Source organism: Salvelinus namaycush, chromosome 32, assembly GCF_016432855.1.
Source record: "Salvelinus namaycush isolate Seneca chromosome 32, SaNama_1.0, whole genome shotgun sequence".
NCBI classification, from domain to species: Eukaryota; Metazoa; Chordata; class Actinopteri; order Salmoniformes; family Salmonidae; genus Salvelinus; species Salvelinus namaycush.
The window spans coordinates 8,843,926-8,898,930 of record NC_052338.1 but is presented as its reverse complement, the minus strand read 5'-3'; the positions used below and the strand labels follow the sequence as shown (position 1 = coordinate 8,898,930).

At 41.6% G+C, this 55,005-nt stretch overlaps 2 protein-coding genes across 2 annotated transcripts; both read right to left on the bottom strand.

Moving 5' to 3' along the window:
- Positions 1-1,338: 1,338 nt before the first annotated feature.
- LOC120026895 (H-2 class I histocompatibility antigen, Q9 alpha chain-like) lies at positions 1,339-32,359 on the bottom strand. Its single transcript, XM_038971628.1, has 9 exons — positions 32,207-32,359; positions 28,061-28,321; positions 21,440-21,445; positions 3,789-4,067; positions 3,190-3,504; positions 2,847-2,957; positions 2,530-2,547; positions 2,180-2,257; positions 1,339-2,052 (listed from the first exon to the last, which is right to left on the bottom strand). The coding sequence occupies exons 1-8, from the start codon at positions 32,262-32,264 to the stop codon at positions 2,208-2,210; spliced, it is 1,098 nt and encodes a 365-aa protein (XP_038827556.1). The 5' UTR covers positions 32,265-32,359; the 3' UTR covers positions 1,339-2,052; positions 2,180-2,207.
- A 9,087-nt stretch (positions 32,360-41,446) lies between these two features.
- Positions 41,447-43,958, bottom strand: LOC120026889 (major histocompatibility complex class I-related gene protein-like). Its single transcript, XM_038971621.1, has 7 exons — positions 43,910-43,958; positions 43,158-43,424; positions 42,598-42,876; positions 42,145-42,438; positions 41,944-42,051; positions 41,659-41,743; positions 41,447-41,498 (listed from the first exon to the last, which is right to left on the bottom strand). The coding sequence occupies exons 1-7, from the start codon at positions 43,956-43,958 to the stop codon at positions 41,447-41,449; spliced, it is 1,134 nt and encodes a 377-aa protein (XP_038827549.1).
- Positions 43,959-55,005: the final 11,047 nt, after the last annotated feature.

The window sequence follows — 55,005 nt, the reverse complement described above, 5'->3', positions numbered from 1 at the left end:
ACTTTGTGACTTGAAGCGTTTTAGCCTACTAAACGGTCAAATAACATAACCAACAGTTGAAGGAGGAAGTAAAATTCAGAGTCCTTATAGTTTTGTCTAGCGTATCTGCCTCCAACAAACTGTTTCCTGAAACACAAATACATGTCCCAAACCAGTCGGATGTGTTTGCCTGGTTATCTTTTGGTTGGCACCATTCTGTAAATTTCCACCTCAGTATAGGAGTTCATTGTACAAAGGAAATTCTACAACCAAAATGTTTGTGCTATCAGAGGACGTTTTAAATTAATGTAATGAATTTGCCATAAAACCCAAAAAAGCCTATATCTCCCATATTATGTTCATTTTCTCAGCTTTATAAATGAGTCACTGTGGATATGTGTGCAGTAGTTACATGGGGAGTATACTATATTTTCCCAGTGGGTTATTATAGAGAATTACATCCCTTACAGAAACTACATTCCATAAAACAGTCTAGCAACATTGATATCTGTTGCCAGGCAGGATTCTGTGCAACAGTTCCTGGTGAATAACATGATAGGCTATTACATTTCAGCCCTAGAGGGCAGAAGTACTGCTACAGATACTGTTCTCCCTGGCAGTTTATTGATCAATAAATATAATTGATTCATCGGCCAGAGTTCACCCACCTGTTTTCCAGGTCTGAATCTGTCCCTGATTAAAAGAGAATGATAACTAGCAGTGCTGTGGACCTCCAGAGAAGCACGATTTATTGTAGTCTCTATCATATGATCATGTTCAGGACAAAATAGACTGTGCAGAGATTATCCACTATTTTAATAAGCATTTTATTCAAACATCTTTCATACAGGTCAACAAAATATCTAGAACATTATTTATTCAAAAGCCTATTACAAAATAATTGTGGAACTCCTACACCTACACGTAAACAGTACCCAAAATGAGTATAGGCCACTATTTAGTTACGCCTGTTGTTGTTTACAGCCAGTGCTTGACTTGGACTCAAATAGGTGCCGGTACTCAAAGAAACAGTGTAGAGATTAGCCCTTTTCTAAGAAGCATTTTATTAAAACATTTACATATCAGACACTTTTATCCAGAACGAGGAGCAATTACGTTGACAGATTTTTACCTAGTCGGCTCGTGGATTCAAACCAGCAACCTATCAGTTTCTGGCCCAACGCTTAAGCGCTAGGCTACCTGCTACCCCATCATTTTTCATACAGGTGATCAAAATATATATTACTTCTTAAGCCCATATACAAAATTATATTGTTCCACTTCAAGTCCTGTTCAGAACATATCTTACTGCAAACATTAAAAGGTCCAGAATGACACTTTCATACATTTTTTTTTTAAAGACTTTATTGAAAGCTGTAAGAACATTATTACAGAATGCATGAATTTGGTCTCTAATTGGTCTTGTTAGGCTGGTTGATTATGCATACCTTAAATGGATCACATTTACACTTGCAATAAAATACATGTTCACTTGCCCCATCACCAACTACAGAACGTATAGTCCAAAAGTGTTTTGCCCCATCATAAATCAAAATGTATCATAAAATCAAAACAGCTAGAAAAATAACGCCACTTTCGGTAAAAGAGAAAAATGTACAAATGGAACATGTGGACAGGCCTTGTCTGGCTTATGGCCATACAATTAAACAAGTTAGTGTGAGCAAAGTTATAACGTCACACAATTACTGTATCTTATACCACCAAAACCTACAAACAAACCCATCTAATCCTTTCCAGAAACACACTTTCATGGTGTTCCATTGATTCTAATATACCTGTAAGACTGAGATACTGTACATCTATCACACAGTGGCAATATTACATTATATAATTCAACAAAATTCAATTTTAAAAAGCCAAACCATGGATTAAATTAAAGTAAAACTGTTTCAAGGAAATCACCAAAGAATATTTCTGACAGCAGATATTTTTTATATATGGATTCTATGTTTACAGTGTGTGTAAACTTGTGTGTGTGAGACTGATGTGTGTGTGAGTATACGTATGTGTTACGTTCTTGGGAAGTTCAACATTTGTTGTTTCCATTCCTTCCTAAAACACATGAGAAGAGAGAAGTTACACACATAAACACATTTCAAACAGTAGCAGTGTGTTCCAGTGTGGTAGTGGTTGTATCTCTAGTTTGTGCATTAATATGAGGATATCTTAAGTGACTTACTCTGATGTCACAGAAGTGCAGAGGTTTATCAAGTCTTCTGGGCACCTTTCCCAGAGTTCTCAGAGTCAGTGTCAGAAGCTAAAACAGAAATAAAACACCAATGTTAGAAAGAGACTGATTGAAAGATATGAGTTCAGGTTAATTACCAAGTTCCTAATGCATGGTTCACAGTAAATAAAACCTTCCATATTAACTAAGTAACTACATCAATTCACATTAAGTTTGAACCAGCATCACAATCTACAAGGAAAAGACACAACCACATTCTAAAATGGATACAGTCAAACACAAAACAAAGAAAAATATGTGATCTTTTCAGAATAGCAAACAACATGAAGGTCCCCACTTACTGCTGGCTGGAACAAAGCCTGAAACAGAGATAAACATCATGTTATTATTGACACTGACTTTGTTGGAATATTACAAGAGAACATCATGTTTGACAGTATTCTGAGTCCTGTATTCCAACTGCAGACATCACATACAACATGACTCTTTATTTACATGAATCAGATCAAATCAACCACACTTCTACCATCACTAACTACACTGCACAATACTATTACTTGTAAACCAGTACTATGACTACTACTTCTAAACTACTAAGTAAATCACAGCTGATAATATCTAAGATGACAGTGTAGCCTACATCCTTCTCTCCTCCCACCTTTCTTGCTCTTCTTCTTCCAAATGACGACCCCAACAACAGCAACAACAACAACCAGGAGAGCTACAGCCACTCCAATGGCGGGGCCAACGGTGTTTGGGTCATTTGCACCTGTAATCATCAGAACAGAGCATTCAGACTACAGTGCTAGATGGTACATTTTCATCTAAAATGAACTCCAAGCAGCATCCCTCAATGACAATAAAAGGTCAGGAGGTCAATGAGAACATGCAGTCAGAAAGGTAGCTTTACTGAGCAGATGAGTGAACTTACATGAGGATTATTGAGCACATTCAGTAGGAGGGTTGGGTATAGTGTATATTTGAATCTATCTCCATCTTACCCCTGTTGGTCTTTCCCCAGTTGGTCTGGATCTCAGACTCAGTCAGAACCTTGATGAAGTCCTTCTTGATACCAGTGACCTGAACCACACACTGATACTTGTTGTTCTTCCACTCCTCAGGCGTCACTGTGAGGTGGGTGCTTTTCTGGAAGGTTCCATCATCGTTGGGGAGAATCTCTCCATTCTCCACATCTTCATGGTGATCTTGTCCGTCTTTCTGCCAGACCACCATGACTCCACTGGGGTAGAAACCTGTAGCGTGGCAGGTCACTGGAGAGGAGGGGGTCTTCTGGAGCAGAGACACTGATGGAGGGACTGGAGAGAATGAGAGAGAGAAAGAGGGTCGGGGTGGTTGAAAGGTAAATAGAAAAAGGGTGAGATGGAAAGAGTGTGTAGTGTAAGAAAAACAGAGGGGAAAAGACAGACACAGAGATAGAATGGGACATAGGGGGAAGAAGATAAAAAGACAGTTAAATGATTTTAAGATCCTGCTACTGTTATTTAATGTGACTTCAAAATAATGCATTGTGAAATGATTCCTGATAATGAAATATCACATAATTCCTGTGTAAGTCGAGTTATGTCATGTGTCTCTGTACCTGTCCTCATCAGAGTGCTCTTCCCATAGTCCAGATACTTCTTCAGCCAATCAATGCAGGTCTGGGTGAGGTAGTTGTTCATGTTCTCATTGTAACCTATGTTTCTGTCCCACTTGTGTTTGGTGATGACTGCCTGTGGTGTTGGAGCGATCCATGTCTTGGTCTTCAGGTCAAATGCCACGAAATCCTCTCCATCATATCCATACTGATTAAACCCCTCTGTGACTCCAGACTCATCATCCCACTCACAGCCGTACATCTTCTGGACAATGTGCACACCTGAGAGACAGAGGGGGGAGGATCATTAACACTGTGCATTGCTCCATCTGTTCTCCAGATTCAGTCTGCCAGTGGGATCTCTATCATCATGTATTAGTTGTTCAACCAGACTGGAATAAAACAGAGAGATCAGCTCAGACCTCTACAGTGTGATGATGATGATGTCACACCTTCACCACAGAGACAGAGAGAGGTGATGAGGAGACTCAGAGTGTGGATCTATTCTACACCAGCTGATGTTGGCTTGGTTCTATCTACTGTGTTGAAGATACACATTGTGTTCAGTACAGTAGTGCTATTCTAACAAATGGATGTTGATAAATAGAGGAAGTGAGAGGATTCTCTGTTCAGTCAGGAACAACAGGAGAGAGATAGAGAGACTAACATGAGGAAGATTATCTCTCAATAATGTCAGCCTACTGAAGTTGTGTGTGTGATCCCCAGATTATGACAGGTGAGTGTGTGTGTAGAGAGTAGGGCTATCCCCGACTAAAACAAATCTTGGTCGACCGAGAGTAGTCTGTTCTTTTGACCAATCGATTGGTCGAAATTTCAAAGTTTATTTTTCCGCATCCTATGTGTTTGAACTGTGCTTGTCTGATGCTTTAAACACAATGTTTGATGAAATAATTAAGACTAACAAATGACTCAAGAGGGAGTCAGATGGCCACGCTGTGTTAAATAAATGACAGTGAGTGCTTTTGACTGGCGCACGTTGTCTCCTCTCCTCCCTGCTGCAGCAAACAGGCACCACAACACAGCAAGTGTTTATCACGCTGTCCGTGGTGCTGAAGCTGCAACATAATTACAGCCATTTAGTTTCTTACTTGTTTCTCTGACTGAAAAGTTGGTACTGAAATCCCTCATTTATTTAGGAAGAACATTCCCTATACCCTCAACTCTTGTGATAGGCTAAAGGTCAGGTCCTATTGGTCACGTGCATGCGACGTGCATGTTTCAGAACCGCAGAAAGTGACCGCTATCCATTGTGGGAGAAAGCGCATGTTATAAAATAATTATATATGTATTAGTGTTGCACCATTAGATAATAGAAATATATACAATTTCAGTAGCACATGTCTTTGATGGACTGTGTCATCCCCCAATGGATTAGTCTACTGACACAGGAGCCAATCAGACATGTGGCTTGTGGACCATGGAAAAAAAATAAACAATTTATAAACTGCTCGACCAAAGAAATCTTGGTCGACCAACAGCCTATCAATCAAACAATCGACTAAATGGGGTCAGCCCTAGTAGAGAGTTCCCCTGAGAGACCTGATCAGCTCCAGCAGCAGAGCCCACAGGGAGTCACTGGAAGCTTTGGTCCATTAGAGCAGAGAAGACACAATTGTTTACATCCCTGTTAGTGAGCATTTCTCCTTTGCCAAGATAATCCATCCAATTGACAGGTGTGGCGTATCATCACCAGAATGATCATTACACAGTTGCACCTTGTGCTGGGGACAATAAAAGGCCTCTCTAAAATATGTAGTTTTGTCACACAACACAATGCCACAGATGTCTCAAGTTGAGGGAGCGTGCAATTGGTATGCTGATTGCAAGAATGTCCACCAGAGCTGTTGCCAGTGAATTTAATGTTCATTTCTCTACCATAAGCTGCCTCAATGTCATTTTAGAGAATTTGGCAGTATGTCCTACTGGCCTCACACGTGTATGGCGCCGTGTGGGTGAGTGGTTTGCTGATGTCAACATTGTGAACAGAGTTCCCCATGGTGGCTGTGGGGTTATGTTATGGACAGGCATAAGCTACAGACGACAAACACAATTGCATTTTATCGATGGCAACTTTAATGCACAGAGATACCGTGACGAGATCCTGAGGTCCATTGTCGTGCCATTCATCCGCCGCCATCACCTCATGTTTCAGCAAGCCCCATGTCGCAAGGATGCTCTGGATCGACGTGTACGACAGCATGTTCCAGTTCCCTCCAATATCTAGCAACTTCGCACAGCTATTGAAGAGGAGTGGGACAACATTCCACAGGCCACAATCAACAACCTGATCAATTCTAAGGTGATGTGTCGCGCTGCATGAGGCAAATGGTGGTCACAGAAGATATTGACTGGTTTTCTGATCCACTCACCTACCTTCTTTTTTTTTAAAGGTATCTGTGACCAACAGATGCAAATCTTTATTCTCAGTCATGTGAAATCCATAGATTAAGGCCTAATTAATGTATTTAAATTGTTCAATATATAAAGACGTTATTACAGCAAAGACTAAAAACAGGTGCATGCATTCGTGAATTGCGATTCATTTATTGTTTTGGCTAATTATTCAAAGCTCCCTTTGGCATTTTGTTTAAAAACTAAAAAAAATGGTTGTTAGACACATGGAGGAATAATTTTCGCAGTATCCTCAAAACTGTCTTTTTGACACAACTGCTGACAGCTACAGGGACATAAACACACAATAAGATTGCCAGGTCAGTTTAGTAGTGAGTTTGTTCTAGATGTGGCCAGCTAGCTAGCTAACTAACTAACATAGCTAGCTAACCTAGCTAACTAACCTAGCCAATTAAGTGTGTGTCTGTGTGTGTGAGAAAAATAGCAATATAAATTATGCTAGTTACTATCCATGATAATTTGGTCAAATAACCGTTTGTGTGAGTGTTTATGTGAGAAAGTGTGTGTGTGTGTATGAGAGCGATAAATAGTGCTAGAAATTATGGTAGATACTACCCCTGATCATTTCGTCAGATAACCGTGTGTGTGTGTGTGTGTGTGTGTCTGTGTGTACAGTAGGTGACATGTCCATGACAGCTATCTAATAACTGTAGTTATGTTAGGTGGTGGTTTGGCTCATCATTGTCTATGTAGAAGAAGACAGTAGGAGGAAGTGGAGAGGACTCAGGGACAGGTATCAGAGAGAGAGAAGAAGAGGTCTGGGTCAGCAGCTTCAGGCCAGCAGTCTTGGCTCTTCTGCCACATTCTTTCTTTTCTGGATCCATTTATTGTGCCTAGGGCAACGAGTGGCAATTTTACAGCCAGACCCTCTACGTCATCCACAAGTGGGACGCCACCGGTGCATCAAAACCATCTATGTCATCCACAAGTGTGACCAGCACCGCCACCGGTGCATCAAGACCCTCTACCTCAGAGGTGCACAATTTGCAGACCAGAAGGTTCTATCTGGACCTCGACACATTTCTCATAAATAATTGTTATAATTAAATACTGATGTACACGTACTGCGCTGGCTCAGCACAGTTGGGAAGGTCCCAGACAGCGCCCCATACTACTGTGTGTTGTCCAATCACGTGCGTTATTTAAATCACTTCACGAAACTCAGCCAATCAAAGCAAATGTTTACAATGCGTGTTAGGAGAGTGATGTCGTCAGAGAGAGAGACAGCGAGAGAAGCAGAAGCGGAAGCGAGAGGAGAAACTAATGGCGTGCGCAAAAGTCAGGACACCCGATACAGAAAATCGAGGTTTCAAAGAGGAGTGGACAGACAAATATGCCTTTTCCCTTCCCGCAGCGAGTGTCAAACCACTCTGCCTGATATGTTCAGAGACCGTGGCTCTAATAAAAAGTGCCAACGTGAAGCGCCACTACGAGACAAAGCACAGATCTTTTGAGCAAACATATCCACAGCAGTCTGAGGTGAGGACACGCAAAATAAACTAACTCAAAGCCCAGTATGATCGGTTCACCAGAGTCCTCTCCCATGCATTCACTGCCCAACAACGTGCAAACGAATGTTCACTAAAAATAGCTTGGATTTTGGGTCAACACCAAAGGCCATTTACTGACGGGGGAGTGGTGATGGAGTGGTGATGGAGTGCGTGAAAGCTGTTGCTGAAACTTGACGGTAAACAAAAAGACGAGCTGTGTGAAAAGATCAAGCCAATCCCAACGTCGCGTACAACAGCAGCAAGAAAGAGTGAAATACTAACAGAGGACGTATTAACACAGCTTGATGGAGCTATTCGGAGAGCACCATGCAGAGCATTATGCTGTTGATGAATCTACTGATGTGAGTGATAATGTCCAGCTTCTGGTGTATGTTAGATTTTCTTCTTCTAATTGAGAATCCATTCCTCATCACAGGTGTCAGGTGATTTTCAAAGGAGGTGACACAGACCTTCAAGTGGGCCCATGCTGGATCTCTACAGATGGAACTGATTGATCTGCAAGCAAATGTTGCACTAAGAGAGCGCTTTCAACTAACTGATCATGACACTTTCTGGCTGCAGGCCGTGTCTGAGACTGTGTTCCCTGGTCTAACCAAAGTAGCACTACACACCTTGACCATGTTTGGCTCCACATACAGCTGTGAATCTTCTTTCTCCACTCTGAACATCATTAACAATAAGTACTGTTCTAGACTCACCAATGAGCACCTACATATGTGCATGAGAATGGCACTGACTCCATTCCAGCCAAGGTTCAAATGACTGGCAGGACAAGAAACAGCCTATTTCTCTCACTAAAGAGAGATGGAGAAGTGAAGTGGGAGAGAGTAGGAAAGATAAATATTAAACCTGTGGTTTCTTATTTGTTCATTTTTTTGTGAAGATGCAGTCTTGTTTTGCTTGAAATGAGAACATTTGTGATTGGCCTACTTTTATTTATGATTAAGCTGCATATTTATTTTACCTCATGTTTAATGTGTCTGCATTGAAAATGCGCAATACATATTGTTGAAATGTTATTGAAATGTAGTACTTTTGTTTATTAGCTATACATTTACAAGAACTACATATGCCCCCAAATCATAGCGCACGTTAGACATTTTAATGGTTTGGACCTTGTGGGGGGAGAAAATGTTAGTCACTGGACCTCTTTGAACTCTAATTGTGCACCCCTGCTCTACGTCATCCACAAGTATGACCACTACCGGTGCAGTGAGACCCTCTACGACATCCACAAGTATGACCTCCACCGGTGCAGTGAGACCCTCTACGACCTCTACGTCATCCACAAGTATGACCACCACCGGTGCAGTGAGACCCTCTACGACCTCTACGTCATCCACAAGTATGACCACCACCGGTGCAGTGAGACCCTCTACGACATCCACAAGTATGACCACCACCGGTGCAGTGAGACCCTCTACGACCTCTACGTCATCCACAAGTATGACCACCACCGGTGCAGCCATGGAAGATGCTGAAATGGAGGAAGCACCTCTGGATCTGGGACCCGGTGATTATTAAGACCCTCACGGAAGTGACCACTGAGGACCTTGTTGAACAGGATGTGGCCGTGGAGACAAACGAGGAAACAGGGAGAAACGAAGAGGAACAACGTCACACCAGGCGTCATCGGAGGTACAATACCAGCCCCCAGGTCCACTCAACTCATTTCAGCAGAGGCTCTTCCAAGCCGTCGAGAGGGATGTACCCCAACCTGAAGCTCACAGAGAGGAGGGTGAAGAGACCCTTGTTGCCATGCCAACCCTGAAGAGGCTGCCTCAGCCAAGAAAGGCAGCAGTCAAGGTTCAAATTCATCAGCTGCTTTTCGAAGCCGAGTTCAATGGTCCGTTTTTCCCCCCACAACACAGGTAGTGTCATAAGTACTGAGATAGTGAAGTGAAGTAGGTCATTTTTACAGTATACTCATGTAGGCTAATTGGTATTTCAGATCGAAGTATTAATATGAGTCAAATGTATAGCTGTTGTTTCTGGGTTAGAAAATATCCTAAAACAACAGTTAGCTGTCTAAATATTTGCCTGTCATATCCATCTTTTGATCTGAAATACAAATTCCATGAGTAAACCGCAAGAATGACCAACTTTACCGCACTGTTCCAATATTTATGCCATTAACTACACTATACAAGCAGTATTTAGTTAACACACATCTCACCTTCTATGGTGTTATACTATGTAATGAGATGGAGATGGAGTCAATTTAGCCGAGCAGCTGACAGGAAGGACAGGAAGAGGAGAGGAGGTGTCTGGTGGTTGTTTAGACCTCCCTTACTGTACCTTTCCTTTCACGTGTCAATCTGTTTAAATTCAGTCAATTCATGAAGTCAATTGTTACAACATATTTAGGATAGCAATCATTATTAGTGTTACATAGATTTCTGAATTGACTGAATTGAAACTCACACACCGGAGAACTCACAGATGCTCTTGTTGGTCTCTTACAAGACTAAAGTTGAAAGTATTTCTTTCATTTAAAACCACCTGAAAACCATGGTGTTGAAACGTGCTGTGAAGTTATGTTCCATGGACTGGTCCATGACGTCCAGGGACTATTCGTTTGTTTAGCTGTGTTATGCCTACACGTTATTTTCTTTTTTTCAGAGACAGACTCTGTTCTTCTCCTCGAGGCACCTCACATGTCCAGTGCCCCGTCCTTTAATCTCCCTCTGCCTGAGGAGGCTGTTGAGATGAATGGTGGTGGATAACCATAGGGATGGAGCAGAGGCAGGTAGAGGGGAGAAGGCAGGCAGACTGGTGAGGGGGTGGGTTGACTGTCTATTACTATCTCTCTCCATGGGAGAATCTAAACTGTATTTCCTTGACTCCTCATGTAAGCTCTCCTCGCCTCCTTCTCAAAGCCCATTTGAGGAGAAGGTCAGAGAGAGGGAATGTCAGGTTCCTTCACGCTGACCTTCTCCTCCAATGGGTTTTGAGCGGGAGGTGAGGAGAGAGGACGTGAGGAAACAATGAAATGCAACTGAGTTTTTCCAAATGTCCTCAATTGAGATTTTCCAACTGTCCTTATTCTGCTTATTATGTCCTTATTAGTAGGCTTTTTGAGTACAACATTTATGGAATTCATAAAGTAAATAGTTACTCTATAGTATAGCAACCATTATTAGTTGTACATAGATTGCATGAAAATTGACTGAGTTGAAACTCACACAGCAGAGAATTCAGATGATCTTGTTGTTTTTCAAAAGGTGACATTTGACACACACACACACACACCTCTCCACTCATCTCTCCACCTCAGATCTCCGGTGCCCTGCCCTCTCTCTCTTTATGTCTGAAGACCCCTACTACGTCTAGGCTTTATGAGTTGTCCCTGTATCTGTCTGCAGTTGTGCCAAAAATACATGATCTTGTTGTTCTCTTACAGATTACAGGTGATTTGTGTGTTTAGCTACACATACATTTTTGTATTTTTAGACGCACATACATGCACACACACACACACACCTCTTTCAATACTTTTTTATTTTTTTTATTTTTTGTAAACATTTTGATGAGTTCTGACCAAAACCTGGAACACTGTTAATTATCAGGTATCCTATTGAAATATTGAGGGCTATAGTCTAGGGTATACACCAGAAGTGAATGGGTATCTGTAGGAGGAGTGTATATGGTGGAGGCAATTACTTCTGGAATGTATTGTTTAAAGTAACAGTGATCACACGTGGCAGGAACTGAAAAGGCTGGAGAGATATGTGAGAAAGGGGGTCGAGGTCAGGTCACGTTAAGAGAGAAGGAACAGTTTATTGCTCGAACCACTTAACTTCCTGCCTAGCCATAGAGATGTAATGTTTAAAGAGAAGGAGGAGACTCCACCCAAACTGGGGTACATATACTACCACTGATGGAAATATGTTTTTGTCTTATGCAGTTGTATGACCCAATGGGTGAATAAACTTGGTTTAAGCTTTACTAATCGTCCGTGAATTTTACTCGGTTCATTTAGAACCTAACACCTGTCATGTTCTTTCCCATTTTTTCAAAGGCAGTTTCATTTGTTTATTAGTATCTCATTTAGACCTAATCTTCTTATTTCCTCCCTACACCTTTGCAGATCTAAGCAGTGGTGGAAAAAGTACCCAATTGTCATACTTGAGTAAAAGTAAAGATACCATAATAGAAAAAGACTCAAGTAAAAGTGAAAGTCACCCAGTAAAATACTACTTGAGTAAAAGTCTAAAAGTATTTGGTTTTAAATATACTTAAGTATCAAAAGTAAATGTATAAATCATTTCAATAATTCCTTATATTAAGCGAACCAGACGGCACCGTTTTCTTGTTTTTTTTAAATTAACGCATGGCCAGGGGCACACTTCAACACTCAGACATCATTTACAAACAAAGCATGTGTGTTTAGTGAGTCCGCCAGATCAGAGGCAGTAGGGACGACCAGAGAAGTTCTCTTGAGAAGTGCGTGAATTCTACCATTTTCCAGTCCTGCTAAGCTTTCAAAATGTAATGAGTACTTTTGGGTGTGAGAGAAAATGTATGGAGTAAAAAGTACATGATTTTCTTTAGGAATGTAAAGAAGTAAATGTAGAAGCTGTCAAAAATATAGATAGTAAAGTAAAGTACAGATGCCCCAAAAAATACTAAAGTAGTACTTTAAAACATTTTTACGTAAGTATTTTACACCACTGGATCTCAGAAAATATTAAAGTAAAAACCCATTCTCTTCCTAATTAGTTTTTTCTCCACCTGCATGTTGTCAGACCAGTGAAGCTGGTGGAAAACTGTACTATTTGTATGGACCCTAGGTTAGCCTTTCCCATTGTTATCATACTAACTGTATGTCCTATAACCTTAATTAGAGCTCCTGCTCACCTGATGTAGCATGCCAGGTGTGTATAATACTGATGTTAATGGGACTCCACCTGCCTGCTATCGGGACTTCAACCATCCCTGGACCCACACAGACCTGTGCTTTCGGCGAGGCTGGTCCCGGTCCAACAGCGCAATCAAGACCACCTTCCTCAACATTGGTCTCATTGTTGAAAGAGCCTACTCTCTGCTATCTAGACTATGTATTATTGCAATTCCCTCCAAAACGATGCATTTGAGAGAAATTATATTATAGGCTGTCACAATAAATGCGTAGATGTCATCGAATAAATAATATGTATGCTACTTGGCAAATGTATTAATATAAAATTCGAATAAATATTTGTTTTATTATGTAATACATTATATGTTTTACTGGATATGTGTGCAACAAAAGTTCAACCTTCACATTTTGCTACTTTCTGTCAAGTCCACACATACAGTTTTATGCATTCGTTGGATAAATCCAACGTATGCACCACACAGAACGTACTGCAACTGCCCCTGTAACGCAATGCTCCATTGGAAATGAATGTACTTCTGGTGTACCAAAACACAATGACGCAGCCAGTGTGATCGAGGCGTAACTGTCCTGTTGCTTAACAATCACGTTTTGGAACAGTGAGTGCATTCTGACTTCACACACATAAAAAAAGATATTTGGAACTCACACGTGAAAAGGTTAGGCGCACTGTTTGATGAAATAATTAAGACAAACAAATGACTCAAGAGGGAGTCAGATGGCCACGCTGTGTTAAATAAATGACAGTGAGTGCTTTTGACTGGCGCACGCTGTCTCCTCTCCTCCCTGCTGCAGCAAACAGGCACCACAACACAGCAAGTGTTTATCACGCTGTCCGTGGTGCTGAAGCTGCAACATAATTACAGCCATTTAGTTTCTTACTTGTTTCTTTGTCTGAAAAGTTGTTACCGAAGACCCTCATTTGTTTAGGAAAAACATTCCCTATACCCTGAACCCCTTGCTCTCTTTACGTGAAACAGGTATGCATCGCATGGACGTGACCAATAGGACCTGACCTATAGCCAATCATAGGGCTGGGCGATATGGACTGAAAATCATATTGTGATTTTTTTCAAACTTATTGGCAATTCACAATATATATCAATATTTTTGATGTTGTCTCTTAATATGCGTTGTTGTACAATTAGAGGTCAAATACAGTGCATTTCAAACAGTCAGCAGTGATCTAATGAACTCAGGGCTTGTGAAGTTATACCTGGGCCTTTCACAAGCCTTTCACAACCATAAGACCCACTAATAATTTTATTATTTTATCAAAATAGTTTAACTTGCTTTTTTGTTGTTGCAATAATCACTGATCTGGCTTTCAAGTCTGTCTAATAAAATGCAATTTTTTGTTACAAATGTACCTAGAACCATGCATAATGCACATTCACTATTAATGACTAACTTCTTGTAGCAGGCATTAGGCTGTAGAACATAAACACAGGTCTCATCACATGTCTCTCAAGCCCATGTGTCAGTGATTAACCAGCTAATCTTTATATTTCAAGATTATCCAACTTGGATCTATGTGTTAGCTAACAAGGTAGAACAGTTGAATTGTTATGAACACACCCTTCTGTCCGTCTCCAACTGTTTGAACAGCATGTTAGCCTGTCCACTTTGTTCACATGTTGAAATCAAGTTGTCTACCTTATTTCTCAGAATGAGAACGGGTTGCCAATTCCTTGTATAATTGTGTTTGATGGTTATTGCACATTTATAAAACACAGACTAGACAGCTAGTATAACAGTCTCTGGCTAAAATGCTGCTAGCGGTACACCAACGCAGCACGCGACAAACTGAGCATTCATTTTCCAGAGTCAACGTTCATCGATACACTCGTTTTAGTAATGTCTGCTCTGTGTGCAATTTGAGTGTTGAGACATAAAAAGGGTATCGTTAGAGAAGTTGACTTCTCCTCTACTACAGTAATGTCTCAATGTGCTTTAGTGTCCATATGACCCATTCTGTTGGACCAAAACTCAAATGCAAATTGCGAGTTGAAACCGCTTGTCAGAGAGGAAGATGTGATCTCTCATCTCTGTTGGCGTGAGAGGCAGGGGGGGGGGCTTGGTGTGTGTGTAAACAGAGAGGAAGAGGCGAAGCGAGAGGTTTCACTCCCGATAAAATCTGTCTAAAATAAGCCCAATGAGTTTCTATGGGCTTATTTTGGACCTAAGCTCGTCACCTGCCTTCCCGCCTTTGGGACAACGACTCCCATTGCTAGGGCGGAAAGATGTGCATCTCTTCAGTATATACAGATCTCTGGTGTAAATGGGGAGGTGCACACAGCACAGAATGAGTGAAAGAGACCAAAAATACAACAAGAACAAGCGGACAAACGCTCATAAAAACGAAAAAGAACAAAACCTTGGTTCTTGCGATACAGGCATTTGGAATACCGCGCAAAAACATACATTCAAATTAATTAGATATATCACCCAGCCCTAGCCTATCATAATCCCATCAACAAATTGGTTATAACAAACTCCAAACACAGCAAAATGGATGTGGAGGACGTGAAAAAGAAACTTGAAACAGGGGAATGTTTACTGTTTGCTCTGATGGGAAAGGGGAAGACAGACGTGTGGAAGACTTGTGGAAACTACTGCAGATGATGAAAAAGGAGGGTAGAGGAGCAAGTACTGTCTGAGTATTATGTGTGACAAACAGGTGCTGTTAGATTACAATATTATTTTTCCTGACCATTTGGAACAACACTAAATAAATTATAAGTGTACCAGAGGGTCTGTTCTAACGAGATAAATAAATATATAAAGCCTTTATTACCACAAACACAAAAAACAGTTGCATGCAATCGAGAATTACGGTTTATTTCTTGTTTAGGCTAATTATTCAAAGCTCCCTTTGTTATTTTGTTTTAAAACAAAAATGCTTGATTGCATTCAAAGCACGAATGACTCGTCTGTGTGATGACATGAACCAATGATTGATTGATACAGTAGCCTATATGTTGAAATAAGCAAGTTACGGTATTAATAATAAACAGGATGTGCTCTTAGCCCTACAGCTCGATGGTGATTATACAAGGATACTACTATACTAAGCCTACTAATGATAATGACATTCTTATTATAATGATGATCATAATAATAACAATAAGGAGGAAATCAAGAAAAGGAGGGTATAGGAACAAGAGCTGCCTGCATATTGTGTGACAAACAGGTGCTGTTAAATTACAATGTAATTGTTCTGCCCGTTTGGAACAGTTTTGATGGATCCTATTAAAATGTAACATGTTTCAAGTTAAACTGTAGTTAGTTTGTATCCTGTTTAGTGAATGATTACTGGGAGTATTAATGGAGTTTAGACCATGAAACTGTGTGAATACTAATTTAGAAAGGTTGACCTAATCAGATAAGAGGAAATTGCCTTGGATCAGAGAGCAGGGTCAGGCCCAGGACAATGAAGATGGACGGGGTGTGATTCTGACATCTAGCGAAACAAAGACAGGACCATGGACATTCCACAGGGGAGATAAGGGAAACTCATTGTCTAGCTGGGGATGTGACACCTACAAGGGAAGAGTATAATAAAATGTATAGCTGGAGAGGTGACACCTACAAGGGAAGAGTATAAAATGTGTTGTGAATTTTCTAAAAGTATGCATTCAACTGACTGTATCCTTGGTATTAAACACTTGAAACTTCTCTTGATCTTTTGGTCTCAATTCCTTATTGCAAAGAGGTTGCAATAGCATGCTTCTTTTTAACAGTTGGCGTCGGACGAACAGGATTCATCCTTGAGAGACAGACTTGGTGGGAAGGAGAATCGGTAGTGGAGGTGGCTTGCCTAAAATAAAAAAGGTAAGCTAGTTTCTTAGCAATACCTCCTGTGCCCTATAAGGATCATCTACCCTTTCTGTTTGATCCCTCAGTTATGTTTTTTGAAGTTGCTGAATAAAAAAGTATCTGTAGGAGAGTGAAGTTTACATTTGTTTATGTGAAACCATTGTTGGTGGGAGGGGCACCCTGAAAGAGAGTCTGGTCAACATAAGGGTGCAGACTATTGGTAGTAGTTTTGAATTTGGGGGAAGGACTGTGACTAGGACATATCCGGACTGTCTAGCAGTCCGTTGTTGTACCATCGTATGGTCTGGGGCGGGGGCCGAGGTGCTCCGGTGAGGGCATTACGGTCGGGTTGTACCATCGTAGAGAATATATGTACGGTTGTGCCGTGTTCGCCGCAAAGACAGAGTTCAGGGGAAGGGGGATTCAGGAGTGGAGACGTGTACTTAATATAGGTGAAAACAATGACTTTGTGTGCTGGTTTTCATGGGTTAGAGATGTATTTAATGCAAGCATCCACAGGTGAATATATACAGTATATATATATATTTTGGAATTTGTGGAAATAAGTAGATAAATAACTGGAACATTTGTGAGAAGAAAATAGTAACAATAGTTAAAAGTGTGGGTGCAGAGATTTAAACACCCTGGATACCGTCGGGAGAGGTCTAAACCCTAAATTAGTAGATGTACTCAGCTGCAAAAGACTGCGTACGTGAGTACATTGATAGAATGTATACATCTGCTTTGATGGCAGGTTTGAAACCTGTTATCAAAACAGCAGTTGCAGAGGGTAGTGGATGAAATAGAGCAGGATGCTTTGAGAGTGGAATGTAACTCCGCTCACTGTGCAGTCGTGCGAGGGGTTAATACAGCCACAGTGAAAGTCACTAACGGTGGTTTAATGGCCAAGGTAGGACAAAGAAACATGGAGGCAAAAGTAGCGAAAAAACATCAAAGCGTAAGGCGACAGATCCCTGTTTTAGATGTGGGGCCGTTGGTCATTGGAAGAATGAGTGTAGAGTGATAATGGAGCCTACTGCACCCGGTGCATTCGGGGGGGATGCAGCAATGCAAGTGTTTGCATCTTTGACAAAAGAACAGCAGCTTAAAGGCAGCGGGGCAGGAAACTTTCAAATAGCGGTGTATGGCCTTGGTTCGATCAATAGTGGTACATAGAGATGACAGTTTCTATGTGAAGGGAGACATAGGAGACCACATATCACGCAACTTTCTAATAGATGCCTTGAATCAAATATCACTGATTCCTTACGATGAGATATATGCTAAATTTGCGACAGGAAAAATAATGACATTTAGCAGGGTAATAGGGGCATCATCTAAGGCGATACTGCTATTACACGTCTTTGAACATAGGTCCAGTAACAATACCCAGATCATTTTACATGGATAGAAGTGGAGCCGATTTTGGGGGTTGGATAATCCTTTCGAGAATCAAAGACAATGGAGTCTAAAAGGTAACAAGTTAGAACCGGAACGGAAAAATACTCCTTGCAAACTCAGAAAACCTTGGGGGTTTTTAATCTCGTGACACATTTTATTTAGTTTTATTCTGAAATAGATTTACAGAAAAATGTTGTAGTGCTGTGGTTATGGAAAATCATGGATTATGGATCTCCTGGAGAGACCAGTCATTACGGGAGTGAATTGTTGGACTCGGTGGCGAGATAAATGTGGCTGTGTATAAGGGTAGTACATGCTAAATTAAGGGCATATACACAATGGGGTGGATTAAAACAAACCATTAATGATTGGAGGGAGGACAGTGGATTTATCATTATCGAGTTTGGTTTGTAATTAAAACGTACAAGTTGCTGATTAAGATGTAGCATAGCGAATGCTAACGAAATGTACACATTTTCTTTCTCTTTGGAAGGTTTTCCGAGGCTATGGTCTTGGGAGAGCAGTTAGTGAAATTCTGCAGTGTTGTAAGTATAAAGGTATGCAGATTATGCTGTAAAATGAGCTCCCAGATAAGTAAGGCCTGGCCATGTGTGTTTTCTCCATACGGTTTATCACACACACACCAGCACGCAAACACAACGTACCGGTTATGAATATGGATTAGTGGTGTTAATACCATGGGATTTATTGTGTGAGGTCTTTTCAATGTGGTTTTAAACTGGGTACGCAGAATGATTGAAATGTTTTAAATGGTTTCTGAAGGAAAGGGGGAAAAAAGGGAAAGGAAATACTTAATGGTGGTGAATGACCTTTGACCTGACTTTCTGGTTAGGCCTGATCAATCTTTATAGAAATAATGGACAATAGGATTTTTTATGCATAGTCTATTTTACCATTACCTTATTGGATACAATTATTTCCTTATGAAGTCATCAAGAGTTGTAATTCTAATTGGATGTTAATACTCTAAGTTGTTTATCTTTGATTTAACAGGCAGTGTTATTATGTTGGTTAGTGTTTCTGTCACCAGATTGGGGATGTTGTATTGTTGGGATTTCTCCCGAGAGTTTAGCGATATAACGCTGACCCGGTATCTGCTGTGATGTAGACACTATGTTAAGGGAGTATAGGACCATTTAGAAAATGGTCTCAACAGTGTGTGGTTATGCTCTTTGGCATTAACATTATAGGGAATTGGGAGAGCGGAATGGAATGTGACTGGGGGTGGCTCATAAATGAAGGAAGTGGGTAATAGAGTCTCTGGGATAGATCGTAGGAGAGGACCGCTAGCTGCACAATACAGAATAGAGACTAGTATGAAGTAAATTGATTGTCACACAGACCCAGATCATGGTGATAGTAGCACAGATAGTGTTGTAATTTCAGACACTATTGTCAACATTCAATGAGGGGTTTGTCAAAGAACGTTATAACACTTGAAAGGAAAGCCACAGATTCATCTATACAGGAAGCCACATCACCGGAAGGGAAGTTCTCTGTAATAATAGCATCACATCTGAAGAGTGTGATTAAAAAACGTTTATTAGGTTGGATACTCTTCCAACGCCACCACAGGACGTATGCCACATGAAGTGGTAACTAACTGGGAGACCAATGGGAGTACCGGGTGCTGTTATTCACATCACAAATGAGTGATCTGGCCATAATGGGAGAGTCTATGTTGTCCTATTGTCAGGAAATTACCCATGCGTTGGCAGTGTGTATTTTCCCAGGTGAAAGAGGCCCACCGTAGACTCCCCCAGGATTGGAAAGCACACTCACTACAGCCGGGAGACGAGGTGTACTTGAAGGTCCATCAACCGGGTACCTTTCAGCCCAGGTGGACCGGACCCCACTGTCCTACCAGTGACTGACACAGCAGTAAAGGGGTCGGGAAGGAAGACCTGGATCCACGTGTCCCAGGTGAAAACTGAACCAACACCTTGGGAGACTTGGGAGAGGCTGAGCAAGAGGGAGAGGCTAGAGCAGGTTTTGATAGAGGAGGTGATGATGGAAAAGAAGGAGTATAGATCACACTGTATAGGGGCAATAATGTGGGGCCTAGGGACATTTTTAGTTGGGGTAGTGTTTGTAATCACTACCACTCCAAGGGGAGAAAATCAAATAACACTTTATATAGAGTGGATAGGTCGATACGGAGATACTCGGGTCCATTGGGAGATGGTAACATCCAAAGTTGCTGAAGCCGTGAGCCTAACTAATCATAAGGGCATGGTGATATAGGTGGCTCCATTAGGAAATAGATCTAGTGTCATAGACGTAGGATGTTCCATATGGGGATGGTTCTCTTACAAACAGGAATATGGAAAGAACGCAATGGAACAGATAGTTTGAGGAATGAAACCAGATTCTCGTCCCTCCCTCATTTTGGCATCGTGTGCGATAGACTGCAGTTAAAAGAAAAGCAGATACTAACCTTTAAGTTAGTGTGGGCGGAGGACAAAACTTCAGAGAGTTCTATGACACTGGACGTCAAGCCAGGTGAAGCTACAGATACGAAAGAGTCTATTATATAAGAGTATAAGAGTATAAGAGTGAATTATATCAGAGCAAGAGGTTTTACATACCTGTCACTCCGTATTACCCAACACCAACAGGAATGAAATGGGCTGGGAAGATGTTATAGTGAGAGACCGAGGACATGGGGAGAAATAGCTTGTTAGGGCAATCAGACAGTGAACGATATTATGCGAAGAGAGTATAATGACCAGAAAGTCCTTGTCGTTAAACGGCATGAGGAAAGGGATATGAGCAGATGAAGGCTTATTTACAGGCTCGGTTAGCCCCTACTTTAGTTCATGAGACAAATATACACCAATGTCTGTGGCAGAGTGGGGGAAGTGCAGGACATGTCTATGGAGTGTTGGTGTTGGATGTGGGGGTAACCCATGAAAGCCCTCTCCAGGGTATCCCGAAAACCAAGGCCATAGTCTTTACAGGGACAGGAAATAAAGGAATAAATGGGACAGAGGCGGAGGGATGCCTTGCCTATAAACTAAGAAAATGGGTGATAGACTCATTAGAGAATGATACCACTCACTGTGTAGAGTTATACAGGGAATAATGTGCAGTGTGGGAGAGACAGTGGTCTGTGCCGAGTGGAAGGACTCTGGGAGGGTGAATATAACCGTCGCTGAAATAGTTGTATCATTTCAGACTTTAATAGCCACATATGGAGAAGGTTTTACTGATGAAAGGACAACAATTGAGAGGGTTGCCACAGACCCATGTATACAGGAAGCTGTATTCCCAGAGAAAAAGCTTGCAGTAGTGGTGGCAGCCCATCTGTTGCAGGGGACGATCAGGAAGCATGTGACCCAGAGATATGGAGAACTGGACACTCTCAACCCCACTGCTCTCTCCTCCATATCAAAGGGCAGATAATGACATACCTGCCAGAGAACTGGGACCAACACACGTTAACAGGAATTTGTAGAGGGATTGTGGGAAAACAACTTTCAGGCCCTAAAACCTATGTCACACACAGGGTTTTCACAGGGGGTGGGGGATGGGGATGCCGTGGGATGAAAGATGTGATCCAGATCTGAGTCATGGTAATTATTACCCACCAGTCCCTACTGTAGCACAACATAAGGAGGCAATAGATAAGCTGGTCAGGAAAACGTTAGGAGAGGACTGGGAAAGAGGCAGAGAATCTCACAAACTCAATCGTAGATCTAACGGTAAAGCCGGTGATGAAAGTTACTGACAGTGACAGAGTTAAAACGGTAGCAATATTTACTGCTGTAATATTGTGAGTAATAACAAAATTTACTTTTAAGGTTGTGGGAACAGCATGGTATTGGACTATTGATCAAATAAGGTGGATTTTGGAGTATGCAGCATGGGCCGTGTTGGCAGTGGGGGTAGCTCTGATGGCATTGTTTAGATTCCATATAGTACAAGCTTTGTTGTTGAAATGCAACTATAGTGTGGATCTGTCACAAGAGGTGAAATTGATTCAGGCTACAGCTCAGGTAGGGTAGCTTTAGGGTAGCTATAGGAGGTGAACGAGGTGAGGAGGACTTGGCTGAAAAACATCTCTTGTGATCCTGTAGTCGTTGATGGAAGACTGAGGAAAAGCATAATACACTCAGCTGACTATCCTTGGTAATAAATACTTGAAACTTCAAGCTTTTGGTCTCAATTCCTGATTGCAAAGAGGTTGCAATAGCATTTCTCTTTTTAACATTCAATTAAAAGTAATACCAGAGTCTGTTCTAATAAAAACATTTTTAAAGCCTTTTTTAAAGCATTGCAAATATAAAAAATCTTTATCTGACATTTTGCAGTTGCATGAGGCTTGGTGCTCATGGAATCAGTAGGCTATTAAACAAACACTCAAACAGGCAAAGGAATTAGGATCTGTCTCATTTCTGTAAATATATATGGGTAATTTATAAAGCAACATATAGGGAAAGGCACCAATTCAACGGAGCACTGAAAATTATGTTTTAGAACCGCGCAAAGCAACCGCTTCCCAATGTGGGAGAAAGCGCATTTGTTATAAAATAATACTACATTTATTAGTGTTGCACCATTATTCTTAACCTCTAACGCCTACCAAACCCGGATCCGGGATCCCCCCCAACACAAAAGCTGACTAGCATAGCCTAGCCTAAAGTTACAGGGATATCATAAAAAAAATGTTCATGAAATCACAAGTCCAAGACACCAAATGAAAGATACAGATCTTGTGATTCAAGCCATCATCTCTGATTTGTAAAATGTTTTACTGGGAAGACACAATATGTAAATCTATTAGCTAACCACTGTTAGCAAAAGACAACAATTTTCTTACTCCACCATTTTCTTACTGCATCAGTAGCTATCACCAATTCGGCCAAATAAAGATATTGATAGCCACTAACCAAGAAAAAACCTCATCAGATGACAGTCTGATAACATATTTATGGTATAGGATAGGTTTTGTTAGAAAAATGTGCATATTTCAGGTATAAATCATAGTTTACAATTGCACCCACCATCACAACTCGACTAGAAAAAATACAGAGAGCAACGTGTATTACCTAATTACTAATCATAAAACATTTCTTAAAAATACACAGCGTACACTAATTGAAAGACACAGATCCTGTGAATCCAGACAATATTTCAGATTTTCTAAGTGTCTTACAGCGAAAACACAATAAATCGTTATATTAGCATAGCACATGTGCAAACATTACCCCAGCATTGATTCACGGCAAAAAGAGCGATAGCATTATCACCACCAAAATGTATTAATTTTTTCACTAACCTTCTCAGAATCCTTCAGATGACACTCCTGTAACATCATATTACAACATACATATAGAGTTTGTTCGAAAATGTGCATATTTAGCCACCAAAATCATGGTTAGACAATGAGAAAAGTAGCCCAGCTGGTCAGAAAATGTCGGGCGCCATATTAGACAGTGATCTAGTCTTATACATAAATACTCATAAACTTGACTAAAAAAATACAGGGTGGACAGCGATTGATAGACAATTTAATTCTTAATACAATCGCTGAATTACATTTTTTAAATTATCCTTACTTTTCAATACAGGTTGCGCCAAGCGAAGCTATACCAAACAAAATGGCGGCATAAGCGTTTAACATTTTTCGACAGAAACACGATTTATCATCATAAATTGTTCTTACTGTAACGGCTGTCAATGTCGTTCTCCTCCTCAGACGAGGAGGAGCATGGATCGGACCAAGATGCGGAGTAGGAGGTATTCATGATTTTAATGGCAAACCAACAAACACTACAAAATGAACAAAAACAACAAACGTGACTAACCTGTAACAGTCCTGTGTGGCCCAAACGCTAACACAGGAAACAAACACCCACAAAATAGCTAAAGCCTATGGCAGCCTTAAATATGGCTCCCAATTAGAGACAACAGAAATCAGCTGTCTCTAATTGAGAACCCATTCCGGCCACCATAGACTTTCCTAGAAAACTACACACCCATAGACACAGCTAGATACATACACTCAACACAAAACCATAAACTACAACCAACACCCCCTCTACCATATAATACCCCAAAATACACACATACCCCATGTCACACCCTGACCTAACTAAAATAATAAATAAAACAAATAATACTAAGGCCAGGGCGTGACACTTACTATGAGCTGTTCTTCCATCAGAATCTTGGGCAATGAATCCTTTCTCCGGTCTAATCGTCTTTTGGTCGAAAGATCTCCTCTTGTCCGGTCGAAATGGTCACTAACGTTCACCATGCACTCGAAAAGTGCCCAGCGCTTCAAAGTGTATTACACAGAAATGCCATAAAATCGCCCTAAACGGATATAAATTGCTATAAAACGGTTCAAATTAACTACCTTATGATGTTTTTAACACCTATAACGAGTAAAAACATGACCGGAGAAATATTACTGGCTAAACAACCGCTTGGAAGGAGGCAAGTCCGACGTCCTTCGTGCGTCAGGCGCAGGCAGCAAAAGAAAGCTACTTCCGGTATTTGGTGTTTTATACAGGCCCTGATTGCGCAATCGACTCCATTCAAAGCGTCACCACGTACTGACATCCAGAGGAAGACGTAGGCAGTGTCTGTTTCTCCATAGCATTTACAGGGACATTACAACCGACCTGGGAACAGGGGCCAAGATGTCTGAAATCTCACTCCCTGTCATGAAAAGTGCTGTAGAAGGAGTTCTGTTTCACTCAGAGACAAAATTCCAACGGCTATAGAAACTAGAGAGTGTTTTCTATCCAATAATAATAATAATATGCATATTGTACGAGCAAGAATTGAGTAGGAAGCCGTTTAATCTGGAGCCCGATTTATGCTAAGTCGAAACAGCACCCCCTATATTCGCAAGAAGTTAAATAACAGAAACATATACAATTTCAGTAGCACGTGTTTTTGATGGACTGTGCCATCCCCCAATGGATTACATGCTGACCAAACCGGATGCCCGCGTGTACGCTGATTTTGTTCACCCACACCATAAGCGATCAGGACACGCAGGTGGAAATATCAAAACAAACTATGAAGCAATTAAATTAATTTGTGGACAGGTCAAAAAGCATTAAACATTTATGGCAATTTAGCTAGCTAGCTAGCTTGCTGTTGCTAGCTAATTTGTCCTGGGATATAAACATTGGGTTGTTATTTTACCTGAAATGCACAAGGTCCTCTACTCCGACAATTAATCCACAGATAAAAACGGTAAACCGAATTCGTTTCTCTTCATCTCTCTTCCTTCCTACAGGCTTCTTTTTCTTTTTTGGACTTTATATGGCGGTTAGCAACCAACTTTACGGTGCATTACTACAACCGACTGGAGTGTAGATGTCAGTTCATCTTTCAATCACCCACTGGATATATGCTCCTAAACACCAATGAGGAGATTTTAGAGGCAGGACTTGCAGCTCGTTGAGCGTCACAAATAGAACCAACTTCTATTTTAGCACCTGGCCACGCAGACCTTCGCTGTCGCGCGCAAGCAGTGTGAGTGCAATGATTCAATAACATGTATGTGTACATTTATTTTGCAACACTCGCGCAGGCGACGTGAGCGGTGTGGTCAGATTGTTAGTCTACTGAGACAGGATCTAATCAGACAGAAGGCTTGTGCACCATGAAAAAACAAAAACATTTTGCAACTGCTCGACTAAAGAAATCTTGGTTGACCAAACAATCGACCAGTTGACTAAATGGGGTCAGCCCTAGTAGAGAGTTCCCCTGAGAGACCTGATCAGCTCCAGCAGCAGAGTCCACAGGGAGTCACAGAGGAGCTTTGGTCCATTAGAGCAGAGAAGACCAAACATATCATCATCATCACTAACATCATCATCATCATCATGTACTACTGCTCTGCTTCTCTCTACTGTCCCATCAGATAAGAGAGACACTCAGAGAGACTGAGGAGACTACAGCTCTACTGTGGGGGACAGAGGGGGAGCACACAGCACCGGCTGTGTGGATAACACACGTACACAAGCACACACACGTGCATTTCACACACACACACACACACACACACACACACACACACACACACACACACACACACACACACACACACACACACACACACACACACACACACACACACACACACACACACACACACACACACACACACACACACACAGCATGAAAGCCCCAGGGAGCAGACTAGAGGGACTGACTGAGGTATTGACTGACAAATTAAACTTACACATGTATTCCAAGCACAATTCACAGAGAGATCTGACATTCACCAACCTGCCATTCGGGTAATTGGAAAGAGACCGTACCAACGCCATAAGTGCATAAAGATGCTTATAGTTTGATTCCATTTACAGTAGTGGTTTGGTCATCATCATCTGTCCTTCACACACGTAAAACAGTACATAGTCGTTTTAAAATGAATGCTGTGCTGGTGTCCAGGAGCAACAAGTGGGACCATACATACAGTAAACATAAGCAGAGAAACAAAGGAGGCCATGTTAGATGCTTTCTAATACTGAAGTCAGCTAATGATGCTGTGTGGTAAGTGTGAAGGAAACAGAAGGGGAGGGGCAGATCTGTACATCCCTGATATTCTAGAGCAGCGTTTCTTAAAGTATGGGTCGCGACGTAAATTTATAACTATTTCATTAATTACTGAATTGATTTGGCCAAGTGCAACTGTGCTCTCGGTTTAGTGTGCTCTCTGGTTAGCAGCGGTCTCTACTCAGTTTGGCAGCTGCGCAAGTGGGAGAGTTAAATGGGAGATGCCCGTGTGCGTCGCGGTTTACCGGATCTTTTTTCTGCAGTTTTCTTGAAGATCACTCCGCGACCCTCACGCTACAGCGCTGTCGTTCAAGCCACTGACTTGTCATTCCCACTCGCCATCACTCACCGACTCATGCTAGCCACAAGTTCTGACTGAGCTCAATCGTCATGAAACGCAAATACAGTACTTTTTGTCCTTTCATACAAACTTTGAGAAATACCGAGGAGCGCCCACAATGTGTTTTGTGCGTGGAAGTTCTTAGTAATGAGTCTCTCGAAACGAACAAATTAATAAAACGACACGTCCTGACCAAACATCCAGGCACAACATGACGGTAAACCCAGGGAGTTCTATCAGAACTGGACAGAATGCTTCAGGAAACAGTGCTTCAACAGTGGAAAGGTAAGTCAGCTAGCAAGGCATTGTTGTCATTTTATAACAGGTGATGATAAGCACAAATAAGGGAGTACTAACTAACTCTCATAGTAGTAGATGTGAGTTTCTCTTTCAAACAATCCCATGGCCTTGTACACAGCTAATGGCTAACATTTGCCAAAGCAAGCTAGCTACTGATAGTGCAACCCCAGTAACAGTACAGATGAAGATGAAAAGATCTGGCCTACTGTACATCTTACTGTAGAAATGATTGTTGAAAACTAGTCTAGGTGGGAACTGTTGCTGTTAAAATACAAGTACTAATTTGTATTCTGAACTGGATTCAACTGATTGAAGCGAGATGCTTTTTGAGGCAAACACACTCACACAGTCCTGAGTTGCTCATCTACAGCAGGAAGCGGTCTCCTGCCTGACTGAGAAAGCAATAGATGTTTTGATCCAGTTTGGCACCACATACCTATGCGAGTCAGGGTTCTCAACTCTGACATACTTACAAAACAAGTACAGAAACAGTCCATGCTGAGTATGACCTCAGTGTTGTACAGTCAAAAAACTGAGCCCAGAATAGACATGTTTGTTGAAAACTTCAACCAGCCACACACCTCTCATTAGGATTGTGTTTGTGTGTGTTTTCTGGTCGACATATGTGTGATGTGATCAATCAGTTTATTCCAGTTCAGAATAAAAAAATGTATTTTAACAGCAACAGTTCCAACCTAGACAGGTATGTACGAGTGTTTTTAATGGGGAAAAATAATCAAGAAAATATATTTATGGGTATTTCATTGTTATTTGTTTTTGTCTATATCGCATTTTTTTAAAGCATGAGGGCAATGAAATGTACCTATATTTATGTATAGTTGCAAATCTCCTAAGCTTTTGTCCCAGGAAAAGACAGCATTTCTCATTTGGGTCCCAGGCTGAAAAAGTTTAAGAACCCCTGATCTAGAGCTGTAACTTTAGGGATAAATTCTCTAATCCTGATAATTCTTGTCTCCTAAAATAAGGAATTTTTACAGTTTATACAAACACAACTGATTATATGAGGTAAAGATGAAGGACTTACCTCCACTTTGGTTAAACCGCTGCTTTAGAGTATTGATGCCGACTTTGAAACTCTGCTGGGAACCCAATACATTCCCTGTCTCCCTCTCCCAGTACTGTGTGTCTGTCCGCTTGTTCATCCAGTCCTGTTTGGGCACCATTCTCTGGCTGTTGCTGTCATAGTGAACCATTTGAACACCATCCACCATCCCCACAACCACAAATTCTGGGAAGTTGGAAACTTCAGAAGATGCGGTGTAGAAATACTTCAGGGAGTGAGTCACTAAAAGAAAAAAAGTAAACGTTAATATTGAAATCTGAACAGATAATCGTTTTTCCAACTCATAAAGGCTGAACAGAGGTTTACATTTTCTCTAAATTCACATTTTAGTTTTCCCACACTACTGTTTAATAAACTGGTTGTTCATTAAATATTACTTTGAACAATTTAACTTTTTATCAAAATAGGTGTTTTTGTTAAACTGCAGGATGACATTTATAAGGAAAGTTTCTTAGACAGCATGTAACCCCAAGATATTACACATGTTGTGTATCAGACATGGAGAACCAAGAATGTTTTATCAAGAGAATTATCTGGATATATAGATGGACACACTGAACGTTAAGAATAGTATTCTGAAATGGAACAATGTGATATTCCCAGGCAGATATTTCTGTGGATTCATTACCTGTGATATACACAAGTGAAAACATGGAATCCCTTCCAAATGTACAGCATGTACATTTTGGAAGAGATACGTTCCTGTGTGCCTCAGTTGGTAGAGCATGGCACATTGCAACACCAGGTTTTTGGGTTGAAATCCCAAGGGGGACCAGAACGAAAATGTATACACTCTAGTGTTAGTAGTCTGTATAAGAGCGTCTGTTAAGTAATGTAAATGTAAGTTCATTGATAAGACTGATAGCTAAGATGACACTACTTTTTAGCACATCTACATTTGACCTTGTACTGTATTCATCCTGATAGGAACTACCAAGTGGTTTATACTATTTGATTCAGTTCACACTCAGCTGAAGGCAATATGGCATGAAAATATACTTTTATGAAAGTCTATTAGTGGATTATATTTAACTAACGCCACACACACATACACACCAGACCTGGAATTACAAGTTTTAACTATGCTTTGTGGAAAGTCAAAAACTTCTGGGGGAACAATTTGAACACAGACCCCAAAGATTACTACTTTTAATAACTATTGGAAAAGATATCTCAAAAAGTGACTACTTTTCAAAACTATTTGAAAACAGGTATCAGAAATTAACTAATTGTTTATACTATTTGAATACAGATCTGAGAAAGCAACTACTTTAAAAAAATATATTTGAATACAGAAACTATTGGATTGGCTGCCTTATACTAATAGGACTCCCTAAAAACACACCACTTCGATACAAGTGATTTTTCATAACAGATTAGGAGAGTATTTTCCCTAACCTTAACCTAAGTCTCCTAACCTGCTGTGTAAGTAATCAAAGTGGAGTGTTTTTATGGAATCTCTTCAACTGATGACAGGGCTGTATCTGGAACTGCATCACACACAATCTCCTATACTATTCCAATCTATCTGACAGTCATATTTGATCTACACAATACATTTACATCAGAACATCTTGTAAATGTCCATTATCTGATTGTTCATTGCCCCAAATGAACATAAATCAAGTCAAACCAATTATATTTTTTACAGATACGTATAAATAAGTTGTAACACTCAACTACTGTATGACTCTTTCAACATGCCACTGAAAAGCTTGAAAGCTGCAATATATTTTATGATCCCTGAAAAAACTGAAGAGTAATTCAAAGCCAATTGCAAACAGCAAATTGGATGCTTGGCTAAAACAACTTTGAACCTCTTTGTTCATCTGAGCACAACTGTTCTTGTTTCAAACACACACTGTACCATCTTTAAAGGGATAGTTTACTCAGAATACAAGCTAACATAATTTTACACCTAACTTGACTGTAGTTGATTCAAGAAGGCAGTTTTGGGATATTTAGTATCCTTTCAACACTTAGCCTAACAGCCATATTTTGTTACTGTTAGCATTCTCAGTAACACTGAACATTAAACTGTTCTTGTACCGGTGTAATATAACTTTTGGATCAACATTTTATTAGCCTGTTGTTACAGAATACTTTGGTAGTTGCATTTTAATTGCATAGGAATATGCTGAACGTTTTTGTAACTACTGTACACAAGAGGAATAGTGACTGTTCCTTATTCCACTTATGTAATAACTCAATTATTACGTAATTATAAAGTAATTTCTAAAGTCTTATGTAACAACGTTGCTATTAATCAAAGTTACTACACATGTATAAGAACTTGATGTCAAGTGTTACTGTATTACCTTATGTCTCACTCATTATGAAAATATATTTGTTAGTCATTTTGAAGCTGCAAAAGTGGTCCACTCTAATGCTGAGGTGATTCCATGTTCCTCATGTATTTAATTCTAGGCTATAGTTTATACTAAGATTCATATCTGAGAGCCCTCCAAACCAAGTGCTATTGATCATATATTTACACTAATTCAACTAACTGTTGTAGGGTTTGGTTCTTCATCAAATATTTGGCAGCCATAAAAATCCATGTTTTTATATTCAAAATACGTTAAAATATTATTTGATTTTCTGAGACCTTTATTTGAATATCAAAGAAAATAGTTGCATTTTGGTTTAAACTCTATATAAACTATATTTGACAACTTTGAGTATTTGAAAACTTGGTATTTTCAAATAAACTACAAAATACAACTGTTATCTTCATTGGTCTGTACACACACACACACACACACACACTCTTCATGCTCATTATATATGCTGCTGCTGCTACTCAAATACATTTTTTCTTACTCTATCCTGATGACTAGTCACTTTACCCTGCCTATATATACATATCTACCTCAACTACCTCGTACTGATCCTGTACATTAATATGGTACTTGTACTCCCTGTATTTTTTATGGTAAAGTCTAAACCTGTTGTATTCGGCGCATGTGGCAAATAAAATTAGATTTGATAGGCAAGTGGATGTTTCTATAAGAGACCTCACAATAGCTTTGTTTCTGGTATTATACTGCCACCTTGAGGATGTTACTGCAAAATAACATGGCAAACTTTTTTTCTTGCAAGCGAAGTTGATGTACCTTCATAAAAGCCTACATCTTCACCATCACAAAACGATTGGAACTGAAATTGAACATATTGTAACTTAAAAAGATTGGAATTACAGTACAAATTTCCAAGCTATGATGGCACCCCTCACATATGTCTATTACGACTTAAACTTTCTCTAGTACCAACCCACTATCATCTTATCAGTTAGGTGTGGCAATTGTTATGTCGAGGTACTACTAGGCAAGACAGCGAGAACCTTGTAACTAAAAGACAGCAAAACTTCAGGTTTGTACATTCCAGTGAATTATATTACAGGACTACAAAAACATATAGCTATGCACAACTAAATTCAACAAAGAAGCCCATTGTGAAAAAAATATATTTTCGTGGCAGATCCAAAAGTGATTTTGAATATTCCAAATAGCCTAAAGATATTTTTTTTCCTAATGACCATATTGCATAAATCCATTAATAAAAATGTGTTTTTCTAGGAATTTAAAGCACAAACCTAGGCTGCAGTAGACTATTCCTTGGTCAATATGCTTTCTAAAACTCAGTGCATCATTGTAATTCATATCAGTTTATTTCAATATAAATGCTACTGTCTCCTCCTGGGCACAGATTTAAATTCAACCTCTATTCCAAATATTGATTACCAACAACGTTGATTACCAGTGTGTGTGCCCACTGTCAGGACTGCCACCTCCATTTAGATGTATCTGCATCCAGTACGAATGAAGCTAGAGGTAGTTTTGCGAGCCAATATTAACTAGCGTTTTGCCATATTCTTCCATAGAGATCCAGTCATTGCGCTAACGCTAGTTAGCAACTTCCTTCAAACTGCATGCAGAGACACATACAAATTATATCCACGAGTTAATCTGGCTCCGAGGTTGCAGATATAGGACTTCATTTCCAAAATCCCGTAGTATCCATTTAAGCAAAGGCCTTAAATAAATTACCTATATAAACGGAAAAAGGTCATATTTTTGTCAAATCTAAAATAACTTTAATACTGACCAGCAGATGCTGTATGAAGAAGTCCTATTCCCAGCACCAACAAGATAAAATCCTTCATGTTGACGTTCTGAAGTAGGCCTATGCGTTCTTTCCAATGACTGTTTATATGAAGGTTGTCTCTGAGCGATATGAGATGAAATATATTTCCCACCAAGTTAAAATGCGCTTGTATATCGTTTTTGCGTTTTTGAGCCAATGAGAATTTAGCCAGCTCAAGCGTCATTAGAATACGGGTGGAACTAAGCAGCAAAGGTTGACGTACGAAACTGAAAGTAAGTTGTGTGTAGTCAGTTAGGCCCAAAATAGTGCTGTCATTGGGCCTGAGGGCCTAGATATTTTCACTATCAACTTTGATGGCTTATTGCAACTCAAGATAGTGTATCTCCAGAGAGTGCGTTCAGGTTCAAATTTAGTGAGAAACTTAGGGTCTATAAATGAAAAACGTTTACCTTTTCTTTCTTCTTTCTCATTTACTATATATTAAAACATAATTTTGTCATTGCAGATGTTTTTGATTACACAGTATACTTTCAATTACATTTGTCAGTCATCAGCACTCGAGTTGGAGGCTCTTCTCTTCATCTCTGTTCTGTTACTGCTGTATCGCTCTTTTACACTCAGATATTGTATCTAAACAGAGCAGCCTCCCAAACACTCCTAACACTGGTATGAGTTTATAGGTTTCAGTATCAATGTATCATGAAGTTACATTGAGATGTTCTAACCCTGTTTAGAATGACCCTGTATTATTTATGACGAGACTTATAAATTGGAAGACAGCTTGATCTTTGACAGGTTTACGTAGATGATGTAGTTCCCCACCTCTGAAATTTGACAGGTCCTTTTTTGGCAAACAGTATATCAGATGTATTGGGATAAAGGAAAAAAACTAATCTCAGTGTCTCTGTGACAATAAATCATTTTAAGACAAGCCAGTCTAGATACTGCAAGCATATTGTGGCAGACCTAAATACAGGAAGGTCTTGCAGAAACCTGCTGCTGTAGGTTTCGATATTGGCCTTGACTCAAATCTATAACATGGGAGGAGGATGACTTTGATGTGAAAAAGGAGAAACAATGTATTCTTCCTATATTATTCTCAGAGGGCTTGTGGTTTGGGAGGATGACACAATAGAGCTACATGTATCTCAGGCTAAGGTCTATGGAGCTTTATTTGCCATACTGTATGTAACCCATTGAAGTAGGTGCCTCGTGTTGGATCTAGCTCCATTTGATATTTAATAGTTTTATAGCATCACATTGAACATAGCAATAAAATAATACAGCAAAAACATGCAATGGAAAGTACCGTGCACACACACACACACACACACACACACACACACACACACACACACACACACACACACACACACACACACACACACACACACACACACACACACACACACACACACACACACACACACACACACGAGAGGTGTGGAGTCCAACAGTGTTGAGGTAAGTATCACAAACTTTCCTGTAAGAGGTTCAGCATGCAGCCATCTTGTGTCTATCTATCCTCCATCATGAGATGACTGACACACTGACCCATCAACTAGTTCTAGTAAACATGGTTTTTCATCTCCATACCGCTGAGTGGGATGAATTACATTGATAAAGGTTCTGTTTGTTATTGTCATGAACATTACAATCTTGCCATTCAACCAGGGTTTTTGTCTCACTCTATGTAAACACGTATGCAAAATGAAATACAGTGGCAGTAGATAATAGATGAAAACTACTTTACCATTGATGTAAAGTAACTAAACTCAGCAAAAAAAGAAACGTCCCTTTTTCAGGACCCTGTCTTTCAAAGATAATTCGTAAAAATCCAAATAACTTCACATATCTTCATTGTAAAAGGGTTTAAACACTGTTTAAACACCATAAACAATTAATGAACATGCACCTGTGGAACGGTCGTTAAGACACTAACAGCTTACAGACGTTAGGCAATTAAGGTCACAGTTATGAAAACTTAAGACACTAAAGAGGCCTTTCTACTGACTATGAAAAACACCAAAAGAAGATTTGCGTTTATTGTCGAAGGAATGAGCGTTACACCGAGGCCTGTACTCTGGAGCGGGGTCGATTTGGAGGTGGAGGGTCCGTCATGGTCTGGGGCAATGTGTCACAGCATCATCAGACTGAGCTTGTAGTTATTTTTATTTTTATTTATTTTTTGTAAATTTTACCCCCTTTTCTCCCCAATTTTCGTGGTATCCAATTACTAGTAATTACTATCTTGTCTCACCGCTACAACTCCCGTACGGGCTCGGGAGAGACGAAGGTCGAAAGCCATGCGTCCTCCGAAACACAACCCAACCAAACCGCACTGCTTCTTAACACAGCGCGCCTCCAACCCGGAAGCCAGCCACACCAATGTGTCAGAGGAAACACCGTGCACCCGGCTCCCTTGGTTAGCGCGCACTGCGCCCGGCCCGCCACAGGAGTCACTGGTGCGCGATGAGACAAGGATATCCCTACCGGCCAAACCCTCCCTAACCCGGACGACGCTAGGCCAATTGTGCGTCGCCCCACGGACCTCCCGGTCGCGGCCGGCTGCGACAGAGCTTGGGAGCGAACCCAGAGTCTCTGGTGGCGCAGCTAGCGCTGCGATGCAGTGCCCTAGACCACTGCGCCACCCGGGAGGACGAGCTTGTAGTTATTGCAGGTAATCTCAACGCTGTGCGTTACAGGGAAGACATTCTCCTCCCTCATGTGGTACCTTTCCTGCAGGCTCATCCTGGCATGACAATGCCACCAGCCATACTGCTCGTTCTGTGCGTAATTTCCTGCAAGACAGTAATGTCAGTGTTCTGCCATGGCCAGAAAAGAGCCCCGATCTTAATCCCATTGAGCACGTCTGGGACCTGTTGGATCGGAGGGTGAGGGCTAGGGCCATTCCCCCCAGAAATGTCCGGGAACTTGCAGGTGCCTTGGTGGAAGAGTGGGGTAACATCTCACAGCAAGAACTGGCAAATCTGGTGCAGTCCATGAGGAGGAGATGCACTGCAGTACTTAATGCAGCTGGTGGCCACACCAGATACTGACTGTTACTTTTGATTTTGACCCCCCCTTTGTTCAGGGACACAATATTCCATTTATGTTAGTCACATGTCTGTGGAACTTGTTCAGTTTATGTCTCAGTTGTTGAATCTTGTTATGTTCATACATTATTTACACATGTTAAGTTTGCTGAAAATTAAACACAGTTGACAGTGAGAGGACGTTTCTTTTTTTGCTGAGTTTACATCGTTAACAATGTCACATTTTTTGTTCACCAATAATTCTCTCCCAGATGGAACCATGTTCTGGAATTCTTTAACACTCCCACAGTGTGTTCTGGTATGTGTGTGGAGGGGATAACCACATCAAGTTCAGTTAGCTAATAAGTCTGTGAATGGAAAGTCCCTGATAAGAATCATGAAAGGGACAAACCATCAGTCACAAAGACTACAGTGAAGGATGAACAATGCCACAGTGCCATCTACAGGTAGACTGTAACTCTCCTCACCACTGTTTCAGAGAAATCACCTGATGAGTCACTTGACTTTCGGATGTCTCTGCCTGCCATGCTCAAATAAGAAGTTCCCTCTCACCACAGATCTTAGATCAGATTGCCCTAACCCCATCTTAACATAAACTACTGGATGGGTAAAACATATCCGACCCTGTATCAGTGGTTAAGGCAACTTCTTCCAACTCCCTCTTTCATAGTCGCCTTTATTGTCAACAGAGAACTTGCATTTGATTTGGCACATACACCAGGAAGTAAGATAAACAAGCTATGGCCTCTGCTCTGCCTATCAGATAAGAGCATTCTGGAAACAGTCAGGAAATTCTATGACATTCCGACTCAGGAAGAAAGAAAAACATATATGTTGTAGGTGACATGAAAACACACCAGTGGAGGAATTATGATCCAATAGGAGATGAAAGATGTACAATGTCTTCAGGCACCAGGGTAAACTGAGCAACATAAGTTGAAATAGAAAGCAAGTAAATGTCATTGATTATTGATATGTGTGTCATGGCCGTCTTCCTGGCTGGAATAAGCGTGGTGAGCATACATGCAGCGTGGTGAGCGTACATTTTCCTTTTTATTTAAAATGTCGCCAACAAAACAACAAAGGAAGAAACAACCGTGAAGCTTACAGGGCTATAGTGCCACTAACAAAAGTCAACTACCCACCAACACAACAGGGAAAAAGGCTGCCTAAGTATGATTCCCAATCAGAGATAACGATAGACAGCTGTCCCTGATTGAGAACCATACCCGGCAAAAACATAGAAATACCAAATCATAGAAAACAGAACCTAGAATGCCCACCCAAATCACACCCTGACCAAACCAAAATAGAGACATAAAAAGGCTCTCTCAGGTCAGGGCGTGACAATGTGTTAATGATCATAGTATTGATGAATAAAAAACATTATAGCTTGTTTATAGTTATACATAACAAATATGTTATACGTAGGCCTCACTAATTCTAACATAGCCTTCACCAGTTCACTAGTCTTCCTCCAGTAGGCAACCGGTCATTCAAATCCTGTCTATGACATACAGATGTAGGATCTTAATTTGAGCCAGTTTGCTACAGCAGGAAAATACTTATGCAGCAACAGGAAATGTGAATTATTATGTTGATTATAATAAATGGAAATCAAGTCTGAAATATCAAAGTGGAAATTACAAACGTCAGAAGCCTTTTTTACACTACAAGCTCTACATGTTCTGCATTGCAGGAAAGTTTTCCTGCAACAGGGTGATCCAATTACATCTCGTCTGCCATGTTTGTTCCCATTGTTGAACTAAAATGAGGGTTGTAGTTGTGGGTTTTTTCCATACACAATTTATTAATGATTACAGTAACTGTGGCTGAACAGCCCTGCTGATGACTGGCCTGAGGTGTCAAAGGTCATATGCAACTAGATGAGAGGAGCACAGAGAGGACTACAGTATAGCCTATGTACCAAAGATTGAAGGCGAGGGTATCTGATGAGGTGTGATGTCTAGTATGAAACGTCTGCCCATTCACAGTAACAAACACTAGGGAATTAAGTCTCTTTAGCTCTTCAGCATGTGACCAGGGTGCATGTTCTCTGTTTGGCTCCTGATTGAAGCTCCTCAAAGCTCATTGACAACAATATGAATCACAAAGACACATTTAGTATGTTATCAACCATTTATTTCTGAAAATCAACTATATATACAGATTTATGATTATAATCCTCCACTGAAGAATTCTGTATATAGAAAATGTAATCACACAAAAGATCAAACTAACCAACATAGCCTGAGTGCCAGTTGGTTTCTGCTCTCTTTCCAACTCCTTGGCATGATAGCAGAAAGTGAAAGGAACAGGGAAGGGAAAGGGGATATCTAGTCAGTTATACATCTGAATGCATTCAACTGAAATGTGTCTTCCGCATTTAACCCAACCCCTCTGAAATCAGAGAGGTGTTGACAGTGTAGTACAGCATAGCTTTAGCACTTAGTTTGTAACATCTAACAACTTCACTGTTACAGATTAGCAAAAGTTTAAGGTATTTTTCCAGTATTGTCTTCTAGTTTTGTAAAAACCCTTCTGTTTTTGAACTATTTTAAAACCTATAACCCCAATATCAGACCCAGTCATTGTTAAAAAAAAAGACGATTTCTGTCATTGTAGATTTTAGTTGTGCAGTTATTAGTTACAAGAAGTGATAATTTCCTTGACACCCAGTGTCATAACACGTTATGACAAGATCATAACACTGTCATGACACATTTTTTTAGGCCTGTTGTTACATGTATTGCGTTATATTATGGCTGGTTAAGACACCTACATAAGACTGTAAAGACCTACAAAACCTAAGCATTCCATTACATCATAGCCTACGTGTCAACAGTATGTTTATTTTTATTGACTATATTAAATTATCATTGTAATTACGAACACATTGATATCAGACCCCAGTTATTTAAAATATGATTCTTTTAAATGACTATAAAGTATTAATTACAGAAAAAACTAAGGATTTAAGAGACACATTTTTAAATGGAAGGAAATATCTTGGCAGCGAAAACAATAAGTTGAATAAATGTGGGTTCTGACACGCTTATGTAGGTGTCATTAGCAGCCATAAAATAACGCAATATATGTCACAACAGATGTAAATATATGGATCATGACAGTGTTATGACCATATTATGAAAGGTTATGACAAGTTATGTCAGCTGTTATGACATATTATGACATGGTTATGACCACATTATAACGTGTTATGACACTGGGTGTCAAGTAACGTGTTACCCAAGAAGTTATCACCAGATAGTGCTGTTTTAGAGAAATGTGTCTTTGTGGCTGGGTGCACATTACCTTGACTCAAACTTCTAGAAGAGTTTTCTGTCTTTCTTTTATTGTCTCTGCTTCTCTGCTGTAAAGACAGACAGACAGACAGACAGACAGACAGACAGACAGACAGACAGACAGACAGACAGACAGACAGACAGACAGACAGACAGACAGACAGACAGACAGACAGACAGAGGTCAGTGAATAAGACGACTGAAACTAAAACAGCATATTCCACTGAAAAGACTTGAGCCAAATCCTTCCTTGAGATACACAATATACACAAGAGTATGTGGACACCCCTTCAAATTAGTGGATTCAGCTATTTCAGCTACACCTGTTGCTGACAGGTGTATAAAATTTAGCTTTTGATACTTAAGTATATTTTAGCATTTACATTTACTTTTGTTACTTAAGTATATTTAAAACCAAATACTTTTAGACTTTTACTCAAGTAGTATTTTACTGGGTGACTTTCACTTTAACTTGAGTAATTTTTTATTAAGGTATCTTTACTTTTACTCAAGTAGGACAATCGGGTACTTTTTCCACCACTGCTAGTAACTCAAACTTGCGTACATCATGACATGCATTCACGTCAATAGGGGATTGGGGAGAAAGTTGACATTGGTGTTTCAAAAACAGCGAGAGAGACATTCACCTGTTTGATTAGTGAGAGAGAAACCTCATGCGTTTTGGATGAGTTTGAACCATCATCAGAAGCTACAAGGAAAACAGACACAATCACATTGTAAAATGGATACAGTCAAACACAATACATTCAAAGTCAGATGATAAATAATGATCAACTACAAGATGAAGCATTTTCTTTCAGTTTCAGTGATGACGTCAGAAGCAGAATAAAAGCAGGAACTTACTGTTGGCCTGAATAAAGCCTGAAACAGAGATAAACATGCTGAACATACATGCTGATGTTGAGGGTTCGGCTTCATTGTTTAGGGTTTGATCGTCTGTCAGCCTTTCACACAGTGTTCTGTTCTTCATCTCTGTTCTGTTTCTGCTCTGTTACACACAGTGTTCTGTTCTTCGTCTCTGTTCTGTTCCTGCTCTGTCACACACAGAGTTCTGTTCTTCATCTCTGTTCTGTTCCTGCTCTGTTACACACAGTGTTCTGTTCTTCATCTCTGTTCTGTTCCTGCTCTGTCACACACAGTGTTCTGTTCTTCATCTCTGTTCTGTTCCTGCTCTGTCACACACAGTGTTCTGTTCTTCATCTCTGTTCTGTTCCTGCTCTGTCACACACAGTGTTCTGTTCTTCATCTCTGTTCTGTTCCTGCTCTGTCACACACAGTGTTCTGTTCTTCATCTCTGTTCTGTTCCTGCTCTGTTACACACAGTGTCCTGTTCTTCATCTCTGTTCTGTTCCTGCTCTGTCACACACAGTGTTCTGTTCTTCATCTCTGTTCTGTTCCTGCTCTGTCACACACAGTGTTCTGTTCTTCATCTCTGTTCTGTTCTGTTCCTGCTCTGTCACACACAGTGTTCTGTTCTTCATCTCTGTTCTGTTTCTGCTCTGTCACACACAGTGTTCTGTTCTTCATCTCTGTTCTGTTTCTGCTCTGTTACACACAGTGTTCTGTTCTTCATCTCTGTTCTGTTTCTGCTCTGTCACACACAGTGTTCTGTTCTTCATCTCTGTTTTTTTGCTGCATCACTCCTCCTCTGCTGAGCTGAGTGTATGCCCTTCATTATTACAACATATCCTGCACACAGCTTCATGGACTTCCTGTAAGGCTGTGTAGTCCCTGAGTGTATAAAGCTAGTAGGTGAAGTCTGAAGCCTGCTGCCTGACCTGGGAAGTCCCCAGACAACAACAGGAGATACAAAGCTTCTCTAAAGTAGAGATGACTGGTCACAGCTCCCTCTATAGACTGCCTGTATACAGCAATGTGTTAGTTCTGGTCAGGCCACAGGAATAAGAGCTGCCAAAACCTTGCTTGGGTCATACAGCTGCTGCTCATTGGGGAGGGGTCACAATACATATAACAGGAAGTAAAATGGGTGTCTCTGTGGCCTAATGAAATAAGTAATGCAGATGCTGACACTCTCAATAACATCTATGGTGCAATTTGTGTTGTGACAATAAAGTTATGTGCTTTTGCGTCATCACAATCGTCATATAAATACATTAATTACAGCTTAATAAAGTTATGTTATTTGACTGTTCTAGGTGGTAACAGAAACTCAAGAAAATCTAGAGAACATATAAAGCCTGATGTTGTCCCTCTGTCTGGTGATGATCTACACAGAACACAGCTAGTTTCCTGAGCTCAGGTAATTCATGATGACATTGCAGAGGCAAGTTAGTTGCTGCTAATTTCACATTCATTGCATTGACCAGAAAGTACAAATACACAATGAATCATGGTATTAACAATCCAATTTTATTCCTGAAAATCCCTCTTACATAATAGAAAAACATGGTAATCTGCCGTCATAAATACTTTGTGGTATATTTTGAATCTCTTGTGGAAAATAATAGAAAATGTATGTAAATAATTAATTGAAATAATGAATGTAAATAATGAATGTAAGTAATTATGTAAATAATGAATGTAAATAATGTATGTAAATAATAATAGTAAATAATGTTTGTAAAAAAAGAAAGCAGTACTGTCATGTGATGTCATCTATAAATATGGGTGAATGCTGATTGTTCTCCAAACGCTGACGAAGCTTCCACCTAAACGCATCCATTTGTTCTGATCTCTGCTGCTAAAAAATACATGAAAACTTAAAGAATATTTCAGTGACGGCGGGTTTTTCCTATGTTCAATTACTGTGTGGTATATTCATATGAGCTGTGATGTCGGATTTGAGCAGACATTGTGTTCATCATGAGATGAAATATCCAATCAGTCGGTAGCACTTTTCAGCTGGTCTCATTGTCCTTCAATAAAGGTCCTCTTTTCTCTGCTTCTCTCCTGTCTGACAAACAGACAGACAGACAAATAAAGAGACAAACATTTGGGTAGATAAAGGAAAGATTGGGATTTGATTTGCAGAAGGACAGACAGACAGACAAGCATAATCTAATAAGAGTAAAAAACACTTGATGCCACTGGACCTTTACAGATACAGTACATTACCTGTTTGATTAGTGAGAGAGAAACCTCAAGTTGTATCTGGTTCTGCTGTGTCATGGAGGGGTTGGAACCATCATCAGAGACTAATACAAAACAGAGGGACCCAAATAGTTAGACTCATTTAAAAGCTATATTAAGCATCAATACTGTACATACCAACCCACGCCAGGTTCAAATAAATGTGGGCTTCTCCAGGCTTCTTCAACTCCAAATGTGACACTAAGACAGCTTGAGAAATATTTGTAATGTACTGTACTCAAATATTCTTTCTGTCGTTGCTCACCTGTCCTCTTCCTGTTCCACATAATAAACCCAGCTATGGTGATGAGGGCTAGGAGGATGACAGCTACCACTACTCCAATAATGATGGGGCCAGATTCAGGAGGCTTGTCTGAGTTGATGAACAGACACCCATGTATACACAGTGAATATTACTGTAAATCACTGAATTCTCTGTCATCATGTAAGATATGATTCCTCTTACCACTGTTTGTTTTTATCACAGACTGATCCAGTCTGATGGCGATGATGTTCTCTTTGTGTTCAACCACACAGGTGTAGTTGTTGTTCTTCCATTCATCACAGTCCATTGTGAGGTGAGCACTTTTCTGGAAGGTTCCATCATCGTTGGGGAGAATCTCTCCATGCAACACATCTTCATGCTGTTCTTGTCCATCTTTCTGCCAGGACACCGTGACTCCACTGGGGTAGAAACCTGTAGCGTGGCAGGTCACTGGAGAGGAGGGGGTCTTCTGGAGCAGAGACACTGATGGAGGGACTGGAGAGAGAGAAGGAGAGGAAAGAAGAGGGATCGAAATATGAATTCAAATAGCATCTTGCATTGGGGGAACGATGTTGTTGTGCCTCAATCTGGAAACAACTGGTAATAGGTTTTGATTGAATAGGACGCCATGTGTCTCAGACAGTGTCTCTGTACCTATCCGCTTCAAGACGCTGCTGGCGAAGTTCAAATACTTCTTCAAAGTGTCAATACACTCCTTAGTGAAGTACCATTTGAGATAGTGCAGATTCTTGCTGTTGTCGTCCCACTTCTGTTTGATGGTATCTGCCTGCTGTACGGAGGTTATCCATCTTACGGTCTTCATGTCCAATGAAATGAAATCCTCACCATCGTATCCATAGTGATGGAAATAATCTTGGAGTTCAGTCTCATCATTCCACTCACAGCCGTACAAGTTCTGGATTGTGTGAACAGCTGAGAAAGAGAGAAAGAGGTCTATCTGCAGTAAACATGTATTACCTGGGCAACCAGCTATAAACTGCTTTATTCATTTATGTAAGTGTGTGTGTGTGTGTGTGTGTGTGTGTGTGTGTGTGTGTGTGTGTGTGTGTGTGTGTGTGTGTGTGTGTGTGTGTGTGTGTGTGTGTGTGTGTGTGTGTGTGTGTGTGTGTGTGTGTGTGTGTGTGGGTGTGTATGTGTGCGTGCGTGCGCACGTGTGTGTGTGTGTGTGTGCACGCCCATGTGCATTCTGTAACCTTTTGACTGGGTTTGGTTGAACTGCTTCTTTGCAAACGTAATGAGGTTTTTGAAACCTTCATGTTGGTTAATCAGGGGCTCAGTGTAGAGTTTCCTGTAGTATTTTCCTGCCTTCTTCTTCATCCACTCAGTGGTGAGGCCCAGTGTCTTGGTGTTGCTGTCAAAGTACACAAACTGATGATCGTCCAGCAAACCCACCACCATGAACTCTGGGAAGTCAGTATCACCTGAGACTGCAGTGTATAAGTATTTCATAGAGTGGGGAGCTGTGAATAAAATATTATAATTATATGATTGATCATGTAATATCATACAGTATGAAGCTGTGAATAAAATATTATAATTATATGATTGATTATGTTTTATCGTACAGTATGGAGCTGTGAATATAATATTATAATTATATGATTGATTATGTATTATCGTACAGTATGGAGCTGTGAATATAATATTATAATTATGTGTTTGATTATGTATTATCGTACAGTATGGAGCTGTGAATAGAATATTATAATTCAATAATGTAACATAGATGAGCTGCGTGTCTTTGGTCATTTCTGACATTTGTAAAACCCCTATCGGCAATTGATTGTATACCTACCGCTCGGCCTATGTTTAAACACAGATCCTCACTCTACAGTGAGATGAAGTAAACATGTCACTTAGTCTGGAGACTAAGAACTGACCAAGTAGTTTTCTGAAGTTCAAATAACTAGCAACATGATTCTAGCAACATTATATTTGTACTGACCTGCAGAAGTTATAGGAATCCAGAGAAACAAGAGACAGAAGGAAATCATTTCTTTATCAGTTTAGATGAGATTGAATGGTAACGCTGGGTTGAACACAACTGTGTACTTTCTTTCACTATTCTCTCCATCATGCCAAACAAACAGGGTCATAACTTGTTAATGTTTAGCCATCAAATGTAATCTTTAAGGAGTGACACAACGGTGCATACAAGACCTTCCGTTATTCAACATGATGAGTCACTTGACTTTTGTGTGTGTCTGTCGCTCCGGGGTAAAGTTTCCCTTAGGTACAGATCTAGGATCAGATTCCCCTCCCACAATCCTGACCTTAACTGTGCGTGGTGAAAGAAATATCTGACCCTGTATCAACTTCTACCAACTCCCTCTGGCATAGTCCATCTTTATTGTCAACAGAGAACTGGCATTTGATTGGGCACACACCAGGAAGTAAGATGGCCAGAGCAGAGACCTAGCTCGCCTTGTTTATCAGATTAAAGTCTCAGGTCATGGAATCCTTTTGGCCACCTTGTTTCTCTGCATTCTGCAAACAGTCAGGAGATTATGTGACATTCTGACTCAGGAAGAATAAAAAACAATATATTTTCTATTGAAAAGCAGCTGATTTATCTGTTGACTGGATATACAAAACATATTAAGCCATATCTCAATGCCATTAGAAGTAAAAAATATATATATAATCTGTAAAAGTATTTAGGGTTAAAATCTTTGCTATGGTATTTAGTTTGTTATTTCACACATAAAAAATAAAACATCATGGAATAATGACTGACTGCTGGGTGTAACGTCCTGACCAGAGTTCTTATGTGTTTTGCTTGTTTAGTGTTGGTCAGGACGTGAGCTGGGTGGGAATTCTATGTTGTGTGTCTAGTTTGTCTGTTTCTGTGTCCAGCCTAATATGGTTCTCAATCAGAGGCAGCTGTCAATCGTTGTCCCTGATTGAGAATCATATATAGGTGGCTTGTTTTGTGTTGGGGATTGTGGGTGGTTGTTTCCTGTCTCTGTGTTTGTGTTCTGCACCAGATAGGACTGTCTCGGTTTTCACGTTTGTTGTTTTTGTATTGTTGTAAGTGTTCACAGTTCGTTATATTAAACATGTTGAACACTAACTGCGCTGCATTTTGGTCCTCTCCTTCATCCCAGGAAGAAAGCCGTTACAGAACCACCCACCTAACCCGGACCAAGCAGCAGCAGCAGGAGAGGCTGCAGCAGCAGCAGCAGCAGGAGAGGCAGCAGCAGCAGGAGAGGCTGCACTATTTGGAGGAATGGACATGGGAGGACGAATTAGACGGCAAAGGACCCTGGGCAGAGCCAGGGGAATATCGCCGCCCCAAAGAAGAGCTGGAGGCAGCGAAGGCGGAGAGGCGCTATTATGAGGCGCTCGCACGGCAGAGCGGCTGAAGGCCCGAGAGGCAGCCCCAAAAATTTCTTGGGGGGGGCACACGGGGAGTGTGGCAGAGTCAGGAGTCAGACCTGAGCCAACTCCCCCTGCTTACCGTAAGGAGCCGGTCAGGGCGGAATTGGAGGTGAGCGACGCAGAGACAGTGAAGGAGTTAATGGGGAAATTGGAGGAGAGAGTTATGAGGGAGGTGCTGGTTTGGTGCATGAGGCACGACATCCGCCCGACTGAACGTGTCGGGGAGTTGATGTCACCGGGAACAGCTCTCCATACTCGTCCTGAGGTGCGTGCTAGCCGTCTGGTTAAGACTGTGCCAGCCTCACGCACCAGGCCTCCTGTGCGCCTCCCTAGCCCTGCACGTCCTCTGCCAGCTCGGCGATACAGCTCTCCCAGCCGTGCTTCCAGTGGAGAGAGAGGGCGTCGTACCGGGCAGGCACCGTGTTATGCGGTGGAGCGCACGGTGTCCCCGGTGCGTGTGCTTAGCCCAGTGCGCAACATCTCAGCTCCCCACATCTGCCGGGCTAGGGTGAAGATCCAGCCAGGGCGGATGGTGCCAGCCCTGCTCTCAAGACCTCCAGTGCGCCTTCACGGTCCGGTCTGTCCAGTACCAGCAGTGCCTACACCACGCACCAAGCTTCCTGTGCGTCTCCAGAGCCCTGTTCCTCCTCCACGCACTAGCCCTATGGTGCGTGTCTCCAGCCCAGTACCACCAGTGCCTACACCACGCACCAGGCTTCCTGTGCGTCTCCAGAGCCCTGTTCCTCCTCCACGCACTAGCCCTATGGTGCGTGTCTCCAGCCCGGTACCACCAGTTCCGGCACCACGCACCAAGCCTCCTGTGCGTCTCCAGAGTCCTGTACGCAATGTTCCTTCTCCCCGCACTCGCCCTGAGGTGCGTGCCCTCAGCCCGGTACCACCAGTTCCGGTACCACGCACCAGGCCTATAGTGCGCCTCGAGATTCCAGTGTGCCCTGTTCCTGCTCCCCGCACTAGCCTTGTGGTGCGTGTCTCCAGTCCGGTACCACCAGTTCCGGCACCACGCACCAGGCCTACTGTGCGCCTCAGCACGTCTGAGCCATCCGTTTGGCCGGCGCCGTCTGAGCCATCCATCTGGCCAGCGCCGTCTGAGCCATCCATCTGGCCGGCGCCGTCTGAGCCATCCGTCTGGCCAGCGCCGTCTGAGCCATCCGTCTGGCCAGCGCCATCTGAGCCGTCCGTCTGCCCAGCGCCGTCTGAGCCGTCCGTCTGCCCAGCGCCATCTGAGCCGTCCGTCTGCCCAGCGCCATCTGAGCCGTTCGTCAGTCAGGAGCCGCCAGAGCCGCCAGCCAGTCAGGAGCCGCCAGAGCCGCCAGCCAGTCAGGAGCCGCCAGAGCCGCCAGCCAGTCAGGAGCCGCCAGAGCCGCCAGCCAGTCAGGAGCCGCCAGAGCCGTCAGCCAGTCAGGAGCCGCCAGAGCCGCCAGCCAGTCAGGAGCCGCCAGAGCCGCCAGCCAGTCAGGAGCTGCCAGAGCCGCCAGTCAGGAGCTGCCAGAGCCGCCAGCCAGTCAGGAGCTGCCAGAGCCGCCCTCCAGTCATGAGCCGCCCTCCAGTCAGGAGCCGCCCTCCAGTCAGGAGCCGCCCTCCAGTCAGGAGCCGCCCTCCAGTCATGAGCCGCCCTCCAGTCATGAGCCGCCCTCCAGTCATGAGCCGCCACTCAGTCCGGAGCCGCCACTCAGTCCGGAGCCGCCACTCAGTCCGGAGCCGCCACTCAGTCCGGAGCTGCCACTCAGTCCGGAGCTGCCACTAGTCCGGAGCTGCCCTTCAGTCCAGAGCTGCCTCTCTGTCCGGAGCTGCTTTTCAGTCCGGAGTTGCCCCTCTGTCGTGTGCTACCTCTCTGTCGTGTGCTACCTCTCTGTCCTGAGCTACCTCTCTGTCCTGAGCTACCTCTCTGTCCTGAGCTACCTCTCTGTCCTGAGCTGTCTCCTCTATCTAGGGGGGACCTTTGTGAAGGTTCCTAGACCAGGGTCGGGGGCGAGGGTCGCCACTCAAAGGACGCTAAGGAGGGGGACAAGGACAATGGTGGAGTGGTGTCCTCGTCCTGCGCCGGAGCCGCCACCGCGGACAGATGCCCACCCAGACCCTCCTCTTGAGTTTTAGGGGTGCGTTCGGAGTCCGCACCTCAGGAGGGGGGTACTGTAACGTCCTGACCAGAGTTCTTATGTGTTTTGCTTGTTTAGTGTTGGTCAGGACGTGAGCTGGGTGGGAATTCTATGTTGTGTGTCTAGTTTGTCTGTTTCTGTGTCCAGCCTAATATGGTTCTCAATCAGAGGCAGCTGTCAATCGTTGTCCCTGATTGAGAATCATATATAGGTGGCTTGTTTTGTGTTGGGGATTGTGGGTGGTTGTTCCTGTCTCTGTACCAGATAGGACTGTCTCGGTTTTCACGTTTGTTGTTTTTGTATTGTTGTAAGTGTTCACAGTTCGTTATATTAAACATGTTGAACACTAACTGCGCTGCATTTTGGTCCTCTCCTTCATCCCAGGAAGAAAGCCGTTACACTGGGTATGATGTTGTACTGTTGGTGACATGAAAATACACCAGTGGAGGATTTATGATCGAATAGGAGATGTTGGTAAATGTAATTGATTATTGAGATGTTAAATGATGATACTGATGAATAAATAACATTATAGCTTGTTTATAGTAATACAAATATCTATATGCCTCAAGCAATATCATGGATGATCAGTCCTTACATCCATAGCTCTGTCTATGAATTTGAGAGTGGTAACATTTCTCCAGCCCCGTAGCTTTTTACCAAAACAGGGACATGGAAGACCCCTTATTGTTTCTACTGCTTCATATTGTAACCTGCAGTACGTTATTTATGTTAGTGCAGTATAATGAAAAGACTGGCCTCCACTACCCTGACCAAGGGCTTTTGGTGTTGCTGGCAAAGGCTAATTCCCTGTCAGTTAGACCAAAGGACTGAAGACTCTACTTGAAAGACTAGGAATCACCTACATACACCCATGTTACAATTTAATATTTCATATATCATTGTTGTTGTTGTGTTATCATGAACGGGGTATGAAAAGGAGGTCCTCAGCCCTGGTGACGGAGGCTGCTGCTGCTACAGGACTACATGTGTCTGTAGTTAAGGTATGACATGGAGGGAAGGTGTGGGTGGGGAGTGAGATAGAGGTGGAATTAGGGACATGTTGTCACGTCTGCTCCTGCTCCTCCCCTCCGACTTTCGCCAGAGTACTAACCACCGGTCCTGGGATTCATCATTACGCGCACCTGTTAATCATTATGATTCACACCTGGACTCCATTACCTTCCTCATCTCCTCCCCTTTATATGTCACTCTCCCATGTTCACTCACCAGTTGGTATTGTTCTAGTGTCTTATGTTAGTGTCGTGTTCTTGGTTTTGTTGTTCTATTAAAATGTTTCACCTGCTTCCGACTCACTGTCCCATCATTACACATGTGACGACAGGGATGGTGGATTTTGAAGGGTCAGTGGCAAAAGGGATTGGGGGGACAAATTGATTTATGGGAGAGTGAGGAAAGAAATAGGCTGCGCTCCAATACCCTGCATCCAGAAGTGTTCACACTTTCATTTGACCTCATGCATTTAAAAGCATTGGATTGGTGCAAGCAAAGTATGGAGACATTCCACCACATCACAAGACTAGTGGATGACCCAAGGCCAAGTGTTTGCTTTCCTAACCCCCTGTTTAATTTGAATATTGTGGAAAAAATAAACAATTCACCACCTATAACACTGCAGATTAGGCAGAATCAGGCAACAGTGTAAAAACATGTTAAATTACAAATCAAATCTTATTTGTCACATGCACCGAATATAACAGGTGTAGTAGACCTTACAGTGAAATGCTCACTGTAAACTGCATTTTAGTAACACAGAAGTTAAACAGTGTTATGTTTTAATGTTTTTAGTTGAGTTACATCTAATTCCTTTCAAATTACAGAACCGGATTGGTAACTAGGGGCGTTCACCAGTAGCATTAAGTAGCAGGTGGGGGAGTTTATGTGAGATGGAGAGGAGGAAATTCCAGAAGATGGCTGAGGAGCTCAGGGAGTCCAGGGATAAAGAACAGATTGCTGAGGAGCTCAGGGAGTCCAGGGATAAAGAACAGATTGCTGAGGAGCTCAGGGAGTCCAGGGATAAAGAACAGATTGCTGAGGAGCTCAGGGAGTCCAGGGATAAAGAACAGATTGCTGAGGAGCTCAGGGAGTCCAGGGATAAAGAACAGATTGCTGAGGAGCTCAGGGAGTCCAGGGATAAAGAACAGATTGCTGAGGGGCTCAGGGAGTCCAGGGATAAAGAACAGATGGCTGAGGAGCTCAGGGAGTCCAGGGATAAAGAACAGATTGCTGAGGAGCTCAGGGAGTCCAGGGATAAAGAACAGATTGCTGAGGAGCTCAGGGAGTCCAGGGATAAAGAACAGATTGCTGAGGGGCTCAGGGAGTCCAGGGATAAAGAACAGATTGCTGAGGAGCTCAGGGAGTCCAGGGATAAAGAACAGATGGCTGAGGAGCTCAGGGAGTCCAGGGATAAAGAACAGATTGCTGAGGGGCTCAGGGAGTCCAGGGATAAAGAACAGATTGCTGAGGAGCTCAGGGAGTCCAGGGATAAAGAACAGATTGCTGAGGAGCTCAGGGAGTCCAGGGATAAAGAACAGATTGCTGAGGAGCTCAGGGAGTCCAGGGATAAAGAACAGATTGCTGAGGAGCTCAGGGAGTCCAGGGATAAAGGACAGATGGCTGAGGAGCTCAGGGAGTCCAGGGATGAAGAACATTTGACTGAAGACGTTAGGGTAAGAATAGTTGATGACCACATAAAGTAATTTAAAGCCCAGGCCAGGGTAACAGTCGTTAGGATGGCAGCATAGCACTATATTTTAGCTAACACTTTTTAGGAAGTAATTTGTAGTTTATATGTGTTTCATAGGTAGTTTATTAGACTCTTATTAGGTATTACTTCAGTTAGATTTCAGCAGCCCTCCAGTTGTTTGAACCAGCGACCTTTGCAGCTATTGGCTCTTACTTAAAAGCTGCAAATTAGTGCCTGATAAGTGAGGGCTTAAATAAAGTGTTACTGGTTTAGAACCTCACACATGGTAAGATAAGTATGAAAGAAGAGAAGAGGTTTTAATATAGGTTCAGAGATGACTTAGACAGAATGATTACTGTATGTGTTACAGAAAATGTAATTAGTAATTTGTTTTCAGTATAAAAAGTGTACAATTTACTATATCTTATAAAATACATGTAATGTTTGGTTCCTCCTTATGTAGTTTAATAAATGTTCTTCTTATTAAGTTGTCCGATTCATAGGATCTGGGGGTGGAGGCTGTTATCCTCATCTTGAAGAAACACGGAGAACAAAAGCAGGTGCGGTACCTGGCCACTAGTGAAGCGCAACAGGTTGTCATGCCAACGGGAGTTGTCAGAGAATTTGGCCTTTCCTTTGCAGGTAAAGTATTATTGTAAAACAGACAATGTGCTTGCTGTGTTTCTTGTTTTCCTAAACATATTTTCCACAAATACTTCTAGTAATAATAATAATAATGATGATAATAATTATAATAATGATGAAAATGAATTGGGTGCTTATACTTATCCTATAGTATGTCAAGTGTCATTCTGCACCATGTTCTTTTAATTGTTCACAGGTGTAAACATAACAGGACCAGATCTAATTCAGGCAGATAAGAGCGTCTGCTAAATTAATTAAAATGTTAAAATGTTAAAGACGTCTTCAGTTCTAAATTTAGTGTATTTATGTGTGATTTCCTTTCTCACAATAGCAAACAGCAGATGCATTTAGTCACATCAATAGATTACAGATACATTTAGTCACATCAATAGATTACAGATACATTTAGTCACATCAATAGATTACAGATACATTTAGTCACATCAATAGATTACAGATACATTTAGTCACATCAATAGATTACAGATACATTTAGTCACATCAATAGATTACAGCCAAAATGTAATTATGTTGTTTAGTGTTACCTGTAATGTAGTATGTAACATTTTATGTTTGATATATACAGTATGTCTGTTATCCATGCCAAGCTCTCTGTGTCTTCCCTGTTAGATGAATGTGGTGGAAAAGGTCGGTTCCGTTAACGCTCTTTTGAGGAGGGGACCATCGTCATTAGATGTCTGGGGCTGGAGTTAAACATCAAGCGACCGTCATCTTTTGGAAGGAAACTGTCCCATCCTGATCTGTTTCACCTGTCTTTGTGCTTGTCTCCACCCCCCACCAGGTGTCTCCCATCTTCCTCCATTATCCCCTGTGTATTTAAGCCTGCAGTTTTTGTTTGTCTATTGCCAGTTCTTCTTGTCCTGTCTGGTCCTACCAGTGTGTTCTTGTGGTTCCTGTGTGCTATTTTTTGTTTTTCCTAGTCTTCGCAGTTCTGACCTTTCTGCCTGTCCTGATTCTGCCTTCCGTCCTATACCTGTCTGATTTGGATTACGACTCTTTGCCTGCCTTGACTGACTTTTTGCCTGCCCCTTGTACTATAATAAACTCTGAGACTCGTACTATCCACCTCCTGTGTCTGCATCTGGGTCTTAGCCTGAGCTGGAAGACATACTGGCAAAGGCAGGGGACTTTAATTTGAAATCAGTAGGTGTAAATTATATCTTTGTCTCATTCTATCTCGTTGTTGTACCATTTTTTTAATGAAGTTATTACTTGAGATAACTGAATAGATATTGTAGGCCGGCCCCTGAAATGACTCTTAACAAATGTATGGAAGAGGTTTTATTGTGTGAAAAATAAGGGAAGCAATGCACAATAACAGATTTCTGTAGATAGAAGTTGCTCTTTTGGTAAAGGGGGGGTTAATATTGTCTCTCTCCCTCTCTGATCATGTGTATAATAATGCCTTATTAATGGCAGTTCATGTCCTGTAACTTCTGGTTTTGGCTTGTTATTCAATATTCACCTTTGATATTCATCTTCCAGATCTTTCTTAACAGCCTGTTAGTGGAACTTAACAATTGTCCTATTGCACATTGCTCCAGTCCCCCCCAGATGTGACGAGGGCCAGCCGGGCCACAATGGACCTCCAGTCCCCCCAAGAAGTGGTGAGGGCCAGCCGGGTCCCAGTGGACCTCCAGTGCCCCCTAGACGTGGTGAGGAACAGTCTGGCCTTAGCAGACCTCCGGGGACCCCTTGCTGCATCCACACCTGATCAGCCGGTGGGTCTACATTCTCACCAATCATTTGAAGGCCATTTTCCAAAGTCTGTCCAAAATACGCTTCTGAAACCACATTGCAACTAGAAAAGACCCTGTAGCAACAAGAAAAACAGGGTTGTTGACACATGTTCAGTCGACTAATTACATTTCGCCTACATTACTGTAGGGGAGGTGTTGCGGGGGCTGTGCTACAAAGTAGTAGCACCTACCTGTTTGTGAATGCAGGGGAAAGGCTATGGGCATATAACTGCTATGATGTATAAAAAGCTATTTCACATTCTTTGTTTCAGACCTTTGTGGTTTCTTCTGGGTATCCTGCCGTGGAGACTTTTCTGGTGAGTCCACTTCTCTTCGCTCCACTGATAACCAAAAGGTCATATATTTCCTCATTATCCTGGCTGGTTCAGCTAGTAGTCCATTACACCTGTCACTAGTATAAACAACCCTGAACCATTACAGATGTTTGTATTCAAGGCCAAACCTTGACTGAAGTAGCCCACAGCGTCCGAATCTCCAAGTAGAACGCAATTTGCATGTAAATAATTTGCTAATGTTGAACTGAACGCATTCCTAGCTGTATTTTGTGTAACCTAGGAATTGATGTTGTCCTTTACATCTTTCAGCAGTTTATACTTCATTATTGGCCCTTTTTTACCAAGCACCTTGACTGAGAACACTAACTGTATTACAGCAACAAACTGGGGACCATTTGCATGCATGGAAAGGTGAGGAGTGGAATGGGCCAAAATGAGGTGTACACAAATCAAGATGTCTTCTCTTGTGTTTTTGTGGGGTAGGGGCTGCCTGTCTTGCCTGGACCCCCCGGCCCCCCAGGTCCTGCACTTGCTGGGTCAGTGCAACCCATCTTGCCCAGGCCATGCTTGTGTCAGATGTAAGCCCTAAAAATGTGGTTGTTTGCCTTGTTTTTGATGGTGGGTAATTGAGTCACAAAAATATCTTGAAATTAAGTGTCCAGTATATTGAAATGAAATGCTTCCATCTCATGAGAATAATCTACTGCTGTTAATGTGAGACAGAAAGATGAATGAAAGTCAAATTAATTGCTTTGTGTATGTAGCCCACATGTTATCACGTGCATGTGATGGTATTTAACTGCATGGCAGTACATGTTAGTATTTTAGTTAATTTCATGACTATACATTAAATATGCAGTTGGTTATAATGAGTCCTAATACATACATTTGTGTTACAGATCTCCCCAGACACCCTGGTGACATTGGACATCTCCAACTTTATGAACATTTCAAATAAACAAAAATCGTCCCATTTGTTGTTTGTATTTTGGTCATTAATATAGGGTTAACAGACAAGTTCCCTTTTCACTTGCCTCCTCCTTTTGTGCAGTAATGCCGCAATCAGTTGATTTTATGTACAGTTGAAGTCGGAAGTTTACATACACTTAGGTTGGAGTCATTAAAACTCGTTTTTCAACCACTCCACAAATTTCTTGTTAACAAACGATAGTTTTGGCAAGTCGGTTAGGACATCTAATTTTTCCAACAATTGTTTACAGACAGATTATTTCACTTATAATTCACAGTATCACAATTCCAGTGGGTCAGAAGTTTACATACACTACATACACTGTGCCTTTAAACAGCTTGGAAAATTCCAGAAAATGATGTCATGGCTTTAGAAGCTTCTGATAGGCTAATTGACATCATTTGAGTCAATTGGAGGTGTACCTGTGGCTGTATTTCAAGGCCTACCTTCAAACTCAGTGCCTCTTTGCTTGACATCATGGGAAAATCAAAGGAAATCAGCCAAGACCTCAGAAAAAAAATTGTAGACCTCCACAAGTCTGGATCATCCTTGGGAGCAATTTCCAAACGCCTGAAGGTACCACATTAATCTGTACAAACAATGGTACACAAGTATAAACACCATTGGACCACGCAGCCGTCATACTGCTCAGGAAGGAGATGCGTTCTGTCTCCTAGAGATGAACGTACTTTGGTGCGAAGAGTGCAAATCAATCCCAGAACAACAGCAAAGGACCTTGTGAAGATGCTGGAGGAAACAGGTACAAAAGTATCTATATCCACAGTAAAACAAGTCCTATATCGACATAATCTGAATGGCTGCTCAGCAAGGAAGAAGCCACTGCTTCAAAACCGCATAAAAAAGCCAGACTACGGTTTGCAACTGCACATGGGTACACAGATTGTACTTTTTGGAGAAATGTCCTCTGGTCTGATGAAACAAAAATAGAACTGTTTGGCCATAATGACCATCCGTTATGTTTGGAGGGAAAAGGGGGAGGCTTGCAAGCCGAAGAACACCATCCCGACCGTGAAGCACGGGGGTGGCAGCATCATGTTGTGGGGGTGCTTTGCTGCAGGAGGGACTGGTGCACTTCACAAAATAAATGGCATCATGAGGTAGGAAAGTGATGTGGATATATTGACGCAACATCTCAAGACATTAG

What these genes read in the sequence shown, in the direction of transcription:
- LOC120026895 (XM_038971628.1), bottom strand. Translation starts at nt 32,264, where the DNA reads ATGAAGGATTTTATCTTGTTGGTGCTGGGAATAGGACTTCTTCATACA. An exon ending in GAGCACTCTGATGAGGACAG is followed by an intron (nt 3,505 to 3,788) that starts GTACAGAGACAC and finishes CATTCTCTCCAG; the next exon opens with TCCCTCCATCAGTGTCTCTG. An exon ending in CTGGGGAAAGACCAACAGGG is followed by an intron (nt 2,958 to 3,189) that starts GTAAGATGGAGA and finishes TGATGATTACAG; the next exon opens with GTGCAAATGACCCAAACACC.
- LOC120026889 (XM_038971621.1), bottom strand. Translation starts at nt 43,958, where the DNA reads ATGATTTCCTTCTGTCTCTTGTTTCTCTGGATTCCTATAACTTCTGCA. An exon ending in GTGGAACAGGAAGAGGACAG is followed by an intron (nt 41,744 to 41,943) that starts GTGAGCAACGAC and finishes GTTTTGTATTAG; the next exon opens with TCTCTGATGATGGTTCCAAC. An exon ending in TCACTAATCAAACAGGTAAT is followed by an intron (nt 41,499 to 41,658) that starts GTACTGTATCTG and finishes TTTGTCAGACAG; the next exon opens with GAGAGAAGCAGAGAAAAGAG.